At 39.3% G+C, this 72,089-nt stretch overlaps 1 protein-coding gene and 2 long non-coding RNA genes across 3 annotated transcripts; 2 read left to right on the top strand and 1 right to left on the bottom strand.

Moving 5' to 3' along the window:
• The first annotated feature begins 23,350 nt into the window (after positions 1-23,350).
• On the top strand, positions 23,351-26,052 carry LOC121394565. The gene is made up of 2 exons (XR_005961778.1): positions 23,351-23,810; positions 25,833-26,052. It is a non-coding gene; the product is annotated as an uncharacterized LOC121394565 (long non-coding RNA).
• A 10,416-nt stretch (positions 26,053-36,468) lies between these two features.
• lhx5.L (LIM homeobox 5 L homeolog) lies at positions 36,469-59,118 on the bottom strand. Its single transcript, XM_018260797.2, has 5 exons — positions 58,263-59,118; positions 54,135-54,358; positions 49,833-50,110; positions 43,666-43,831; positions 36,469-38,499 (listed from the first exon to the last, which is right to left on the bottom strand). The coding sequence occupies exons 1-5, from the start codon at positions 58,433-58,435 to the stop codon at positions 38,132-38,134; spliced, it is 1,209 nt and encodes a 402-aa protein (XP_018116286.1). The 5' UTR covers positions 58,436-59,118; the 3' UTR covers positions 36,469-38,131.
• On the top strand, positions 43,761-48,659 carry LOC108715548. Its single transcript, XR_001935528.2, has 3 exons — positions 43,761-43,854; positions 44,319-44,343; positions 47,987-48,659. It is a non-coding gene; the product is annotated as an uncharacterized LOC108715548 (long non-coding RNA).
• Positions 59,119-72,089: the final 12,971 nt, after the last annotated feature.

Raw genomic sequence — 72,089 nt, 5'->3', positions numbered from 1 at the left:
AAGGTGACTTCTAACGTCTAATAGATGTTTCTTTTATCTTGCTAACTGAGAAATATCTGATATTGGTTGGCTGCTGTGTATTTTTTTCTTACCTCTTTAGTGGACATATGGAGCAGAAAGAGGATTTATTTCATCAGAAATATTGTGCTCACGTTTCCTGTGTGTTCATTCCCATTGTGCTGCACTGTACAGACTATTCTTCTTGGTCTATAACTAAACAGCAGGAATAGTAAATGCCGTGCATACATGAGCAGCTTGTATCTGTTCCGTTCCATTATTAGTGTGCTGGGTCACCTGATGAGGGCTAGCTGACTGAATGTGTCTCCAAGCTGGAGATTGTCACACATACACACATAAATAGTGCTGATTTAGTTACACATCCTGTGCAAGCTCAGGCAGACAACTAGGGTGCTGCTCTCCTATGTGTTATGCAATGTGCACACATGCCTACGTAGCAAAATGTAATTTAACACTTTGTTTTCTTGCATGGAAGGGTACTGGGAAGACTTACATAGTATGCTCTGTACTCGGAGAGCCAAGTACTTCTAAGAAGGTTTGTTATAAATATATTTTGGCGTACCCAACAGCATTCACATAGTCATTTGTGACACTAAAAAGAGGACAGAATGTTGTCAATGTTAGAATAGGGCATGGCGGATCTAATGGAAATTGAGTCCAAATTATTTGTTTCACAGACATAGAATCCATTAACAATGTGACATACACACAGGGTCAAACTGAGCCAGCAGAACACTGGGAAAAAAACCCGGTGAGTCTTGGCCCTGGTGGATCCCACCAGCCCAGACCCAAACCTCTCCTGCGTTCCCCCAGGCCACACTGATCTCCCTCCCCTGACACGCTGAAGGTAGGTGGGGTATAGGGGCACAGAGGCAGCCCTGGTGGGCCCTGCACCCACTAGCCCGGCCCCGCATACACAGCTAGAGCTACTAACAGTTACCTTTAGTACAAGGCATAACAGGAGTGCATCGGTAGGGTTGCCACCTTTTTCGGAAAAAAATACACGCCTTGTAATTTGTTTTCCCTATTACAGGTATGGGACCTGTTATCCAGAATACTCAAGACCTGGGTTTTTTTAGATAACAGATCTTTTTGTAATTCATACCTTAATTTTAATAAAATAATCACTTAAATACAAAATAGACCCAACAGTCTGGTTTTGCTTCCAATAAGGATTTATTATATCTTGGATTGGACAGGGAATCTTTTTGTTTAAAAAGCCTTTATTTCATCTTAGGGCATCACAGCAACGTTTCAGGCCATGCGGCCTTTTATCAAACATGGCCTGAAACGTTGCTGTGATGCCCTAAGCTGAAAAAAAAGGCTTTTTAAACAAAAAGATTCACAGTCCGGTTGCTGTTCTGCAAACAAAGATTGTCGTGATATCAGTGGAAAGTGGCCACCGAGGAACGTGCACCAATTCTCTACAGGAGAGATAATCGATGTGCTGACTGCTTTTCCAAGATTATATCTTGGATTGGATCAAGTACAAGGTACTGTCTGATTAATAACAGAGAAAAAGGAATAGGGATGTCGCGGACTGTTCGCCTGCGAACTAATTCGCGCGAACATCGACTGTTCGCGTCCGCCGAGTGTTCGCGAACGTCGCGCGACGTTCGCCAATTTGGGTTCGCCTTAGCTGGCGCTTATTTTTGACCTCTCACCCCAGACCAGCAGATACATGGCAGCCAATCAGGAAGCTCTCCCTCCTGGACCACCCCTACACCCCCTGGACCACTCTCCTTCCATATATAAACTGAAGCCCTGCAGCGTTTTTTCATTCTGCCTGTGTGTGCTTGGAAGAGCTAGTGTAGGGAGAGAGCTGGTTAGTGATTTGAGGAACAGTTGATAGTAACTTTGCTGGCTAGTAATCTACTTGATACTGCTCTGTATTGTAGGGACAGAACTCTGCAGGGATTTTGAGGGACATTTTAGGTTAGGTAGCTTTGCTGGCTAGTAATCTACCTTCTACTGCAGTGCTCTGTTTGTAGCTGCTGTGGGCAGCTGTCCTGCTGCTGATCTCTCATCTGCTGACTGCTGCCTGTAACCCAATAGTCCTTGTAAGGACTGCTTTTATTTTCTTTTTTGTTTTTTTACTTTGCTACTATAAGAGCCCAGTGCTATTAGTCTAGCTGTGTTGGGGAGTGGGACTGGTGTGCTGCTCCTCCTAGTAGTTCACCACTACCAGCACCAACCAGAGTCAAAATTGTTACAAAGTATCTTATTTGCACCTGTTAGCTGTTCTGAGCTCTTTGCCAAAAGCTAATTAAGTTAGCTGTTCAGTTCAGAGAAAAGAGGGACTTTCCAGTACAAAAGAGGGACAGGGGGTTGAGTGGTCAAAAGAGGGACAGTTGGGAGGTATGCAAGTGCCACCTAGCTGTGTGAGCTTTTTCACATTCTGTCTAAATAACAATAATAATTCTGTGTCCGTAAACATCACCTGAGTGATACAGCAGCAATAATATATTCCGTATCCACTACTGTATACGTTGCCCTTGCAGGCATTGTTTGCCCAGTCTTTAACCAAGTGCCACCTCGCTGTGTGAGCTTTTTCACATTCCGTGTCCAGAAACATCACCTGAGTGACGTAGTGTGATTTCTGCCCTTTACAGCACAAAACGCAGCGCTGTGTCAACAATGTATTTTTCAGATACATTTTTGCCCTTGATCCCCCTCTGGCATGCCACTGTCCAGGTCGTTGCACCCTTTAAACAACTTTAAAATCATTTTTCTGGCCAGAAATGTCTTTTCTAGCTTTTAAAATTCGCCTTCCAATTGAAGTCTATGGGGTTCGCGACGTTCGCGAACCGTTCGCATTTTTGACGCAAGTTCGCGAATATGTTCGCGAACATTTTTTCCGCCGTTCGCTACATCCCTAAAAAGGAAGTCATTTTTAAAAATATAGATTATTTGGAAACAATGGAGTATATGAGAGACAGGTTTCCAGATAACGGATCCCATACTTGTATAATAACATTGGCATCAAGCATCATTTTTACTGGCCACTCCAGTAAAATACCAGCCAGATGGCAACCCTAGACATGGTGTGTACAAAAGAATCAACAGCGGGGCTCCACTACTAAACCTCTGCTACCAAACCTATCTATCTTTAAGATAAAACATAAAGAAGTCAACATAAATATATAGTAAAATAACTGACTTTATCATGCTTCTTCCATATTTTACTGGATTAGAGAAGTAATCCAGTTTTCAGCATATGAATAAATACTGAGCATTGCAAGCAAAAATGTCCAAAAGTGACAAACAGATGGCTGCTACTTTCATAAATGGTCCAAAGAGGCATTTGCCCAGGGCAAACCAGCACGTGAGCATCTCCAAAGTGTTGCAGATCTCTTATTTTAATCAGATGCAATATGTCTACAATAGACACTTTGGTGTTGGGATAAACATAGCCTGTATGAATATCCCTTATTCAAAGTTCTTCTAATCTTGATTGGTTAACTATACATAAAGGAGTGAAAAGTATTAAAGAATTAAGCACTGATCCCATTTATAGCTGTAGTTCTGGAGAAGAAACTCCAGCAACACAAGTGTTAGTGTTTTTGCCTTTGAACATTAGGGGCAAAATAACATTTAAAAAGTAAAAAGTCATAAAGGAACAAGAGAAAAAGTGCAGCAGCTGCAGGCACACTGGGGACCAGCCACTTTCAGGTGATCAATGATTTTTAAATATTGAATATTTTTTTACAGAAGTCATCTGTGAGATTTAGAGCAAATCAAATCTCTTCCTCTGGTTCGGGTGGCATAAGCGGAGGACAGTTAGTGGGGGAGTCCAAGAACACATGTAGAAATAAGCAGTGACATAACTACTTGTATCACTGGGCCCCACAGCAAATTATTTTTCAGTTCCCCAAAATGTCTAGAGCAGGGCCTGAACTAGGGGTAGGCAGAAGAGGTATGTGCATTGGGTGCAAAGCTTGGGGGGCACCAGGCACGTACCTCATATGCAGCCTACCCCATGTCCGGCAATTGTTTTATTCCCGTCAATGCGAGGCATCAGTTGAGCACAGCATTGCACGCTCGCAGTTGCACGTGCGTACCTGCAGTAGCGCGCGTACTCCCACGGTTGCACATGACCACCCGCGTGCATGTTCACGCGCGTCCTAGGTTGCACACACCTGTAGCAGGGGGCGAAGTGGCTGGCCAGGCCAGCCTGGTCCGGCACTGGTCTAGAGGTTGACCTGTTTTACCAATATTTATTTAAATTGTATATGAATTAGGGCCTTGTGGGGCTCCTATACCTCCTGGGCCCCCCTGGGCTGCTTTCTCTGTAGTTATGACCCTGGAAATAAGTGTTTATTTGTAGCCTAATGCAGGAGCCAGATAGGAAGAAAACAACATGCATGAGGAAGGGTGGTAAACAATGCAGAGATGATGATAATGATCCAAATCTATATTTTTATACAACTTATTCTTGTTACTAAATGGTAACAAAAATAAAATGCTCAGAGTGAATTATTATGACTCTAGTTGACACCTCTGGTGGACACTTGCGAGCAAAAGTGCCAGATAATTTTATGAAATGGAATTGAAAAACATCATAAATTTCAAGATTTTTTAGATGTTTTTTTTCTTCAAAATGCATCAGTTAATAGTGCTGCTCCAGCAGAATTCTGCACTGAAATCTGTTTTTTGAAAAGAGCAAACTATTTTGTTATATTTATTTTTGAAATGTGGCATGAAGCTAGACATATTGTCAGTTTCCCAGGTGCCCCCAGTCATGTGACTTTGTACTCTGATAAACTTTAGTCACTCTATACTGCTGCACTGCAAGTTCAAGTGATGTCACCTACCTCCCTTTTCCCCAGCAGCAGAACAATGAGAAGGTAACAAGATAACAGCTCCCTGACACAAGGTAACAGCCCCCTGGTATAAATGAGAGTAGCACACAATAGTAAAAAATCCAAGTCCCACTGCAACTCCTCCAGTTACATTGAGTATGAGAAACAACAGCCTATGAGAAAGCAGTTACATCTTAAAGTGTTGGCTCTTTCTGAAAGCACATGACCAGGTAAAATGGAGATGACTGCCTACACACCAATATTACAACTAAATAATACACTTGTTTGTTCAGGAATACAATTTTATATGTTAGAGTGAATTGTGTAAACAATGTAATCACCTCTGAACGTAATACCATAGTTGGAGTTATTGGGTAAGTTGTTATCTATTTATAAAATATAATTTGAGTTGAGGGGCCAACCAGGAGAATTTACAGTAATATGGAAAGAATGGTTGAATAATTGAGGGTTGGGCCTTTCAAGGCTAACTAGCATACCTATGGGTGAGGAATAAGTCCTAGTACCACATATAATTGTATAATTGGCATAAAATTGAATTTATTGAATATCATTTTGCTATATTATGTATGGGTTGGTAAAACTTAAATTGATGTAGTAGAATATAATATACTGTGGAATGTCAAGGTGTAATAATGTATAATTTATTATGTGTAAATATTGCTTATTGTATTGATTGGAACCATTGAAATAAATAAACAAACAAATAAATGAATAAATAAAAAACAATGTAATTTAGAAATAAAAACGACACCATAAAAATCATGGCAGAATCCCAGAGTCACAACAACGGGCAGAACGTTTTTTCTTATAAACAATTAAATACGGTCTGTTTAATGCAGCGACAAACCCTGATAAACTCGCCCTGTCAGCAGTAGAGTAGCATTCTGCAAAATCTTTCTCCTCCCTACAGGCACTCCCTCGGGATCTTGATCTGTTATTTGTAAAGTGTTTAAAGATTAATTTAGGAAAAGTGGTCAGTGGGGATGTCAGGTTGCATTCCATCAAGGCCTAAGTACTGAATTCTACAAATGTGACAAAGTTGCTCTGCTAACATCAGGTTTGTACCACATTCTTTGGACTGGGTATCTCAGGCCCTTTTACTGGAGGGCTTCTATTACTCATACAGCATCCAGTAATATAATTCAGCATTTCATCGGTTCACATTCATTAGCTGAGTATAGTTATAGAACATTTTAATTTGTGCCCCACAGCATGTTGTGGAGCCTTCAAGAAATATATGGTGGCAGTGACTTGGAATTGCTTACATATACATGTACATGACATGGAATGACATTTGTCAAGTTGCTTTTATCCTATTCTGTATATGAACAGGTTATGCTTCTTCAAGAGATGGATTTCACAGAGCACGCTCCTTTTCATATTGTCACCCCTCTGAAAGCGAATCGTGCTTTATCCAAATTGGCTGGGGCTGAAGTTCTCATGAAACTGGAGAATGTTCAACCTGTAGGGTCTTTTAAGATAAGTTATGCATACAGCCTTATGCAGCATGTTGAAAATTGGATTTCTTGTGGTCTTTCCTATTCCTATAACATATTTAAACAGATGAGTTCCACTGAATGTTCTTTGCAGAGAGCATGCAGAGGATTCCAATTAGCTTATATAGAGTTACACATAGCTTGAAGCATACACAGGGATACACACTGCAAAGAACATGAATGTGTAATCACACTGCACGCTTTATATGCAGGAAGAGACAATATATTTAGCATACACAAAGACATAAACAGTGATCTCCTACCAGTTGTTCGCGAGCAACATGTTGCTAACCAAACCCTTGGCTTTTGCTCCCAGTGGCCTCAAAGCAGGTATTTTTGAATTTCAGGCTTGGAGACAAGTTTGGATTGCATAAAACCAGATGTACTGCCAGACAGGGGCTCCTGTAGGCTGCCAGTCCATATGGGGGGTATCAAATTGTCAAACACAGTCCTTATTTGGCACCCCCATGTCTCTTTTCATGATTTTGTTGCTCCCCAACTCTTTTTATATTTGAATGTTGCTCACAAGTAAAAAAGGTTGGGGACCAAGGAAAACTAGAGCTGTAAATTTGGGTTTAATATCTTTAGAGTACTGGTAGTGACTTGCAAAACTCTGTTACATTCCTACCATGAATAATATACTGTATACCCATATCACCGATGGTAAAATATATGCATCATATAGTTGCTCAAAGTTGCCTCGCAAGCCAACTTTAGGTGATTTTTAAAATGCATATGGTCAGGGGCGTAATAACAGTGCGCCAAGCCCACCTGCCAGAAAAGTATTCGGAGGGCCTGACATGTATAGTGAGTCCTGTGCACTTACCTACAGGGGGATTTCAACACTATAGAGGAAAAGGACACTGAGGTCTGGGACCCCCCTTTCCCTGGGCCTCCCATGACCGCGGGGTCTCCTTCCTCCAGTGCATGTGGTTTACTAACAGCGATTTATATAAGTTCTGGTAGAAAAGTAACTTTGGACGTTTTGTGCTGGAGGAGCTAACCATGGCTAATTATACCCTGGTACCTATATTGTAGTTTGAATGACAGCCTTGAGCATTAATTAGATCCCTACAATTATTAATTAATAATTTATGTATCAATGTTATATTTAGTGACCTATGCTAATTGTATATCCTTTAAGGCACATTGAGTAATATTAGTTAGGCTTACTGGCTCTAAGATTTTGGGGAGAACAGTTTTACAACACTTTCTAAATATGCATTATATTGCAGAATAAGAGATTTTGCAATGATGTTTTGCCTATGGCATTATGTCATTTTATATACTGTAACATGTCTTGTTTTGTCTTGTATCTCTACCACCCATTGCAGTATGAACCAGTCTGGAACAGAGAAATGCAGCAGTTTTCCATAGTATTTCCACTGTGTAGCCTTGTATGGATATTGTGATATCTAAAGTTAATTGGCACATTGCCATTATGTTGTGCAATTTGCCCTAAAAAAAAAAGAAAATTTGCATACTAAATTTAGCAGACTCAGTAACTATGGAATTTTGGTAAAAAACCACATTAGGTAATGTATAACAACACATGACAAATTGCTGAGAGATATGACTGCCTCAATATATAGTAAGGGTTGTTCACCTTTGCATTAACTTTTAGTGTGATATTATGAGACAATTTGCAATTGGTTTTCATTTTTTATTATTTGTGGTTTTTGAGTTATTTTACTTTTTATTTTCCAGTTTGCAATTTCAATCTGGTTGTTAGGGTCCAAATTACCCTAGCATCCACACATTAATTTGAATAAGAGACTGGAATATGAATAGGAGAGGGCCTGAAAGAAAGTTGAGTCATAAAAAGTAGCAATTACAATAAATGTGTAGCCTTACTGAGCATTTTTTTAAAGATGGGGTCAGTGACTCCCATTTGAAAGCTGGAAAGACTCAGAAGAAGAAGGCAAATAATTCTTAAACTATAAAAAATGAATGATGAAGCCCAATCGAAAAATTACTTATTGGCCATTCTCTCACATGCTAAAAGTTAACTTAAAGGCAAACCACCCCTTTAACTCTCCCCATCCCTTCTAAAATTCCCATAAGAAGTTTAAAGTCCAGGTTATATATTTGCTAAAGGAGATAGCAGAAGATAGCGTTGTGTATATCTGGTGGGGCTGCATAAAGACTGGTTCATAATTTCTTCTAATCAATGACACAGAAAACCAAAAAGATTATCAGAAAGAATTTCTGGACTTTTTAAAAACAGTGTCAGTACACAGACTGTGAAAATACCTTTGTGTGGATCAGCAGACTTTAACCCTCCTTCTTGCAGACAGATTAATAACCACTAGGGATGTAGCGAACGTCGGAAAAAAAGTTCGCGAACATATTCGCGAACTTGCGCAAAAACGCGAGCGGTTCGCGAACGGTTCGCGAACCCCATAGACTTCAATGGGAAGGCGAACTTTAACATCTAGAAAAGACATTTCTGGCCAGAAAAATGATTTTAAAGTTGTTTAAAGGGTGCAACGACCTGGACAGTGGCATGCCAGAGGGGGATCAAGGGCAAAAATGTATCTGAAAAATCTGCCTGTGTGTGCTTGGAAGAGATAGTGTAGGGGGAGAGCTGTTAGTGATTTCAGGGACAGATGATAGTAAGTTTGCTGGCTAGTAATCTGCTTGATACTGCTCTGTATTGGAGGGACAGAAGTCTGCAGGGATTTGAGGGACATTTTAGCTTAGGTAGCTTTGCTGGCTAGTAATCTACTGTTCTCTTTAAACAACTGCCATACGTTGACCTTGTAGGCATTGTTTGCCCAGTTTTTTTGGACGCAGCCACTGAAGCACAGTTGCCAGAAAAAATATGCCATATAAATGCTGAAAATAGTCATTTTTCGCCATACGTTGACCTTGTAGACATTGTTTGCCCAGTTTTTTTGGACGCAGCCACTGAAGCACAGTTGCCAGAAAAATTATGCCATATAAATGCTGAAAATATAAATTTTTTTGGTTGCAGCCACTGAAGCACAGAGGCCAGAAAAATTATGCCATATAAATGCAGAAAATATGCATTTTTTTGGTCGCAGCCACTGAAGCACAGTTGACAGAAAAATTATGCCATATAAATGCTGAAAATATAAACTTTTTTGGTTGCAGCCACTGAAGCACAGAGGCCAGAAAAATTATGCCATATAAATGCAGAAAACATGCATTTTTTTGGTCGCAGCCACTGAAGCACAGTTGACAGAAAAATTATGCCATATAAATGCTGAAAATATAAATTTTTTTGGTTGCAGCCACTGAAGCACAGAGGCCAGAAAAATTATGCCATATAAATGCAGAAAATATGCATTTTTTTGGTCGCAGCCACTGAAGCACAGTTGCCAGAAAAAATATGCCATATAAATGCTGAAAATAGTCATTTTTTGCCATATACGTTGAGTCAACGTATGGCAAAAAATGACTATTTTCAGCATTTATATGGCATATTTTTTCTGGCCTCTGTGCTTCAGTGGCTGCGGCCAAAAAAACTGGGCAAACAATGCCTACAAGGTCAACGTCGTTGACCTTGTAGGCATTGTTTGCCCAGTTTTTTGGCCGCAGCCACTGAAGCACAGAGGCCAGAAAAAATATGCCATATAAATGCTGAAAATAGTCATTTTTTTGGTCGCAGCCACTGAAGCACAGTTGCCAGAAAAATTATGCCATATAAATGCTGAAAATATAAATTTTTTTGGTTGCAGCCACTGAAGCACAGAGGCCAGAAAAATTATGCCATATAAATGCAGAAAATATGCATTTTTTTGGTTGCAGCCACTGAAGCACAGAGGCCAGAAAAATTATGCCATATAAATGCAGAAAATATGCATTTTTTTGGATGCAGCCACTGAAGCACAGTTGCCAGAAAAAATATGCCATATAAATGCTGAAAATAGTCATTTTTTGCCATACGTTGACCTTGTAGACATTGTTTGCCCAGTTTTTTTGGTTGCAGCCACTGAAGCACAGAGGCCAGAAAAAATTAAACCAGTAGGGTTTGCACCCTAGTTTGTAACGGTGGCGGAGGGAGGAGGAGGACGCTAAAGGACAGCTGTGTGTGGAGTCATGAGGCTTGAAGAGAAGGACAGCTGCATAGAAGTCAGAACAAGTCTTCCGGCGTGCAGTAACCCTCCGAGATCCACCCCTCATTCATTTTAATAAAGGTCAGGTAATCGACACTTTTGTGACCTAGGCGAGTTCTCTTCTCAGTTACAATCCCTCCTGCTGCACTGAAGGTCCTTTCTGAGAGCACACTTGAGGCTGGGCAAGACAAGAGGTTCATGGCAAATTGTGACAGCTCTGGCCACAGATCAAGCCTGCGCACCCAGTAGTCCAGGGGTTCATCGCTCCTCAGAGTGTCGATATCTGCAGTTAATGCCAGGTAGTCCGCTACCTGCCGGTCGAGGCGTTCTTTGAGGGTGGATCCAGAAGGGTTGTGGCGCTGCCTTGGACAGAAAAACATTTGCATGTCTGACGTTACAGACTGGCCAAAGGGCTTTGTCCTTGCAGGTGTGCTCGTGGCAGGATTACTGGCACCTCTGCCCCTGGAATGTTGATGAGTTCCTGAAGTGACATCACCCTTAAAAGCATTGTACAACATGTTTTGCAGGCTGGTTTGTAAATGCCGCATCTTTTCGGACTTGTGGTATGTTGGTAACATTTCTGACACTTTATGCTTGTACCGAGGGTCTAGTAGCGTTGCGACCCAGTACAGGTCCTTCTCCTTAAGCCTCTTGATACGGGGGTCCTTCAACAGGCATGACAGCATGAAAGACCCCATTCTCACAAGGTTGGATGCAGAGCTATCCATCTCCGCTTCCTCATTATCAAGGACTGCATCATCCACGGTCTCCTCCCCCCAGCCACGTACAAGACCAGGGGTCCCCAAAAGGTCACCACTAGCCCCCTGGGAAGCCTGCTCCTGTTGGTCCTCCTCCTCCTCCTCCACAAAGCCACCTTCCTCCTCTGACTCCACTTCTGGCACCTCTCCCTGCGTTGCAGCAGGTGCCTGGGTTCGTTCTGGTGATTCCGACCAGAAATCGTGCGCTTCCAGCTCCTCGTCACGCTGGTCTACAGCCTCATCTGTCACTCGTCGCACGGCACGCTCCAGGAAGAAAGCGAAGGGTATTAGGTCGCTGATGGTGCCTTCGGTGCGACTGACCATATTTGTCACCTCTTCAAAAGGTCGCATGAGCCTGCAGGCATCGCGCATAAGCACCCAGTAACGGGGGAAAAAAATCCCCAGCTGTGCAGATCCAGTCCTACCACCCAGTTCAAAAAGGTACTCGTTGACGGCCCTTTGTTGTTGCAGCAGACGTTCCAACATAAGGAGCGTTGAATTCCAGCGAGTCTGGCTGTCAGAAATCAAACGCCTGACTGGCATGTTGTAGCGCTGCTGAATGTCAGCAAGGCGTGCCATGGCTGTGTAGGAACGTCTGAAATGGGCCGACACCTTTCTGGACTGGGTGAGAACGTCCTGGAATCCTGGGTACTTGGAGACAAAACGTTGGACTATTAAATTTAACACATGTGCCATGCAGGGCACATGTGTTAAATTGCCTAGTCTCAACGCTGCCAACAGATTGCTTCCATTGTCACACACCACTTTTCCGATCTGCAGTTGGTGTGGGGTCAGCCACCGATCGGCCTGTGACTGCAGAGATGACAGGAGTACAGATCCGGTATGGTTTTTGCTTTCCAGGCACGTCATCCCCAAGACAGCGTGACAACGGCGTACCTGGCACGTCGAATAGCCTAGGGGGAGCTGGGGGTGCACAGGTGTGGAGGAGGAGAAGGAGGACCCAGCAGCAGAGTAAGAAGAAGAAGAAGACGAGGTAGAGAGCGATGGAGGAGTAGAGGTGGTGGCAGAACCGCGTGCAATCCGTGGCGGTGACACCAACTCCACTGTTGTTGTTGAGCTACCCATTCCCTGCTTCCCAGCCATTACCAAGTTCACCCAGTGGGCAGTGTAGGTGACATACCTGCCCTGACCATGCTTGGAGGACCATGCGTCAGTAGTCATATGGACCTTTGGCCCAACACTAAGTGACAGAGATGCGGTAACTTGGCTCTGCACATGTTGGTACAGGTGTGGTATTCCCTTTTTAGAAAAAAATTGCGGCTGGGTACCTTCCACTGCGGTGTCCCAATTGCTACAAATTTGCGGAAGGCCTCAGAGTCCACCAGCTGGTATGGTAAAAGCTGGCGGGCTAAGAGTGCAGACAAGCCAGCTGTCAGACGCCGGGCAAGGGGGTGACAGTCAGACATTGGCTTCTTACGCTCAAACATGGCCTTCACAGAAACTTGGCTGGTGGCAGATGACTGGGAATGGGAACAGGTGGTCAAGGTGGAAGGCGGAGTGGAGGGTGGTTCAGACGGGTCAAGGAGAGCAGAGGTAGAGCAGTAAGATGCTGGACCAGAAGGAGTGTGGCTTTTAGTTTGCCTGTTGCCTTTGAGGTGTTGCTCCCAAAGTGCTTTGTGCTTGCCGCTCATGTGCCTTCGCATAGAAGTTGTACCTATGTGGCTGTTGGGCTTACCAAGGCTCAGTTTCTGACTGCACTCATTGCAAATTACAATGCTTTTGTCAGAGGCACACACATTAAAAAAATCCCACACTGCTGACTTTTTGGAAGTGTGCGATCTGGCGGTAACAGTAGAAGTTGGCGGAGTTGGCGGTATTGGCGGCAATGGCGGGTGCGTTGGCTGGCTGAACACAGGTGCCGATACATGTTGTTGCCCTGCTGATCCCTGCGGGCTGTCCTCCCTGCTTCTTCTAAGTCTTATTCTCCTACTGCCTCTCTGACTCTCCGTCTCTCTCCATCTGAACTACCCTCCTCTTGCTCTCTTCTACTAGGCACCCACAAAACATCAATCTCCTCATCATCATTCTCCTCAGATGCATCAATTTCTTCTGACACATCACAGAAGGAAGCAGCAGCGGGGACCTCCTCCTCATCACTCATTATGTCCATCTCTATCGTGTTCTCTGCCAGAATTAAATCTGGTGTAAGGTCCTCATCTCCTTCATCTTCTTCTGGCAATAATGGTTGCGCATTACTCAGTTCAAGAAACTCATTGGAAAATAACTCCTCTGACCCCAGTGAAGAAGGAGCACCGGTGGTGGAGGAAGTGTTACGTGGGGTGGCCATAGCAGTGGAGGATGAGGAGGATGTTGTGGTAAAGTTAGAAACGGTAGAGGATGGGGTGTGCTGTGTAAGCCAGTCAACTACCTCTTCAGCATTTTGGGAGTTCAGGGTCATTGGCTTTTTAAAACTGGGCAATTTGCTAGGGCCACAGGATTGCATAGCAGCACGGCCCCTAGCACGGCCTCTGCGTGGCGGCCTGCCTTTGCCTGGCATTATTTTTAAAAAAAACAACAACAACAACAAAAACTCAGTTGGTTTTTCTGGAAACGATAATACACATAGCTAGATGGCGGGTTGAAGAAAACACTGTGCAAATAATGCCTACAAAGTCAACGTATACACTACTACAGCGGTGGATACGGATTACGTAAAATATATGAATGCTGCTTGAAAAAAAGTAACTCAAGTGGTTTTTCTAGAGACGATAATATTATCAATATTTAGACAAAATGTGAACAAGGTCACACAGCTCGATGGCGGGTTGAAGAAAACAGTGTGCAAATAATGCCTACAAGGTCAACGTATACACTACTACAGCGGTGGATACGGATTACGTAAAATATATGAATGCTGCTTGAAAAAAAGTAACTCAAGTGGTTTTTCTAGAGACGATAATATTATCAATATTTAGACAAAATGTGAACAAGCTCACACAGCTCGATGGCGGGTTGAAGAAAACAGTGTGCAAATAATGCCTACAAGGTCAACGTATACACTACTACAGCGGTGGATACGGATTACGTAAAATATATGAATGCTGCTTGAAAAAAAGTAACTCAAGTGGTTTTTCTAGAGACGATAATATTATCAATATTTAGACAAAATGTGAACAAGCTCACACAGCTCGATGGCGGGTTGAAGAAAACACTGTGCAAATAATGCCTACAAGGCCAACGTATACACTACTACAGCGGTGGATACGGATTACGTAAAATATATGAATGCTGCTTGAAAAAAGTGACTCCGGTGTTTTTTCTGGAGACGGTAATATTATGGATATTTAGACAGAATGGGAACAAGGTCACACAGCTCGATGGCGGGTTGAAGAAAACAGTGTGCAAATAATGCCTACAAGGCCAACGTATACACTACTACAGCGGTGGATACGGATTACGTAAAATATATGAATGCTGCTTGAAAAAAAGTAACTCAAGTGGTTTTTCTAGAGACGATAATATTATCAATATTTAGACAAAATGTGAACAAGCTCACACAGCTCGATGGCGGGTTGAAGAAAACACTGTGCAAATAATGCCTACAAGGCCAACGTATACACTACTACAGCGGTGGATACGGATTACGTAAAATATATGAATGCTGCTTGAAAAAAGTGACTCCGGTGTTTTTTCTGGAGACGGTAATATTATGGATATTTAGACAGAATGGGAACAAGGTCACACAGCTCGATGGCGGGTTGAAGAAAACAGTGTGCAAATAATGCCTACAAGGCCAACGTATACACTACTACAGCGGTGGATACGGATTACGTAAAATATATGAATGCTGCTTGAAAAAAGTGACTCCGGTGTTTTTTCTGGAGACGGTAATATTATGGATATTTAGACAGAATGGGAACAAGGTCACACAGCTCGATGGCGGGTTGAAGAAAACAGTGTGCAAATAATGCCTACAAGGTCAACGTATACACTACTACAGCGGTGGATACGGATTACGTAAAATATATGAATGCTGCTTGAAAAAAAGTAACTCAAGTGGTTTTTCTAGAGACGATAATATTATCAATATTTAGACAAAATGTGAACAAGCTCACACAGCTCGATGGCGGGTTGAAGAAAACACTGTGCAAATAATGCCTACAAGGCCAACGTATACACTACTACAGCGGTGGATACGGATTACGTAAAATATATGAATGCTGCTTGAAAAAAGTGACTCCGGTGTTTTTTTCTGGAGACGGTAATATTATGGATATTTAGACAGAATGGGAACAAGGTCACACAGCTCGATGGCGGGTTGAAGAAAACAGTGTGCAAATAATGCCTACAAGGCCAACGTATACACTACTACAGCGGTGGATACGGATTACGTAAAATATATGAATGCTGCTTGAAAAAAGTGACTCCGGTGTTTTTTCTGGAGACGGTAATATTATGGATATTTAGACAGAATGGGAACAAGGTCACACAGCTCGATGGCGGGTTGAAGAAAACAGTGTGCAAATAATGCCTACAAGGTCAACGTATACACTACTACAGCGGTGGATACGGATTACGTAAAATATATGAATGCTGCTTGAAAAAAAGTAACTCAAGTGGTTTTTCTAGAGACGATAATATTATCAATATTTAGACAAAATGTGAACAAGGTCACACAGCTCGATGGCGGGTTGAAGAAAACAGTGTGCAAATAATGCCTACAAGGTCAACGTATACACTACTACAGCGGTGGATACGGATTACGTAAAATATATGAATGCTGCTTGAAAAAAAGTAACTCAAGTGGTTTTTCTAGAGACGATAATATTATCAATATTTAGACAAAATGTGAACAAGCTCACACAGCTCGATGGCGGGTTGAAGAAAACACTGTGCAAATAATGCCTACAAGGCCAACGTATACACTACTACAGCGGTGGATACGGATTACGTAAAATATATGAATGCTGCTTGAAAAAAGTGACTCCGGTGTTTTTTCTGGAGACGGTAATATTATGGATATTTAGACAGAATGGGAACAAGGTCACACAGCTCGATGGCGGGTTGAAGAAAACAGTGTGCAAATAATGCCTACAAGGCCAACGTATACACTACTACAGCGGTGGATACGGATTACGTAAAATATATGAATGCTGCTTGAAAAAAGTGACTCCGGTGTTTTTTCTGGAGACGGTAATATTATGGATATTTAGACAGAATGGGAACAAGGTCACACAGCTCGATGGCGGGTTGAAGAAAACAGTGTGCAAATAATGCCTACAAGGCCAACGTATACACTACTACAGCGGTGGATACGGATTACGTAAAATATATGAATGCTGCTTGAAAAAAGTGACTCCGGTGTTTTTTCTGGAGACGGTAATATTATGGATATTTAGACAGAATGGGAACAAGGTCACACAGCTCGATGGCGGGTTGAAGAAAACAGTGTGCAAATAATGCCTACAAGGCCAACGTATACACTACTACAGCGGTGGATACGGATTACGTAAAATATATTATGGCTGCTTGAAAAAAGTGACTCCGGTGTTTTTTCTGGAGACGGTAATATTATGGATATTTAGACAGAATGTGAACAAGGTCACACAGCTCGATGGCGGGTTGAAGAAAACAGTGTGCAAATAATGCCTACAGGGCAAATAATGCCTAAAAGGTCAACTTATACACTACTACAGCGGTAGTAAAATAAAAAAAAGTAAAATAAAAAAAAATGAATATTAAAAAAAAAAAATTAAAGTTGGTGCTGCTGAACTACTAGGAGCAGCAGATTAGCACACCAGTCCCACTCCCCAACACTGCTAGACTAATAGCACTGGGCTCTTATAGTAGTAGTAGTAGTAGTAGTAGTAAAACAACAAAAAAATAAATAAAAGCAGTCCTTACAAGGACTACTGTTATTGCAGCAGTCAGCAGATGAGATCAGAAGCAGGACAGCTGCCCACTGCAGCTACATACAGAGCACTGCAGTAGAAGGTAGATTACTAGCCAGCAAAGCTACCTAAGCTTAAATGTCCCTCAAACCCCTGCAGACTTCTGTCCCTCCAATAACAGAGCAGTATCAAAACGATTACTAGCCAGCAAACTTTCAACTGTCCCTGAAATCACTAACAGGCAGCAGCTCTCTCCCTACACTATCTCTTCAGCACACACAGGCAGAGTGAAAAAACGCTGCAGGGCTTCGGTTTTTATAGGGAAGGGGAGTGGTCCAGGGGAGAGCTTCCTGATTGGCTGCCATGTACCTGCTGGTCTGGGGTGAGAGGGCAAAAAAAAGCGCCAACAATGGCGAACCCAAAATGGCGAACGTCGCGCGACGTTCGCGAACTTCCGGCGAGCGCGAACACCCGATGTTCGCGCGAACAAGTTCGCCGGCGAACAGTTCGCGACATCTCTAATAACCACTAGTAACAAATATTACACCAACAATAATTTGTGCTTCATTTGCATTTTCCTTTTTCTAAATTCTGTTTCGGCTAAGGCTATAAAGGCACACCAGATAGGAGAAGCATGCTGTAAATGTTTTGCTACTTTTAAATACTGATCTTTCTATTCGGATCCTCTCCTATTCATATTAAAATCTCTTATTTAAATCAGTGTATGGTTGCTAGGGTAATTTGGACTCTAGCAACTAGATTGCAGACATTGCAAACTGGAGAGTTGCTGAATTAAAAGCTTAATAACTCCCAAATAATAAAAAATGAGAACCGATTGCAAATTGTCTCAGAATATCCCTACAGTGTACATCATACTAAAAGTTAACTCAAAGCTTATCTGCCCTTTTAAATGTGTATAGCCTTGTGATTTTAAGTTGCAGGAAAGGAATTTGACAGTAAAGTACCAAGGATATTTTTTCGTTTTAGTTACTTTTTCAGCCAAACCTTTATTTACTTTATTCGTTTTGGCTACTCAAGTGAGCAGCGCTGTTATCTCTACATCTAGTTAAAGCCATACTGACACATTCGTATCACAGATCTGTCACTCTGTTCTGTAACCTTTAACCTTTGGGACAGTGTGAGGGATTGTTGAAGGTCACAGATCTGTTGTGGTAACAGAGCAGTAGTATTTTCCAGGGCTTCAATCCGCTGTTCCGCCTCCACCGTGCACTCATGGGGGCAATTCACTAAGATGTGAAGTTGCGCCAGGCGCAACTTCGCCGCACTTCGCCAGGTGTAGTTTCGCCAGCGCTCAGCAAATTCACTAAAATCCGAAGTTGCGCTCAGGGGTAGCGTAAGGTTGCGAAGTTGCGCTAGCGTTGATTCGCTATGTAAAGCGAAGTTACGCTAGCGAAGGCTAATTTGCATACGGCGCCAAATTCAAATTTCTATGGAGGAATACGTATCAGCACTACAAATGCCTACAAAACCTTCAAATCATCAAATAAAAATTTTATTTTGCCCTACACATGTGCCCACTGTCTAGGTAAGTTGCCATGAGCCAGGAAATGTAGGGGGGAAGAAGGGGAGCCCCAAAAATTTTTTCGATCTTTTTCAGCCTATCACCCATAATGCAGAAAACACGCCAGCGTTTTTTGGGACTTAGAAAAAATTTTGACTTTTTTTGAAACAATCCCTATCTACTCTATTGCGCTTCGCCAGGTCTGAGGTGGCGAAGGAAGTCTAGCGTAAAAGGTAGCGTTCAGTACACTGCGCAAGTTAGTGAATTTGCGTAGTTACGTCGCTAGCGAAAATTTGCCAGGCGTAAGGGTGCGAAGTAACACTAGCGAAACTACGCCAGCGTTCGTTAGTGAATTTGCGCAGTAATGAAAATGCCAAACGCTAGCGAATTAACGCTAGCGTTCGGCGCTTCGGTGCTTAGTGAATTTGCCCCATGGAGTTTCTGTATGTCTTCCTTGAGGATGGAAAATTCTCTGGACACTTTGATTTCCATAAGCAAATCAGCCAGCGCAGGCTCTGTTAGTGCTGGTGTTCTTAGGAGAACTTTAGGGACCAGATTCAATTCCATGAGAAAACATTATTTTTGGTTTATCACATGAGAAAGAAGATTCAATTTGAGGAGGAAAAACTTTTCCCCATAGGGCCATATTCCAATCAATGATAAAATATATTGTATGATTTATCAGGTGAAAACTTATGGTCAAGAGTCAATAGACTTTAAAGGGGCTGTTCACAATGCCGATTCTGAGGCTGCTGCCGCTCCACGCTTAAAAATCAGCGGGTCAAAAGGGTAGCAGCATCGCTAGTGCATTGAGTGCAATTGCGCTCTTTGCACTAGCTGAGCTGAATTTCCAAGTTAAAACCCGGAAATTCAGCTCTTAAAGTTACAAGAGGTTGCTTTTTGCTGCCCCTTGTAACTGGCGGCTCGCTGCCGCCTGAGGCAAGGTTCTCATCTTGCCTCATGGCAGGAGCGGCCCTGGCTGTTCACCTTCAAACACCTAGCTGTTTTCAGATAGATCACCAGAAATAAAGACTTAAAGAAATAAATTACTTTCTGTTTTCTTTGTGTCACATTTTTCTAATATTGAAGTGTAAATTGTGATTTTCACCTTCTGAAGCAGCTCTGGGATGGGGGGTCACCGACCCTGTAAAGTATTCTAAATAGATACATTTAGTTCAGGGGTGCCCAAACTTTTTGCAACCAGGGCCAGATTTGGTGAGGTGAAATTGTTTGGGGGTCGACCATTCAGCCCAACATTCTTTGAACCATTAACATCAATTTACAGGAATCGAGTAATCATAGCAGTAATATTTGGGCACATTAGTGAAATGATCTGCCACTTGGTCTATACTGCTGCATGTGTGCTGAAGGTATTAGTTATAGACACTTACTGGCACGTAGTGACAACATACTTCTTTAGTTTACATGCCTGTTGATACATTTCTTACCTTTGTCCCTGCTGAGCAGAATCCATGCGTTTCATTACAGGCAGCTGTTAGAATTGATACAATAGTTGCTAATACTCCAGAGATGCTGCTGAGAAATGTATCAACTAAATGTTGCAAAATTGTAAGTTTACTGCGCTTACATTATTGAGCAGCCAGACTGAAACACCAGAGACAGGAACATTCAACTTTAAACATAGATTTTGGAAAAAACAGTAACAAATAAATAATGGTAAGTAATTGAAAAAAGCCTTTATTTCTGTTGAACAATCTGAAAACAACTGAACTGAAAAAAAGTGTTTGTAAGGTGAATAACCCCTTTAATAGACGTTTAACATGTTTGTGAAGATTCTCATTCATCCAGGTCATCAAATATCTGTAGAAAAATCTGTAGAAGTCAAACCAACTGGATTTGCTGTGTTTTTCTTGAAGATGTTTCACCAGTTATCCAACTGGTTTTCTTAATTCAGAATGACTTGTAAATAAGATCTTTCTGGAATAAATACCCTGGAATCTTGCTCCAATCAGCACCATTTGTTTATCATTTTTCCTCATTCAATTGCAACTGGCTCTATAGGAAATCAAATGAAATCTCGCCCATAGTATCATAACTTTGTCATTGTAGTTTCTGTACCCTAGAAGACGGTTAGCATAGCTTCATTGAGTGGGACAGCATGATTTGGTTACACAGAACAGAGATAATGATACACAATAGGTTACAGAAACAAGGGCAACACAATATATAGAAAACAGAGCGGAGGTACTCATCTGAGAGAGCAGAAGCAATGGCTACACACTGGATAGAGAGCAGATTCACAAAGCAATGAAAACAATGCAAACTAAACATTTTCTTCTCTGTTTTGTAGCAGGCGAAGAAAGGCTGCACAAGGTTTGTCTGTTCCTTAGGTATTGATTAAGCTACTTCATTTGGGTGTGTGTTGATCTTCATCTATTTTTATCCAAGAGCTTTTCATTTATTTTCATTTATTTACTCACAATATTTATTGTGCTTCCTTGCTTTGGTGTTTTTGCTTTCTCTGTCTCTCTTTCTCACAGGGGGTAACGCTGGACTTGTCGCAGCTTATGCTTGTAGAAGACTGAACCTGCCAGCCACCATTGTTGTTCCACAAAGCACTGGAACAGATATAGTACAGAAGCTACAGAAGCTGCAGGATCTGGGAGCTGATGTTGTGGTTACTGGAAAGGTAGAAAAAAGAATGATCTTTAACACTGCTTCTGTTGTGTTTGAAACCTACTGCAACTTATTACTCACAGGTATTCCAACAAGTTGCTTTTCACTCCAATCTGTTCTAAATGCGGCTGCTAGACTCATTAATCTATCTCACCACTAAACATCAGCTGCTCCCATATGCATGTCCCTTCGTCTCAAATAGAATCAAATTCAAATTACTAACACTCACATTCACGGCCCTTAACAGTGAAGCCCCTCCCTATATTTCATCTCTGATCATGACACTCCTTCACAAAACCTTCACTCTGCTTCTGATCTTCGCCTCACTTCTCCTCTCATCACTTCTGCCCATTCTTGTCTACAAGACTTCTTGGCCTTCTGCTTTTCTCTGGAACGCTCTGCCTCGAGCTGTCAGACTTTCTCCTTCTTTCCAAACTTTTAAATGCTCCTTAAAGGAGAAGGAAACCCTGTAGAAAAAAAAACCCGTATCCCCCACCCCACGTAGGCCCCCCTCCCTTCTCCCCCCAGGCTAACTGCCCCCCCAGGGAAATGCCCCATACTTTATACTTACCCCTCTTCACAAATTCTGGCAGTGGACTTCACGACATCCATCTTCCGGGTCCTCGGTAAGCTGACTGGGAGATCGGTATGTCGGCGCATGCGCAGTTGGAGCAGTTTTTCGGTTTTCGACAACTGCGCATGTGCCGAAATTGCAGGGCCTATATTGTTTATTCAGGTAGTTCAAGAAACTGTCCCACTGAATTATTGGCCACATATCTGAAGGGGTGGTTTTAGTATATTATAGAATGGCCAATTCTTAGCAACTGCTTAATTGGTCTTCATTATTTTTTTGTATAGTTTTTTAAACTTCTTATGACTCTTTCCATCATTTAGATGGGAGAGGGGTCACTGACCCCATCTGAAAAACAAACTATCTGTAAAACAAATTTAATGTTATTGCTACTTTTGAATACTCACAACTGCAGGTCCTCTGCTATTCATATTCCAGTCTCTTATTCAAATCAGTGCATGGTTGCTGGAGTAATTTGAACGCTAGCTATCAGATTGTTGAAATTGCAAACAGGAGAGCTGCTGAATAAAAAGCTAAATAATTCAAACACCACAAATAATAAAAAACATAAAACCAATTGCAAATTGTCTGAGAATATCATTGTCTACATCATGCTAAAAGTTGAACAACTCATATTGAGTGGAGTCAGCATTAAGGAAGGATTTATAAAATGGTGATACATTTTTCCAAAATTCTCCAAAGCCTGTACAAGTGAATTGAACATGGCATTATATTTAATGAATGTGCTGGAGAAATGTCTTGTCATCCTATTAGAAATAATGATACAACCCAAATATCAAATATATTTTTTTATTACCAGGGCCTCCATCAGGGGGGGGAAAGGGGGGATTGTTATGCAAAAGCTGCATCTGGGGATGATATAAATATTTGTGAACCAGGAAGTGAAACTGAAGGACAAAGGGGGTATAGAGAAACCAGCCAAGATAATGACCAGTGTATAGGTCTTATTTACTACAGCTACAAGTGCTGGTGTACTAAAGGGTGCAAAATTGCACCCAGAACTCTCATACACAGAACACTTGTGCCTGAATCCATTACAGGTGCAAGCTCCACCCTGTGCCATGTCCATCTTGCACAAAGTCAAAAATTACAAAAAAAGATGCTGCTTTGCTCTTTCCTTTTGCACTTTGCCCCTCAGTTAATGTGTGTAAAGCAGACCATCCGGCTCTAAAAAGATTTCAACGTTGGGTAAGTTTTACTTACACTAGTTACAAAAAGGCCTTATTGTCACGGCAGCTAGGGGATCCAGCTATTAACATATAGTACACAGATTTAAATGTAGGCTACAACAAAACATTTATTGTGTCAAGTGTAATTACAGACATTAAGTAAAACATTTTATCAAAACCTCAGAGTATAAACCGTTTGGTGTATTTTATACATGTCATTTAGCAAAACATTAGCGTATAAAGTGACTCATAAAATGTATCAAAACAGACCTCAAAGAGCCTGCAATTAAGGTGAAATGATTCGTGGAGATAATACTTAGCTGATAGGAGCAGCTTAGTGCTTCTTGTCTCAAACAAGTGCAATCCTAATGCCAAGATACATCTGCCTCCCACTATATCAGCTAATGGGTAACCATTTAACCCCAATGTGCCTGTGATCTTCACCTCTTTTTATTACTCTGGACACTGGTGGCATTTTCTAAAAAAAAGGATAGTCTTATTATTCTGCCAAAATACAAATCCACACCTCCAAAATCTTTCAGCCTGCCAATAAAAAAATCTTAGAAGTTTAAGCTACTACAAGACTTTGCTCTACTATAACCTGTGTCATCACTAATTCTCTCCCCCTCTGCCAACTGCAGGTCTGGGATGATGCTGATGCACATGCTCACCAGCTGACTGAAACCCCTGGCAGTGTGTATATCTCTCCATTTAACCATCCTCTCGTCTGGGAGCACTTCATAGTAATGTTCTTTTGCTAGGTGCACTCATATCTGGGAAACTGCAGGAACTGCCACAACAAATGGGCAGCAATTTCTCCCATTTGTCCTATTAGAAATGGCACCAAGCAAGAACAAAACAGTAAGGAGTAACGAATGTGCACTGTGTTCGCCTTTATTTAAATCAGCCCCTATACACATTTTTTTATAGTTTCACCAAGGCTTCTTGTACTTACCATAGTCATTATCCAGGCCTCAGACATTTGGAACTTCCTTCCCATAATATACATATAGCGTAGGTAAATATTCTTGTACTTTGCATGCATAGAAAAGCTGTAACTAAAATTGGAGTACTATTATTGGTTTAGAAAGTCTTTTTGGGCAATCGTTTGCTACAGGTCTAATTGCTTGTAGCAACTAATCAGCAGGTAGCATTTACTGGGCGCTGGTTTGGTTTAAAAAATATATATCTTATTGGTTGCTATGGGTTATTGCATATGAGTAAAAATGATTGCATTTTATTACAGATGGGATGTAAGATTTACTTTTTACTGGAGGAGAAATGCATGTTAGACAGGCTCTATGAAGAACTAAATGCTGCCCAAGCAGTCCACTTGTGTCTCTCAAATTTTGCAAGGGAGCATTAAAAATGAGCCTGTCCTTATTGAGCCTGAGAATACTGATTTAAATGGTACCACAAAGGTGGAAAGTATAAATATATATGATTTAAAGTTAAATGAAACTCAACTGTTCTGATTTCCACCAAGAAGCAGAAGACTAGTAGTTAATTATGGTCATTCATGGCAACTGATATCCCCAGTGCCCAAAAGTGGTGTGGGGGAGCAGGGCTGTTCTGCCAGGTTTCTTTGCTGTGGTTGGGGAGAGTGAAGGAGGCAGTAGAGGGACCTTTGGTAAAACTTTAGTTTACTTCCATCTGCATAGCAGTTCGGGTGTTTGGTAAGCAGGTAGAATTATGACATTAGATAAATTATCCCTTGAAAGCAAAAGGTTTTAGGAGAGCCATTAAATCATTCTAGACAGTAAATTGATAGATTGGAAAAGTGGACAGTCTGAAAAGACAATGAGTAGGCATATGCCTCTCTAAGAGCAGATAATGAGAGATTCGATTTTTATTAGAGAGTTTTTTTTTAAATTAGAGAATAGGAAAATTTGGGTTCTCAGGGTTCCCACTGGTGGTTATTTGGGTTCTCAGGGTTCCCACTGGTGGTTTCTGTAGGGGGTGGTGGACTCCTGGAAGGAACCCCATCAGCCTTCCAGGTAAGACCTGTTGCATGTCATGCCATACAAGCATATTCTTCTCTTTTCACCTGTCTCTTTTAGTGTTGACAAGTGTCTTGGTGCAAAGACAATATGTGACAGAGCCTTTGAGTGTGCAAGAGAGCATAAAGTTATCTCAATTACTGTTGATGACAGAGAAGCCATACAAGCTCTGGAAATGTTTTTGTGTATGTGTATAAAGTGCAGATGCTCTCTCTAAGTGTTTTTCTCTTGCGTTCTCCCCCTTAGTCTTTATTTCACTCAAGTCCACTTATGTATTCATTTCCATTGCTGATGTCCACCAGTCACAGTCTTAGCAGCTGAAATTCATCAAGAGCTGGAGGGATGAGCTTACTGTACAGTTTTTCAGTGAACTTCACACTTTTGCCAGTGGTTCACTTTTGAAGAAATGTAGCATTATGCTCTGTGTCCATGGGGAGGCATTGTTAGATATCAAAGCATGGTGCCCTGCATCATACGCAGTACATCGGGGGGAAAAACGCCTACAACAAATGACTTTTAATTATGTTTTAATTATGTCTCCATTGTTGTGAAAGTGAGATCTGCAGAATATCATAAAATAAGTCTTCTTTCAACACAGCATATACCTCTATAAGGTAGACTTTTGGCTATCCAACATTACTTGGGTAAGGCTGCTGGGAGTTTTATTTCATCAGCATCCATTTGGATTCTTAATTTACACCCCAAGCCTACAACAAATTACCTTTCCTAATTGACAAAATTGCTGTAACTTCATTCTCTCATACCAAATACTCTTCTTGCATAAGCTTTATTAGTTTATGTCTCCTCTCGTTCCCAGTGTCTCCCCGGTTCTGATTTACATCCTATTTTTTTTTTACATCCTTTGTTTAATCTATTTCCACAGATGATGAGCTAATGTTTGTGAAGCCTGCTTGTGGAGCTGCCTTGCTGCTGTTTATTCAGGACATATCCAACGCCTGCAGCAGGAGGGAAGCTTGAAGACACCCATTGACCCCATTGTGATTGTAGTGTGTGACGGCAGTGCGATCGGCATTTCTCAGCTACAGCACTTTAAATCCCAGCTGAATATGAACTGATAATGCCAATAAAATTAAATTATTCTCTTTCTGTCTTTGTATTTATTAATTATAGCTTACCATTAGAGAACCAATCCTAAAGAGATGCTTTAAGATCAAATGGGGGTAGTGGGGCTGCTCTCCACACCTGCTCTCACTAAGAAATACGTAGGATTTTGAGGTTGACATATTATATAGGTTAATAAACTTCTTATTTAAGTTAGACCAGAGCCGGACTGGTAATCTGTGGGTTCTGACAAATGCCAGAAGGGCTGCTGTAAGTTGCCATATACAGTCACTATTTATTGGGCTGATGGGGCTGTTTGGGCCTCTGTGTACCTATAATGCCAGGGCCTGTTTTGAATCTCAGTCCAGACCTGAGTTAGCCAACTAGATCAGAACAGATTCTATGAAACACTGGCATAGAGGAAACATGTTGGCTTTGCTTGGTGAAATGCTCAGTGGAGCCACAGGAGGGAGCCAAAGGTTTTTGCAGCATCCTGGTAATTTGTACCAAACTTTGGTTTAATTGTGATGTATCTGTGTCTCAGTATTAACTTTATTTCACACACCCTTATCCATCCCTGTTTTCTGTGCACATATGTGTGTCCTGATCTTTTTTCCTGCATCCGCTGTTTAGTACAGGGTCAAACCTATGTCCCTTCATCCTATTTGGTTGCCCTTTCCTCCCTCTCTCCTTCCCATCTCTGATAAATATCCTGATTCCATAAGCCCTCCTTTAAAATCTCACTGGGATCAGACCCCCATAAATCATAACTCTCCAGCCAATATCTTATGTAAAAAGGTTCCTCAAGGCTGGGAAATCCTATTACCAGAAGCACCATTAATTATACCAAGTCAGTTCTCCCTCTGGCTGTAATATGTTATCTGCAGTCCTTGCAACTGAGACCGGGGCCCTGTCCCACTACAAAGACTGGAAGGGACGTAAAACATGTATTGAAAAATCAATGGAACAACACTATGGCCCACAATGCAGGAGAAGAAAACCAAGCCTGACAGTTTCTATGCTAACTCCCATGGATGTCTGGAAGCAGCACAAAGCAATGGCAGGGAATTAACCCTTAATATCTTTATTTATAATAAAGATTTTTATTTTTACAGAATCTACAGTTGATGTGTCTATAGCTTACTGAAATCTCAGGTGCCTTCTAATATGCTTATGTATTGGAGCAGGGAGTGCAATACTGCTTATACAATTTACTATGTATGTATGTTTGGGTATCTGTATATGTTTTGTGTTAGCAGGGGGTGTAGAAAGGCCAGAGGAAGGTTGAAAGCATGATGAAGGTTACCTTATTTTTATGTCTACGAAATACAGTATTTCAAAACAAACCTTCATAACAGGAACCTATTCAATGCAGATTTATTATGGTTAAAAGAAGCCATATATTTTGGTATGTTCACTATTGAGTGATCACTATTTATGGGAATATTAGAAGTCACCTCGGAGTGAGTACTCTGCCTCCGGCCTCGTACCTTAATATGGCCACGGAACTTCTCCCTTATTTTTTACATTATTCCGTATATATTTATCATACTACTAAGAGACAGAGACATATAGAGGGGTACATTTCATGGTATATTGGAAGCTCCATTAATACAATATACAAATATATCATTTCAGGTGTTATTTTATAGTTTTTTTTTTTTTACTTCAGGCTAATGCAAACAGTGACCCACATGAAAAAAAGATTCACAATTATTTAGAAAACCCACCAAAATATCAGTGAAGCCTGTTAAACAAGTCACAATTCCCTATTCTAGAGACATGCAACCTTCAGAACTCCTACTGTCAGAGAACTACAGATGGTGGTGGGGGGAGAGTGGTGGATACAGCATTCCTCTGGTATGAGAGATGAAGAAGACCCTGTTCATTAGAGCTTAACCTAGAGCTCTGCCTCTATGTCTCTTCCGACGGCTATCATTTCTCTGCATATTCGTCTCTTCTCGTAGACCCAGTTCTCTGCCTCTCCGTGCCCCCTCTCTTCTTTCTCTCTAACTGTAGTATATTTAAGAAGCAATTTCTCTGGAAATCATTTTTTTCCAGTAATGTTGCCTACTAGAAAATAACTTTCTCACTCTTGTCATCCTCTTGATTATCACAAATTGCACATCATCTGAATCCAGGACAGTTTGTCCTGCTCAGAGTAGTGTTTAGGGAGAAATGTAACTCTCTGCATGCTAAAAATTGATACCCCTGGTGCCTAGAATCTATTTTAAAGGAGACGTAAACATGAAATCATTGGGGGGTTTATTAGGCAACCTACTGTGAGCAAAAGTCTCTGCCTCAGTCTGGTGTGCACAGGACACTTGAATGAGGGTGCCTCCATCTTTCTTTGTATCCCAGGAATTCCTTGGATGAATGTGCAGAACAGCCATTCTAGTAAGTCCTAGTGTACAGCACATGTACTCACATAAGTCAATGAAGGGATGTCCAAAAAATATCTGTGTAAAGAAATTCAGAAATTGCGATAGTAGGGCAAGCCCTTGCAATTTTATTAATGCAGTGGTGCTTTGTCAAGCATAGTGCAAACGTGGTGCAGACATCATTTAAAGGGTGCTCAATTAACCCAAAATTAGCATATAATTAACAATAATTGCAGTGAAAAAATGATATATATATATATTTTTTTTTTTTTTTCTTTTCAAAAAATATCTGTGCCAGGAGTTTTTCAGTCCCAAAATGCACATTTTTATGGAACCCAATATTATGCTGGAATTCTGTGAAGAACAATTGCTAAATAAACATGTTCTTGATTGTTAAAAAATATACATGTTCCTGGATGCTTTACTCATCCTTATACAACCTTGCATAACTACTGGGCAGAACACCTACAGTATATGCCTTCTGAGTCTTTTAGCTTAAGGGCTATGGGACACAGGACATCCTGACCTTTCATAATTAACAAAATTTTTGATGTAATCACTTAGAGGTACTGTGATGTGATAAATCGATAGAAGGGTAGGGTGTGAAGGCCTCAGTGTGGTGAATTATTTGTCAGTGGGAGTAATGTGAGCTTTTTGAGGCCCTCTAAATTGTCAGGTATGATACAATACATTAAATTGTGACTTCACGCCTGGTCTCCATATTTGCACAGAAAGCTTGAAGTTGAAATGTATACATATTGTGATATGCTATATGAAACCATAACACATATGCAGGTAGGACACAGTACACTAAGCCTTCCTCTCCCATAACAGATTTATCATGTATAATTATTCTTTTGCATAGTGAGATTATGTCTGAAAGCTTGAAAATTCTCTGTAGGCAAAAAATAACCATGTGGTCACAATTTAATCATCATGTTGTTATCTATGAAAAAGAGCAAAGTGAAAAGAGAAAGCTTCAGTTTCAGTTTTCCTTGCAAAGGGAAGTAGTATGCATGCTTCCTAAAATACCAAATCATACATATTTGTTCACCAGCTCATTCCCCCAAGAATACAGTGTACACAATCTAGTAAGGCCAGAGCATGAAAATCTTGAGTTTAGGAAACCAGTCAAACAGGAAAGCTTGAGGACATTTTGGACAGAATGAGCAGAATGACAAGTACCAATGAGTACTACCAGGAGGAGCTGTCTGGTCTTTGGAGAGAGAGATGCATGTTTCCCGCTTTAGGCATCAAGGGTCAGATTTCAAAGAAGAATAGGTTGATGGTTAGGAATAAGGCTCTCCTTGCATGTAGAAAGACCCCCTCCAGTAAGAATGATATTCAGTAAAAAGAAAGAAAATAATTGTTGGTCCAGTTTCCTAACACCGAACTTGAAACCAATTGTCTGGGACTATATTTTAAAGGAATTGTTCAGTGTAAAAATAAAAACTGTGTAATAGATAGGATGTGCAAAATAAAAAATGTTTATAATATAGTTAGTTAGGCAAAAATGTAATGTATAAAGGCTGGAGTGATTTGATGTATAACATATCAGTCTGAACACTACTTCCTGCTTTTCATCTCTCTTGGTTTACACTGACTGGTTATCCTGGTTACCAGGCAGTAACCAATCAGAGACTTGAGGGGGGGGGCCACATGGGTCATATCTGTTGCTTTTGAATCTGAGCTGAATGCTGAGGATCAATTACAAACTCACTGAACAGAAATGTACCATGTGGCCCCCCTTCAAGTCACTGACTAACTCAGAGTTATAGAGCTGAAAAGCAGGAAGTTGGATTCTGGCTGTTTTATTAGACATCTGTTCACTCCAGCCTTTATACATTACAATTTTGGCTAACTAACTATATTAGAAACATTTTTTATTTTGCACAGCCGATCTATTTACACATTTTTTATTTTCACACTGAACTGTTCCTTTAAGAGATCAAGGACTATGCTTAAGAGCTCGGAGACTAGGGCCAGTCCTAGTGGTGTTATGGGAAGAAATGTAATTTTCACCTGAAGGGTGTGACCAGAGTTCTGTCATAGCTGTGTGCTTGAGCTCATGCCCACACATTTTAAAGCTAGTGCACATAACAAATTGTAGTGCACACAAAACAAATATTTATTTATTCTGACCACCCACACAGAAAGAGAATTATTACACACTTTTTTAAAATACGCATGAAACATATTTTTCACTGGACAACTCCATGTCATACTTACCGGGATAGCCCCCGCCCCAGTGCTCCCATCAGAAGGACCCTCCGCAAAGCTTTAAAAACCCAAACCCCCCCCCAATCCGGTGTCTTTTTTTCCTTCTGCTTCAGTTTATTTTTGCTCCGGTTAGGAGCAAATTTTCTTTTTAACCTACCTGGGCATGTCTAAAAAGTGTCCAACGGTATTGGGGTATATTGCCCCTACACCCTTTATGATTTTTACGGATGGGAGAGGGAGGTGGCAGTTAGTTAAGGTAATCTGGTGGAATCCCAGGTTTGCCCTGGGGAATGGGGTTAGCAGACATTTGTGTGGTGAACAATATTTAGTTAGCAGCCTGAGCCTTATGGCCTTCTTTTTTTACCCTATACTGAGGTATTTTTTTTCTTCTGGAGGAATTTAGGTTTCAGAGCCAGCTGCCTCCCTCACAAGTCTTTCCCAAGGGGGAGGTAATTTGCAAAAAAAAACAAAAACTTGGGGCCTTTAATCTGCTGGCAGTTAAAAGCTAAACTTAAGCTGGGAATGCCATCCTGTTGCTGAAGTCTCTTAACTCTTAAGAATGGATGAGCCAGTTTGGCCATTGGGGGAACTGTGCAGCTGCAATGCTGATCTGTACGTTCTATGAGCAATGCTAATGTAATGGCAGTGATAATGCAATACTGATCTCCATGTTCTGGGAGCAGTGTTAATGCAATGATGATCTGCAAGTTCTCAGAGCATTGTTAAGGCAAGGCTGGTCTGTATGTTACGTGAGCATTGTTAATAAAATACTAGTCTCATTTGTGAGCAGTGTTAAAGCAAACTGATCTGCATGTTATGTGAGTAATGGTAAGATATTGCTGCTCTGTATGTTCGGTGAGCAGTGCAAATGCTATGCTAATATATATGTTGGGTGAGCAGTGATAATACTATGTGGGTCTGCAGGTTCAGTGAGCAGCAGCAGTTAATGAACAGGTAGATTCCCCTCCCACTCCCTCCCTTAGCAGCTCAGCTTGATTCTCAGAAGCATCAGGTAAAATTCTGTGTAACAACTCTGTTCTGTTATAGTAAAGGTTTGTTAATTAATTTAACATGTACTCGGGCCCGAATTTGTGGAAAGGCCACCAAGGCCTGGGCCCAGGGTGGCAGGATTTTAGGGGGCGACTTGCTGCACAACCACATCCACATTGGTTCAGAAACACTGGGAATGTGCAGAGATATGATTTTTAAATTTCCCATGCGCCAATCCCCTTTGCTCCAGTCCCGATGAAAATTTGCACGAATAAAGAGGAGGGGGACAGGGCGACAAACGGCAGTGGACCTAGGGGTGCCCTCTATGTAAATCCGGCCCTGCATGTACTTCTTTACTCTGCTTTCTGAGTCCAGCTTGCTTAGAAGCTAAGGCAGTGCTGTAAAGGAGTAGAACACTGTTCAGCCAGTGTATGAGTGTGTATGTTTGTGTGTATGTGGATACTGGCTAGCTGGGATTTGGCAGTCAGAGAGACTGGCTTCTTGACTCTGGGGCAGAGTGCTCGCAGTCTACTTAATGTAGAAACCAAACCGAACATGTATGTGAAAACATTTTAGTGGTTCTGAAACTGGCAGTAATAACCACATTTAAATGTACATGTTATACATTTTTTTGGGCCTGGCACTGCTTAATATTACAACCAAACTGTATGTATATGTGGAAACATTTCAGTAATTCTGAAGCTGGCTTTAATAACCAAATATGAATATACATGTTATACATTTATTGGTCTTGGCACTGCTTAATATTACAACCAAATTGCATGTAGATGGGGAAACATCAGTGGTTCTGGGGCTGGCTGTAATAACCATATATGAATGCACATGTTATACATTTATTTGGTCCTGCCACTGGTTAATATTATAACCAAACTGAATGTACTGTATATGCTGCAACATTTCAGTGGCTTGGGGGCTGACTAAGGTAATAGCCAAATCACATCAGTCAGTGCAAATTTTAGTTACTTTTGTATTTACTGGATTCACTACTGCCTCAAGGTTTTAGAGTCTTGCTATGAGGTATATTATAGCGCATGACCTATCCAGTTTGTCTCAAGTACAATAGGGGTCCAGTCAGCTCACTGAGGGTATACTCATGGGCCATATTAGATTAATGGTGCCATATAGAAGTGCCTGTAAAATTAGGTACACACCATCAATGCGGTGTAGCTATAGTTTCACATCCATTAGGGACTTGGAGGGAAAAAAAACCCTTTTCATCCAGGTTATTATCCACAGGGTTATTATAACAAGTTATTATTCTGTCATGTTAACCCCTATTGTGGATAGGTTGCATGCAATTATGGCATGCTGGATTTTTTCTAAGGGTCTATGTTAGTTTGTGTTTTGCCTTTCAGAACACCACAGTCTGGCACGGTTAGTTGGAGTTGCTATCCTATAGGTTAACGTCAGGTCAGAGTGTTTATAAAATTGTTTTATTGAGCTTATACTTTGTGGACCAAGGCTGCAGTGTTTGCCTTTAGGCAAGGCCCTGGTTATGGCATGTCTTAACTACAGGTTTGGACATGCTAGTATAGTTAGTAGGGGTTATGTTTGCCTTCCTATATTCTTGCCATTTTTTCCTATTAATAACTTTGGCATCAAGCATCATTTTTACCGGCCAAGCCGGTAAAATACCAGCCAGGTGGCAACCCTAGTAGGGGTGTTCCATTCCAGAATAATAGATGGATAATTATATCCCCATACCTAGATTAATATTGATCTGGGATAGTTAAGAATGGTCTCTATGAACTGTCCATGTTCCAGGCTGGAGCCCTAGGATAAGAAAATAACCCATCTCTAGCAGTATTGTAATATTTGTTATACTTCCTGGAGTCAGTTAAATTCCTGCCTATTGGGTAGACTTGTGAGAGCATGCCAAGCAGATTTTGGTGCTAGGCCCTATCTATGGTAAATAATAACTTCAGTTATGTATAGGTCACATCCGTGAAGGCTCAAGAGGACTGTATCATAGCAAGTTTAGGCATATCTGCATGCATTTCTGTTATGATGCCCACTCCATAGGGCACTCAGATACTTAATGGTATCCAGCCTTGTTGGGTGGAAGATCATGAGCTAATGATAAGAACAATTTTAACCCGTACAGGTTGCAGAATGCTCCTAGATACCTCACAGGGCAGGTAAGGTATGCCCGCAGTGGCGGCAGTCCATCTCCATGAGTCATTCTACAGACCTTTCATTGATAAGGTGTATTGTTTATGGTTCAGGATAAATACAGGTCCCTTATTATTAAAGAGATGGGGAACTACACTAGGTGATATCTGTAATGTTATACATAGCTGGGCATGTAAAATACTAGTGATGGGATTTTTCTTTCCCCTACTAAATAATCTTTTGAAGGTATCATGCTTTTGAGCTATTTCCAAGAGTGCTCTTGTGGTTAATAACAGTTGTGCTGGTAAGTAGTGGGAGTAAGACTATTGAGAAGTGTTACTCTTGGTTACTATCTGCTTCTCTTTAAGTGGAGTTAGTTCTCTCCTTTTAGGTGGAATTGTCATGCTGGCTTCACACTCAGTATCATTACTTTAGTGTCGGATCTGACTCTAAAGAGTACTATTTCTTTTTCTTTCTCTGGCAGACCAGAGAAAGAAATAGAGTTCACAGGTTTTCTACAAGGTAGTTATGGTCCACCTGTGGAGGTTCACTCTTCGGAGTTTTATCTGGTATAGATTACACTCAGCCAGTTTTCCTTATGTGGAACAATTACCCTCCCATTGGGGATATTAGCTTGTCCCGGTGAGTATGACATGGAGTTGTCCAGTGAAAAGGGATGTATCATACTTACCACGATCTTCCTTTCATGGACAACTCCATGTCATAGTTCCCATCCCTTTTTCGGTAGTTTCTAGAAGCTTATTACGAGACACCTGATGGGGGGGTGGGGTTGGACTTTTAAAGCTTTGGGGAGGGTCCTTCTGATGGGAGCACTGGGGTGGGGGCTATCCTGGTAAGTGTGACATGGAGTTGTCCATGAAAGGAAGATCTACGGTAAATATAATACAATCTTCCCTTTTTACGCTCATGACCAACAAGAATATTAACGGGCCTATTTGTTATGCTGTGCAAAATGAAATTTGCCAAAAACCTGTGTAAGCTGTGCAAAATAAATGGTGAATTCAAGTTACTTTTTTTTATGACATGTGAATACCAGAATTGCCGCCATTATTTTACACTGCTTCAGGTTGATCAAAGAAAAAGCATTGAATAAATGTACGCCATTTTTTTACACAGCGATGCCTGCGATGTGTGGCTAATTATTCTGGCATTCTTTACACCACATAATAAATCTGCCCCCATGTATGACCACACCACATATTTAAAATTAGTCTTAAAAGTCATCCAAAAGACAATCATGTTATTAACACAGATGTATATAACTGTATACACACGGTGGCCTTAGATGTCTGTAGGCAGGCGCTCCATTTCGCTACGGCAGAGACACAATGCTGAAGGTAACCAGTGACCACTCTCACCGTCTCCCTATATCCTCACAACCAGAGACCATGGTCATTACTGCCTGAAAGGTTTTGGTTGATAAATCTCTTCATAATATGTTCTACCATGGTGTAAAAAAAGCTATATTTAGGTTACACACACACATATATTTATAATGAATAAAGTACTGAGGAGTTTCATGACCATATAAAAGCACGAGGCTGAAGGCCAGGTCATGGAACTCCGAGGTAACTTCTAATATCCTCATATTTTGCAACTGGGGGTACTTTATTTATTATAATACACAAGTTTCAGTGAGTCATGTGACAGAAATGACATCAGTTCAGGCTGTGGTGCACTCCAATCCAGCAGAGTTTTATTGCCTGGGTGCTGTCATATATAGTGCAGATAGTCGTGTTCCAAGGAATGACACACTCCAGGACTTCATAATGAGATCAAGCAAAGTGAAGTTTATTTGTCAACATTTCGGTCCAGTCTGGACCGAAACGTTGACAAATAAACTTCACTTTTTTTTAATGGGGGGGCCACAAATGTTTTTTTATGGGGGGGCCCTGACCACCAATATTTTTTTATTAACATGTGGGACCCCTAGCCACCAATATTTTTTTGGTTTTTTTACTGTGTGGTGGGGGGCGGACCTGTGGGTTGGGGAGGGCAGACCTGTAAGGGGGGCTTGAGGTGGGCGGAGCCCAGGGGGCCCAGGAAATGTTGTGATGGCGGTCCTGTATATATATATATATATATACACACACACACACACAAAAAGAAATGCTTAAACAGGGATCATATCGATTTGGCTTCAATATGGCTGAAGTAGGAACGGGCCCCTGTGGAAAGTGTAGCCTAGGGGCCTCAGGTTGTATTAATCTGACACTGCCCCGATATGTAATAAAAGGCATTAAGTTTGCCCAGGAGCAGTAACCTATAGCAACCTTTCAGCAGGTCCTATTTACTGGTCGCCTGTTTAATAGATAATAAACTTAATGCCTTTCATTACATATGGGGGCAGTGGCGGATTAATACAACCTGAGGCCCCGAGGCTACACTATCCACAGGGGCCCGTCCACGCCTCAAGCAACCCCTGCCGGACCCTATTTCCACCCAGAACTAGCTTGTTGTCACAATAGGTTTCATTGCTGTAATATATGCAAAGTGAGAAAATCCATATAATGTCAAAAATTATATAGCAAGCATTTTCAAGATACATTCCTGTGGTCCCCTAGACTGTCATTCTGTCCATGTGGATAAGCCATTTACTTGTCGTGTGTCACATCTCCCTCCTGTTACACTCTTATCTCAAAATCAATCAGTTTCTTTGGCAAGAACAGTTGGATGAAATAAAAAGGCAGGTATACAATATACAATAAATAATCAGGAACACAAACTTACTTTATTAATTGTTTTCATGTTTCTTTATACAAAATAAGCAAATGTGAAGCTTAAAAGCCTCTTAAACTTATAGTACAGCAAAATGGGTGTCTCGTCCTAACCTCTCTTCTTCCACTTAGTTATCCTGATTTTGTTTTTTTGTTAAAAAAAAAGGCCATTTAAATATAGATTGTAGAATTTCACATTTTTATCAGGTTCATTGGGATTCCATTAAGCCATTGACAGGAAGCGTTTCAATGTTGAAATAGATCACTAGATGGCACCCTAAAACAGTACTGCAGTTTTATATCTCTCATTGAGGTAATGTATCAACTGAACCAGAGAACTTGATTTAGGAAGTCAGTGTTAATGACAGCTGAGGATTTAATCGATACAAAAAACTTGAAGTAAGCTCAGTGGACAGAAAATGCAATCCTTTCAGCTGGTCCCGTGTTTTCTTACACATAGGAAAGCACACAGTATGGAAATAGTAACAGTTCCACCTAAACACAATAAACAGAACTTTCTGCTGTAGTATGATAATTATGGGAACTGCTTCCAAAAGAACATAAATATTGTTAAAGCTCAGAGAGAGGACTAAATTAATGACTTAGAAATGGTTGAACATTTGAATAGAAAATACCCTTTTAAATGGACGGCAGGCAGAGTTAAGGACATGTCTGGAATGAATGCTTCCCTGTTGATTCTAACATAGTCTTGAGCTTAGACACAAAACCCCTGTAACCATTTATTATTATCATTCTTAAAAATACATGTTCAATGTGAAATAAATACAAAATATTTGAACTCGATTGTTCTAGTGTTTACTGAAATGCGTTTGGGTTTCTGGTTCAGAAAACTGTACTCATGGTATCATGTAGAGCTTGTTGTTTTATGTTTGCTCTTGGTTCACTTGGAAAAGCAGTCAGCACATCGATTGTCTCTCCTTTGGAGAATTGGTGCACGTTCCTCAGTGGCCACTTAAAACTGATATCACAAAAGCATTTGTTTGTTGAACAGCATCAGACTGAAAATCTTCTTATTTAAAAAGCCTTTATTTCAGCTTAGGGCATCACAGCAACGTTTCAGGCCATGCGGCCTTTTATAAAGCTTAATAAAAGGCTGCATGGCCTGAAATGTTGCTGTGATGCCCTAAGCTGAAATAAAGGCTTTTTAAATAAGAAGATTTTCAGTCTGGTGCTGTTCAACAAAATAAATGCTCTTGGTTCACAAGCAGGGTAGGGAGGCAGCTTCATTATAAATAATCATGGAGGTGAGTTTTGGTTTTGACGCCATGTTGGTCCCTTTGATCTTCCCTCTTTCCAACAGCCGGACTTGTGGCTCCAGTGCTACAGGATAAGGAGAGCTTGTACGGATTCTTATTTGAAATTTATCTTCTGCTGTCATAGAAATGGCTTTTGGTTTAGTGTCATTCTTGGTTTTGGTTATTGATCACCCCAGATTGCCCACTCCTACATTGATTCAGCTGTTGCTCAGCAAGGAGAAAATGTACAACACAACTGAATCATTTTCAAGGTTGGTTGAGCCTGTCTGTTTGAATCAGGCGTTCAAGCACCCAGTTACTGAGTGGAGAGTAGAAGGAAAGAGAGAAGGAAGGTAGACTTCTGGTCAACTAAAGTCCAGTCCAGTCAATAAGTGTCTTTTATTACCATACAGTAGCTTCATTAATGTCAGGGTTCTGATGGGGTAGAGGACCACTAAAGCCACTATTGTTGGACATAGAAAAGGGAGGACTAGGACCACCACTGAAGACTTCACCAGAAATGGAATGGAGGGAGCCAGTCATACCCGGCTCAGGACTGGGAGTGTCAGGATGGGAAATCATGTCCGCATATCTTTGGTTTTCCGAAGGGTGGTGTCCAGAAAGCTGAGATTCTAAAGGACCTAAAGGAGTTGAACCAGGTCCAGAATTCTGTAGGTAGCTAGAGTCTGCTGGGGACTGTGTCTGGGAAGATGGTGGTCCATGAGGAAAAAAGTCATAATTTCCACTTCCATAATAATCTCCTTGATAATCTAAATAAAAAGAAAAATAATATAACAGTCAGGAACAATGTGAGTCATGCTGACATGAGCATTAATGTATGTCGAATCACAGCAATACAATGACAAATCCAAATAGTTATTTTGGTAACGTCTCTTATCAGCCAGCATTACCAGAGCACATTAATATCAATTGACAAAAAAAAGGCCATTTACAGTTATTCCTGCTGGTTGTCTGGGCAGTCAGTGACAATTAACCTCTATTATCTTAATAGGCACTGATGCTCTTAGGGAGGAATGTCTTTGTCTTTTCTCACTCTTCTTTACGTAACCCTCATAGTTAAATTAAACACAGAAGTTCTCCACACTGCCTTAGTTCGCTATGAATGCATCTAATCCTCTTCCGGGTTACCGCTTTCCCAACATCAATCAATTATTTCATATAGTAAGAGGGGAGCACTCCAAGGTAGCAATATGCTGTGAATATATTTATTAAGGACTACTACACAACATGTTTCAGGTCTTACATACCCCTTTTTACATACATATTGAATACATACATACTAACATACACTTAAAAAATGAAATGTAAGACCAGAAACATGTTGTGTAGTAGTCCTCCTCTTGCTATATGAAATGATTGATTGATGTTGGGAAAGCGGTAACCCGGAAGAGGATTACTATATGAAGTAACCCTCATAGTCTAACTATGGATCTAGCATGATTGCCAAAGTCACCCGTTTACAAGGCTGGTTAAAACATATATATGTTTTTTTTTTCTTTTTAACAGGAGGCGGTGTAAATGAGCTCTCTGCTACGGTTGCCAAAAGGAGACAATAAAACTTGCATAGTTAAAAGGGAGAGAAAAAAATTAAAGAGACATTTAAGAAAATTAAAAATCCTTAAAAAGTCCAAAACTTGTTTTGCATTAATTAATAAACAAGACAGAGAATGTGAGAAAATATTTTTAAAACTGCAAGGAAAAAACCTTGAAAAAGATGAAATGGAAGATTTTAGGTGAGAAGTCAATGTGCTTCAGGGAAAGTCTAGTTTACTTATTCAGTGCTTGCACTAATGACTCACATATAATGAGGGGGGCAAAGAACTAATATGTGTCCTAATTCTCAGCAGTATATATTCTCTGTTTATATCTAGCTTCAATACTAAAGTAACAAATGTGAACCTGATAGCACTGAAATTGGACTTGTAAGTAAATTTAAACAATTTAAAATCTTGTCATAAGATGTCTATAATGTCTATAACCTATAGACACAGAAATTAACTAAAAAAAATCTGCTTTTCAGAGTAAAGGTTAGAGTTTGATAAAGTTGCCATTTTTCTAGTAAAATGAAGTAGCCTGTCCCCATAGCACCAGGCCATCTAGAGTCAATGTACTTCTGCTCTAATTAATGGTAAATAATAAGCCAACCATACAAATAAATCACACAGGCAGCAGAATAAAACCCATTTGTAAGTGTGGCAAAGCATTAAGTGTGCAGGGGTTGGAGGGAGGGAGGAGCGATTACAAGGATGCAGGAGGGAGCAGATGGGAAAATAATTACTTTTTTCAAAATGTTTTTCCTCATTTGAAAAAAAAAATCTTTTTACAATCAGAGATAAAAATAGGGATAGCTTTACAATGATTACATATATAGAGAGAGAGAGATATTATACATATATATAGATATATATTTTTTAATGCCCAAGAGTCCAAGAGTAAAATAAATTACCAACAATGTCCTTTTACTTGTGAAAGCTGACGACAAAGTAACATAACACTGTCTGAAAGAATACACTGATTACTCTAGTATCTTTTTAATTGAATTTGTAACTAAATCACCTATAGAAGAAGGAATAAAGCGGTTTATTTGGGTTCCTTTGTTTCCCCTTTTGCTCCAAATGAGAAAGGACTGATTCTGTAATCTCTTGACACACAGATCTATTGAGGGCACTGAATGCACAGTTCTTGGTAAACACACATCCCCATTCACACGGCTCAAAGACACAAGACACATCCAACTTGTAACAGATCACAAAGGCAAGGGAGAAGGGGGTGCCTGTGTGTGTGTGTCTATGTTTTTGTCTATGTATGTGCAAGGAGCAAATATTGAGAAGGAGAGCAACCAGAGGAGCCAAATGTATGCAGGTTTATAGACTCCTGAACATGTAAATGATATACACCCAAGGCTGGAGATTTCTACTAGTCAATTAATCTGACTGATTTATGAGTAATTGCTTAGTTTGCATGAAAATGAATCAATGTTGGGTGCCATAGAAATCCCTTTGGTTGATCACAAAGATATAGGCAAGCAGAAGTTCAAGTTTCAGCACAGACTAACATACAGGAATCATGGTAATTGCAGCAGTGAAAGGTTATCCTGGATGATATTCCAGCCCAATGCACCCAGCCCCAAGATGGACAGTGTTTATGTTCTTGGCCCAGAAGCTGCTCCTTTGATTGATATTTATAGTGTATTGGACATTTTCCGCATGACATTTGCAGCTGCTGTTTTCCTGAACTGAAAGATGGGGAATAAAGCAGCAGGAAAACATAAAAAGACATATAGGTAAAACAACACTTTAATCCTTCTGTCCAGACATAATGTAAGTGACAACAGCATCGTGGATAAATATAAAAGGAGAAGGAGACCAGCACTGGGTACATGAAACTTGCAAGGTGGCCATGAAAAGGGAGAGAAGAGGCAAGGAGTGGAAAGGGAGAATCTGCTACCGCTGCATGTCATTGCATCCCTGAATATTATTAATGTCTGGGTTTTCAGGGGGCACATGACACAAATGATAATTGTAATGGGTAAATTGTGAATCGGAGGAAAGAGAAAACAAACAGAGAAAGGCAGGGCACCCTGCTCTCTTCCAATCACCCTCCATATGTTCTAGGAATGTGAAGGTAATTGGAACAACTGTTGTCTGAATAAGGTACAAAGAAAGCAGCTGTGGTATTGTCCCCTGCAACACTACAGAGGGTGGCGGGGAGTGGAGGGAGTGCGAGGGGGGGGCAAGCTCTTACATCTTTCCTTCACAATGCCCTCTCTTTCTTACTTTCTACTGCAGCAGAGTGCGAAGTTTGGAGAGGCAATGAAGGAAACCTTTAAGGAGGTGAGGGGAAGGCAAGGGAGGAGGTGGTGGTTAGAGGATTGAGAGGGTAAAGGAGATTAAAGAGACCTCGGGAAGAAACCTCGTGAAAAATCTCTCACTGAGGCTTTGCAATCGTTTAATCTTTAAAATACCTTTTGGCTTTCTGATAAACCTCATTTTGAGATACAGAAAATAAATCCAATCGCCGTGGCCATTCTTACATATACACATTGCAGGTCAGCACAGGGCACAGCCCTTATTTCCACAGACTTAAAATCTCTGACTTTGCTTAAGTTATCCTTTACTAACAGCGGGACCCAGGAAGTATTTCTAACTATGATATAAAATGGGATTATTATAGGATATAAAAGGGACAGGGGCAGAATATGTAACTGAGCAAGCATATGCTGAAATTGTGTGTTATTGTATATATATATATATATATATAATACACAAAAGCAATGAATATCTTGTAGAGAGAGAGAGAGAGAGAGAGAGAGAGAGAGAGAGAGAGAGCTTGTAGCTGCCTCTATGCATAGAAAACCAGTGTATATAAAAAGTAAAACAAACAACAGCACCAAGGGTCTTTTTGTGTCAAAAAAAGTGTCTGTTTATAATCTTGGTCCCAAAGCAACTGAAGGGGCTGCTGCCCCTATTGTAATGCTCCTGTGTGCTAAAAAGTTGAATGGCTTAGGTCCAACATGTGGACCTTTGCAGGACTGAGATTTAGAATAGGCACAATTCAATTGTAACTTAAGGTATACAAAGGCCCAAAAAGTCCCCCCGTGGGTCCAATAAATAGTGACTGTCTATGACATCTTACAGCAGCCCCTCTGTCATTTACCACAATCTACAGATTGCCAGTTCAGGGCTGGACCCATGGCAGCTGATGACCTACAGATTCATATATTCAAGGTGATTTAAATGGACTACTGATTAAATGGTTACTACCATGGCATTTTTTTTTCATTTTCTATATACAGTGTACATGTTTAAATACCATTGTGTTGTTTCTGTTGCAAACCAATTTAGTTTTCATTAAAATTAACCTACCATCAATTTAAATGGTGAAGTTTATGACATTTATTGGGAGGTATGCAACGAGCTAACAAAGAAACATACAGACAAAATTTACCCTTGTGTGATGTGTGAATGTGATAGGAAGTTAGGATGTAAGCTCCACTGGGACAGGGGTTAGTGTAAATGCTATATAATCTTTGTAAAGAGAAGCGGCATATAAATAAAGGATAATCATAACTGGCAAAGACCTATATCATGGTGTAAAAAACTTAACAAGTGTTAGATTTACTAAAGTTTTAAGATAAACGAGAGATGTCAAATAAATAAGCTTATCTATAGGAAGCTTGCGAGGCCTGCAATCATTTTCCAGTAGGAGCTTCTAGTTCAAAAATAAGCTTCCTGCTGGAAGTGGTATTTTAGTAATGCCAAGAAAACCAAACTGTGAAGGTCCACTGCAAAATTAATGGATGGACTGAAATAACCTAGTGGGTAGAGAAACCAATTTCTAACCTAATAAATACAAGTTACAAATTTATAAAGGGTGACTGTATAAAGGAAAATCCACCCCAACCATGAAGAACGCTCCGATATTGTATTGTATGTGGGAGAATTAACTTCAACTACAACTTATCATTTATAAGGATACTTACAAGGTTTATTTTTGAGACATAAGATTATATATGACTTTGTGGGTCAGTAAGTAATATAATGACTTTTCGTATTATATGCTTAAGATGCAAGGCCATAGTCCTTTGGGATGTAACAATTCATTGCAGCACACTCATTAAATCACTCTATTACGTTAGTTCGAATATCGAGGGTTAATTAACTGTATATAATTTTTAATAACAATGATTTTTTTGGTCCCTGTGTAGTTGGCTTATTGGGACAGTGACACTTCCACATTTATCATCTAAACCTTTTATAGGCTGACTAGTGGTAATATTATGTTTTGTGCCCCCTGCCACATTGTTTACAAACAATTAGCTTTACAATAAGGATTTAAAACGTTATCTGTTCTATTATAAACACAAGATCTGTGAGGGCTGTGAAAGTGAACTGTTGCACCTTGCTGTGAATTACCTCCGTAGTAGCTGTAAGGCCCAGAGTTCAGGATGTCAGACTCATCCAGCCTTCCTCCCAGGGGTCGCATACGCCTTGGACTCCTGAAAAAAGCATGCCTCCTGGCCCCCAAAGCGCTGAGCTGCTTCATCCTCCTTTCTTTGGATCTTCGGTTTTGGAACCAAACCTGTTACACAAAATGAAGAATAGGTGAGTATGACTGCCAGCGATGCTCTATCATCATCCACAAAAAGTATGTTTAAACAAACTTAAGCCCTGCTAATACTATAAAAAATGAATATTAGCCATTTGTTCAGTACTGAATACAGTAGAAGCTTGTATGGATTCATGTCAAGTTGCAGTTATCAGTTATGACCATCACGATTGTAAAGCATTGTTGAATATCAACAAAAGAGAAATATATTTTATTTTCAATAAAGAATCAGTGACAAACTGTTGTGGGTAAATTACAAAGTGCCATACTATGCGTTCGGTAGAAAAGAAAAATAGAGGCAGCATATTTGCTTGCCCTATGTGTGAGAGCTTAACAAATAATTTTAAAAATAATATATATGAGAAATGCCCATGCTTTATGACAGTAGAAAGGTAGGAGCTAAGAGGTTTTAAATGCTGGGGATTGCAAAAAGTATTGACGCACAAACTGTTCTTTTCAGGCTTCTGCATGGACAGAATGAGCAGGTATGGTATTAAACTGTATAACATCTGACAGCCAAGTCATGTCTATTAGAGTGGATGAGTGAGGCATACACTGCAGGGACAATGAGTCTGACAAACAGGGACTTCTGAGCAAAATATAAAGAAAAGGTGTGACTGATTTAACAGAGGATAATGTTCTGCAGAGCGGTTGAAGCACATAGTACTTTTCTTTATAATAACAGGGAATGGTGTCACACATGTTGACACAAGAAGAAGAGGGTGATGGAATAGCAGCACGTCTCATTTCTGCCTTGAGTCCTATTAACATTGTATTACTTTGCAGCTTTATCGGTTATTCACATGTATTCCCCATTTCGCTCACACACCCATTCTATCCCATTTTCTGACAATTATTTCTCTGAGAAAAATGAGCAAATGTCAATATGAAGGTAACATGACACATCTTGTTAAGTGCAATATTGCACAGTTTGAGGGCAAATGCCATCTGTAGGAAATGACACCATGGAACTGTTGTTTCATGTACAGTCATACAGCAACTTTCTACTAAAGTAGGAATGCACCTAATCCACTATTTTCAGATTTGGTCAAACCCAGATCCTTAGGGAAAGATCTAGCAGAATACTCAACTGAATCAGAAACCTAATTGTATGACAAAAAGTCAAAGGATTTTAAGGATTCAGTTTGGCCAGGCATGTGAATTTGGCTGAATCCTGCTGAAAAAGGCTGACTACCTAACCAAATCCTGGATTCAATGCATCCCAAGCCTTAAGCCACTTTCATTAAAGGTACTTATGTCAATATGCACTCTCTCCACTACTGTATAGTTGCTCTGGCCACCGCTCATTTCTTCCTGCCTTCTGAATCAGGTGCTGTTGTGTCTATTAATGCAGAGAAACCACCTGACCAGACGGTAACTCCAGGATACCCACAGAACCCTGCGCCAATTGTCATATCATAGTTGCACTAAAATAATAGGGCGCACACTTCACTTACATGCTGAGAACCAGAATTCGAAATATTTGGCACTATTTGTAATATAGTGAATAAAGTACATCCTATTGTAAAATATAAGAATATTATAAGATACAGAGGAGTTCCATAACCATGTAAAAACATGAGGCCGAAGGTCAATTGCTTTTATACACGTTATGGAACTCTGAGGTGACTTTTAATATCCTCATATTTTGCAACAGGCGGTACTTTATTTATTATAATACACAAGTTTCAGTGAGTCCTGTGACAGAAATGACATCAGAACTCACCGTTTATAACTGATGACATCAGAACTCACCGTTTATAAGGATATAATTTCCTGTATATGTGTATATAATTTACAGTCTGGTCCCATAGGGAAATTACCAGACTGTAGATTATATACACATATACAGGAAATTCATGGCTCTTGTGTATTACACACATGTTTATGAAGATAAAGTTTGCAGGATATTCATGGCTCTTGTGTATTATATACACATAGAGCACACTTGAAGAAAATGTCAGAGGCATGCAGTTCTGAAAATATATCCAATCCAGATCATCAGTCCTATTTTCAAAATTCATACTTTCATAAATTAAAGATCAGACTCAGGGAGGCAAACCTTCAATACCCTAAAAATACCCATAAGTCCTTTAACGATGACAATGTGGGGCAATTGTCTTATGTAGCACATCCCCTATAACTATGGATAGATCTACAGCTTCCTACATCTAACCACAATTATCCCTTTGATTTACATTAGGGGCCAGTGTTCCTAATACCACCAGAAATATTTTACAGCTTGTTCCCTTAAAAAAAAACCTGCCCTAGAATTTTTTTATTTTATGAAATGTTGACTTTTATAAATCTACACAGAGGGATGGCAGCTTTCGCTTTCACATCATTTAGTTTAAATGTGTCATGGTAGAAATTAACCATGGCCCATCTAGAAAAGAACCTCAATTAAATGACAGGTATGCAATTGAAATAAAAAAAACAACAAGCAGAGGCTGATATTCTGAGCCTATTTGCAATTGTTTTTCATTTTTTATTATTTGTGATTTTTGAGTTATTTAGGTTTTTATTCAGCAGCTCTCCGGTTTGCAATTTCAGCAATACGGAGCATTTGTTTTTCACATGGGGTCAGTGACCCCCATTTGAAAACTGGAAAGAGTCAGAAAAAGAAGGCAAATAATTTGAAAAACTATAAAAAATAAATAATGAAAGCCAATTGAAAAGTTGCTTAAAATTAGAAATTCTATAACGTACTAAAATTGAAATTAAAGGTGAACCACCCCTTTTAATTACAGAAAATAAGACCCACAAAAATTGTATGCAATTATTTGTCTTGTATTTAATATAGCTGGTTTTATTGTCTGCCCCTAACATATTCTAATAGAAAAGTTGATTAATAACACCATGTCCCTACAGAAACTGATTTGCCTTTGTTGGCTGTTGTTGTCTTTGTTAAAAAACATACACAAGTAAAATATGCATGAGAGGACTTAATGAGATATACTCTGTGAATATGTATCCACTGTGACTTTACCAGGCATCACGTTGCTAATTTTGCTATTAGAAAATCCTTGGACATGAACATCACACTAAAAAGATTGTTCTTCTGGGTAATAATTAATAAAACTGTTGCATAAGTGTGTTGTTTTATGAATAAAACAATCACAACACCTTCTCAGGAGGATGCTTAGTTTATATGCTATTATTTAATAAAGCCAAGCACATCCATTATAGTATTTTAATGATTTCTGGACCGTTATGTACATTGTTCTATTTGCATCTTTGAATGAAATGTCATTTGAACTTTATATAGTAGACATCGTGCCTGCTTAAGTTATAGGGAAATAAAATCATGCTAATATATTAGCGTTGAATAACGTAGAAGGCTTTTTGTTGAGACATATAAATATATACAGGTATGGGACCTGTTATCCAGAATGCTTGGGACCTGGGGTTTTCTGTAATTTGGATCTCCATACTTTAAGTCTACTAGAAAATCATATAAACATTAAATAAACCCAATAGACTGGTTTTGCATCCAATAAGAATAAATTATAACTTAGTTTGGATCAAGTACAAGGTACTGTTTTATTATTACATAGAAAAAGGAAATCATTTTTAAAAATTTGGATTATTTGATTATAATGGAGTCTATGGGATACAGCCTTTCAGTAATTCGGAGCTATCTGTCTAATGGGTTTCTGGATAACGGAACCCATACCTATATATATATATATATATATATATATATATATATATATATATATATATATATATATACACTCACACACACTCCTTCAGGTCAGGGAATGTAAATTAAAATGTTCATTTTAACTTCCCCTAGGCCAAAAAACTCTTGTAGCTGATGTATTAAATTCATTCTTTTTGAGTTGGGGTTATATGATATTTATCAGAAAAAAACAACATTTAATATTCTAGGATTTATTTTTCAAGCATTTTTTCACTTTCTGTTTTACGAAAAACCACAAGATATTCTTGAGTCCTTAAATTATCGGACTATTTGATAGTTCATGATTTTCTAGGAAAATATTCTGCAGACCTGTCTTTGGATAGAAAGAGGCAATCACAAGCTCACAGAGTGGAACTGTGATGGAATTTGAAAACCCCCATAGGTCTACATCTCATCTCTTGAATTTGGTTCCTGTCATACAGATCCACCCCTAAAATGAGGGATTACTGTGAATTTTGGAAGAATTCTTACTGGGATAAGCCGAGAAAGAACGAACATGAAAACCATCAAACATGAAAACCACTTCATCAAAAGCATCATATCCTGTACAAGCCCCTCTAAAGAGCTTATAGGATCCGGATTACAACTCTTTCAGGGGGATGAATGGAGACCCCCTGCCTGAAAGACAAGGGAAGGACCTCACTCTTTTGCTAGAGAAATAAGGATTAAAAAACACCAATCTTTACCACTGAAGCAATGTGAATAACAGGGGAGGGCTCACGGGATTTGTTTTAAGAGCAGAATCAAAATTGGGACAGAAGCCAAATATAAAGAAAGGTAAAAATGATAATAAAAAGATAAAGAAGAAAAAGCAATGTTTCAGTTTTGTAAAGATCTCTTTTGGGGTTCTGAAAGCAAGTTGAATTTAAAATGCATAAGAACATTTTCTATTGTACACGTGTTACTGATATATCTTGTCCGAGTTCTAAGCACCTATACTAATGCATCTTTAAACACGTATTTTCTTATTAAGTGATCCTTTTATCTACAAACAAAAAATTATATTAGAAATAACAGAGAAAGAAAAAGCAAAGTGATATACACACTTCAAAAACAAGGGAAAAAAACATTGTTATGTGATCCAAATAAAATAACTCTTAGGATCAAAATTCAAGATGTGAATTTTGTATGTACCCCATTATCAACAGTGTGGGCAGTGTTTAGCATGAGGTGAAAATCCCTGTTACTGTTGCCCATTCATATGCATAGAGAAAAAAGATAGTGGTCTAAGGTTTAGGTACCCTCTATTCAGGTAACACATCCTGGAAAAGTCAAATTGCTGCCCAGCATATATAAAAAAATGTCATAGAATTCAGGTTTTAACATTGGACATGCATGACACAGAAGGACATTAACCCTTGGCATAAAAAAGTTAAGGGCTACCCCTAAATCTAGCTTCAGTAAAGAGCTACTCCCAGAATCATACACAATTATTACCTTCCTAAAACAGGAGAAAAAAGTACAGCAAAGCTGTCCAGTAGAGACCGTCCAAGTATTTTAGTTAAAACCTAAGCCAAAGAAAAGAATCTGATCTGCACTGTGTTTTAGGAAGAAAACACAATAAAGATAAATTAATCCGATATAAATAACTTCCAAAGCATGATTTAGTACTCACTGCCACTACACAGACCCAAGTCTCTTGGTTGTTGAGCTTGCTGAGCTTTGGTCATACTCTGAGTCCCCCCTAGGTTGTGATTGGCATGTTAAGAACGGATGGAAAACACATACTTTAAAATAATGCTCTGCACTAGTGATGGGCGAATTTGGGGCGTTTCGCCGAAAAATTTGTGAATTTTGAGGCGGTTTTGCAAACATATTCGCTGGCGGCAAATCGTGGGAATTCGCCCATCACTACTCTGCACGACACAAGTAACTAGATGTCAGTTTTAACCTTGTGCAATGGTCAATATAGGATACAAAACAGCAGGATTCTTACTCTATGAACAAACTAGCAGTGACAATATAATAAAATCATAAAGGAATATCTAATTCTATTTAGTCACAGACTAAATAACCAAGTTGTGCACTGTATCAAATAAGTTCACATAAGATCTGGTTATCCCTTGAGAACTACAGGCATGTATATGGGGTCATTGGGTAATAAAGAATGATTGGTTTTGTATGATTTGGCCCTGCACATGCCTGATCAAATCACTTAGAAGTAGCATTTCGGCCTGAAGGGCACTTAACATGCTGGGATGAAATAATCTGGACATACCAGAAATCCATTAAAGAATAGAACAGAGAAATACAATATAATTCTGTTACCTGAATCACCCGCATGTTTAGCCCTGTTTCCTGAGCTAGCTGTTCCCGAATATGCCTGGTGGGCTTAGGAGTGGCAGCAAAAGCAGCCTTAAGGGTCTCCAGTTGCTTGGCCTTAATAGTCGTCCGTGGTCCCCTTCTTTTAGTACCAGAGTTCTGTTCTTCATTCTCATTGTTAGTCGTTTCTTTGTCTGAAGATGTGGAGTGGTCTGTCTCTTTGCTCTCATCCTTTATGGGGTCTTGGAGGTCTGGAGACAAACTTCTGTCTGTGCAAGAAGACACTGAAAAAGCAAAAACAAAGTCCTTATTATACTTTCTTATGTACACTGATCATTGATCAAATGATAAATCAATTGAGTATGGGTTAACATTTGCTTTGAACAAGACATGTCTAAAAAATAAACAAAAAAGTGTTTCAACCAAAGCAAAATGAAAAGAAGTTATAGTTCTCTTAAAATGCCACACAAACCCATGAGTGAAATTACATAACACTTGTTTGTTAAGTGTGCTTTGTTTTGCATCTGAACCCCACATCTTAAAGCACAAATATGTTTAAGCCAAACATATTAAGCAATATTGCTCTGAAGTGTGTGTTCAGATCAAGATGGTGATAAGTCATACAATCATTTGTTTCAGAACAACACAAGCTAAAAGTCAAGCTGGTGATAAGTCATACAACCATTTGTTTCAGAACAACACAAGCTAAAAGTCAAGCTATCAGAGGACTTGCCTGGTTCTCAATTACTGCATTTATGGTAATGCAAGAGTCTGGGAACCCCAGCCTATAAAAATGTCATAAATCAGGACCCCAGTCACTGTTACTACTCCCTGTATCACCCTATTGTTTTCTACTCTAATGGAACATGAAGGGTGTAATCCAACAACAGGACAGAGGACTGGATCCCGACATAAACACACATATAAAGCGTTGTGTGCTGTTGCATATTGTTATACAATGTAATTGTGGATTTTTATTTGGCAACTCACAACGATCTATAATTAAGTACTAAATTTTTTTTCTTTGCAAATATGATCCAATACCTTTTCAACTTTGTATTACAATCAAACATAATTGCCAATGCATTAAAGGGTCAGTAAAAACAGGAAATGAAAATGTCATAAACAAATTTACATTTAAAGTTCCCTTTGAAAATACATATATTATTTAAAATACTTGTCTTGTGAACATAAGAGTGAACATAAGAGACTGTGGGACAATAAAATAAATGTCCAAATACAGAAGAACTGATAAAAATACTGCAACAAAAAGCAGGACTACTTCTTAAAAGAAAATATGGTTATGTGTACATCACAAATATAATACGTTGGCTCAAATAAGTAATATTTTTTGTTTCACTGGACCTGTGAAACTGGTAAAAGATAACTGGTGCATACAGTATTTCAGATTCACACAGATAAATGAAAGGTTAATGATATAGAAGGTGTCTGAGTGAAAACACTAATTTGCTTCTTCAATCTTTTAGAATACATTTTGAGCAACATCTTCACTTTAAAAACTCACAGACAGCCCAGGTTCCTAGAGTCAACATGTTTATCAAATGCAATATATGTTGGTAGCTGTATGTGGTGTAATATGCCATCAATTTTTAAATCTTCCCCACTGTAATGGCGCTAATCTGCCAAAAGACCATAACCAGTCTCATAAAAAAGACAAAGTGTACTAATTATGCAACAGATAAATCATTGCTCACTAAAAAGTTAAAAACAAAAATGCTCCATCTCCCAAAAAACAACTAGAAAACACAGCTATGCTATAATTTCTCAGCTACATTATATTAATGTTCTTAATAATAACTCAACAGAAAACAAGAAGAAATAAGGAATGCAAAACTATTACAAGAAAATTCAAACAAAGTGCTGGGGTAAGACACAATTGGAATATCTCATTAGCACCCAAACCAACCCACCCAAGTGGATCCACACAATTCGATACTTGATATATTGACTTGTTTTTCTCTATTTGCATTCATATTCCCTTTTTACAGCAGTCTTGTGTTTCAAGGTTACCCGAATTTTGGATATTAACATCTCACTATATGGTTTATTTTCAGTTTGAATATCTGAACTCAGATATTGGTGAAACAAACAGTGACATTGCATAAAATCAAATCAGCTCATCATTTAAAGACATGGCTTTGTTACACTGCTGGGAACTCAGTTCAAACCCAAGGGGTTACATTTAACTCCTACGGGGGTATAACAATATAGGAAGCAGACTGGAGACATTGCCACTTTTTGTGGGGTTTTTGCCCTGGTTATTACCTTCCTGCTCTACAGTCAGGGGTGCTCCACCAATAAGGCAAGTTGAGACATTCGCCTCAGGCGGCAGCGCCCCCCCCTGGTTGCCAGGGGCAGCATAAATGCCGCTCGTGGTAACTAAGAGACGAATTTCAGTTTTTCAACCCGGAAATTCGGCTCTTCTAGTGCAGAGAGCGCAACTGGACCGCCCACTAACCTCTCCTGCGCTGAAAGGTGAGTGCCATGGGGAGGGGTGGGGGCAGCAAAATGAAGGCTGCCTCAGGCGGCAAAATGGACAGGATCGCCCCTGTCTACAGTAACACAGGGCCCTGTCACATGGGTTAAGTGGTATTTTCTAGTGGCAGGGGCAATGTCAATATAATATGAATAAGTACAAGACCAATAAAACAAAGAGTTGCCTTGATAAATGTGTTTTGGATGTGTAAGGTGTTAATGGCACTGAATTTAAAAGGGCTAAGGGTTCAAGCAATTTTGTATCACTCAAGGGACAACTAATGCTTTGGTCTCTGAATTGATTTACGTATGTCTATGTATATAGGTCACTTTCACCACACATTATAGGAGCAAACTCATTTAGAATGTATTAGACGCTTAACTAGTTTAGGATGCCCCTACGCTCCCGCCACTAATTCCCGCCTTCTAAGGACGTACAGTCACATGCCACAGGTTCTCTTTCGGGCCGGGCGCAACGTCGTCACGTCATACGCAGTTGCAAACAGTTGTTGACGCAATAAGGAACTTGGAACTTAGTAGTATAAAGCTAACAATAGCAATTTATTAAAAGCATCCAATAAAAGAAAATGTTGGTCTCATTATTATTATTATTATAGGGCGTTCCCTGCCCCACACAATGTAATGTTCTGTATTGGTAAATTCTTTGTGGATTTGTGAAAGCACAATGAGCCATATGCAAACCGGACTGGCAATCTGTGTGTTCCTGCAAATGCCAAAGGGGCTGCTGTATGGTTCCATAGAAAGTCACCATATAGTGGGCTGGTAGGAGGCTGTTTGGGCCTCTGTACTTGGAATGGCAGGGCCTATTTTGACTCCCAGTCCAGGCCTGTGCAAACTGTAACCACTACTCAGAGTACACGAGCCCAGTATGTTAGTCTTGTTTTGAAAAATGACGTGAGTTGTTCATCGTGTAGTTGCCAGCTGTCATTAAACTACAATTACCAGCATGCACTACTTCGAAAAATAATAGCTAGGAGAATGGCTGCCCGTATAACAACTACATTTCTTAGGAAACCAATCATTGGCTGTATGTTCCTAGTCAATGCAGAGGCTATGGATTTGGGGATCTGGGATGGAAGCACTTATTTGGAAAAATAAGTAAAAAAAAGGCTCACCAATGTGTGGGTCATTGTTGCCTTTACAACCCTGATAATAGTGAAATGAACTGGGACTCAAGGAACAGTGAAGGGAATGTAATTTAGTTATATACAGGGCATGGGTTAATTATGCCAATTACAAGGGAAAGCCCCTGCAGGTACACAATTGATAAATATTGTTTTACAGTAAGCCATGTAATGCAACAATAAAAGGAATCCACCACCCGACCATGTTCTGCTTTTCATTGATCTGTCAGTCAACATCAGTTTCTCAGTATGGAAGGTGAAGAAGATGAGGCACAGACTGCTGCTTTCATTGGTGACTGCTTTTGGACTGGTTGGTCAACAAAAGCAGGTGTGTCTGGCACATTAACTACTCTCAGGCGTCTGCTTATAGCCCCACCCCCGACTGGTTGGAGGTTATGACGGCATGACTGGGGTGTAGTGAATCCCAGGGATCTGAGTGAGATTAGCTAATCTGCCATTTATTCTGATGATTGTCTGAATTGACCCATCTAAATACAACTGATGCATCTGTGCTCTCATCAGATTCAAAAGAAAGGGCTTGTTTGAATCTTTCTCTTGAGCAGAGATCCTGGCAATGGCAGCATTGGTTACCTCATACCTGTAGTAAAACCATTTGATGTTGCTGCTGCAGTTGAGAGTGATTGCCCTCCTGCACTAGTGCACTCACCTGAGTTGAGGCTGCTTTCCTTCAGACTGCTGACACTGGTATAATCCTCTTTGCAGACAAATTTGTTTTCATCTATGATGTAGAGTTCCTCGCCTGTTGAGAGCTGCTTATTGCACACCATGCAGGTGAAACAGTTCAGGTGAAACACTTTATTCCTCGCTTTCCTGACCAAGTCACTTGGAGAGATCCCCAGGGAGCATCCTGCACATTTTGTACCAAATCTCCTGCGCAAAACATAAAAAAAACCAAATATGTAGTCAGTGCAGTAATGGACATTGGGACCCAATATAAGTAATAGGTGCCCTGCATAGGTAAATTTGGGAGATGCAAAAATACTACAGTGCACAACAAGCCTTATAGAATAGATGTTCGGTGAATGGAAGGCCCGTGCTCAGAGAACAATCAATGCATTTAGCGGTACTCATTAATTACCTGGCGCACCCCACATTGACACACAAGATTTATGAAGGGTAACCCAACCTCTAACATGCTTCAGTGCTTAGAAAATAAACGTAGTCTCGGTGGTGCCTCAATTGGGACTACAATGGCAAGGAAACACCAACAGAATGCTGTTCCATTCCCTTTGTTTCTCATAGAAACAGTATCATTACGGTTATCCGTGCCTCTAAAAACGGAACCCCGAAACCTTATAAAGTGACACAATTTTTAAGTTACAAACAAAAGGCTTCTACTTAATTGCATATAATTGCATGTATGTATATGTAGTGAACTACAGGGGGCAAGCCGGTTATTAGATAATGGATTTCTATCCTTTGCGCTTTAGCAACAATGGAAATATATATTTTTTTACAATTGTAAAAATGCGCATTATTACCGATTATTTCGATGGATATTTCATTCATTTCTACAACATCGTAGTTTGCGGTGTCTAAATTGTATCTATCACTTTTAAATTATTCCACCAAAGAAAACGAATCATTCTAACACCTAAATGCGCAAATCAAATGATTGCCCGCAATTGTTCTTGAACTGTATATTCTGAAAACGGTGTTTATTTTATTTATTTTTAAATTAACATTGTATGAAACACACGATTTTTTTTTTGTTCAGTTCCTGTATTTCAAGGTTTAAACATAATAAAAGGTGCATGGGGCATGGGGATGACAGATCAGTGGGGAGTTGATAAAGGAAAAAAAATCTATTAAATCAGAAGCTTCATTTGAAGAAAAAACAGCAGATTAATGTTCCTTGTGAATTCTATTTAGCGATTCTGCAAAGCGAAGCTGTAGGACCTGCTGAAATGTCTCCCGATATGTGCTGGGCGCAATTTATTGGTGCACAAATCATACCCTGGTATCCACAAACCATATATCCTGCTTGGATAAAACAAACGCTTGAAGATTTTTTTGTATGAAAAAAAGCTTTTCTATTTAGGGTGAAAGGAAAAACTTAAAACGGCGATATTGGTTTATAATTACGGGTTCTCTAAACAACACGATGCAACGGACAGTGGATTATGCCAATACAAAGTAAACACATTGTCAAATATTTCTCTACAGTTTTACAACTAGGGAGGATGTGCCAGACTGTAACTGTGGTGTTTGTTTCTATCATAAAATGTTTACACACTTTGTAAAAACACTGTGAGAAAAAAAAAAGATGTGTGTATACAAACATATACATAATTGATGTATTTTTTGGGGGTCATTTTAGAGAACACAATGAATACAATCTAAAACCCGTTGAATGGACAATGTTCCTGTTTGTTTTCTCGGTTTGGGTAGGGTTTTATGTGGCCAAAGCTTTCATTGGGGATGTTCATGCCACGCATCCAGTGACTTTGATTTAGTGACTGTATTAGAGGTCATAAGTCATGCCTGCCTTATCCAACAAAATAATTAGCTCACCTGCACCTTATCAAAAATCATTAAATGCTCCTAAAGAGTTTGCACATTAGATGGGAGGAGCTATTCATGGGCCGGAAAGTTACATTAAGGACATTTTTATGGGAGATCACATTATTAACCTCATCACTGCCCGACTTGCAAAAAAACAAAACAAAAAAACATCCACTGTGCCCATCAGCCAATAAAACAATATAATTCGTTTTCTGTTGCATAAAAAAAGGGGGAATTAAACTGTCTCATTTACATGAAGAGATTTAGAACAATTACATATGTAAGCAAGTAGAATTTCGGATTTAACATGACAAAAGCCGGCTGCTTAATGGAAACCAGTGTCCCAGTCCCTGTTTTTACTGGTAACTCCTCTGCAATCAGGGGCTCTGATAAATGGAACACTGTCGCTCTATTTTAATATGGATACCCCATTGTTCTATGCCTGGAGACTCTTCAGTTAATGTGTAAATGGCATTGATGTGCAATGAGAATATGTTTTTCCTGAATTCAAGTAGTACTTCAAGTACTAGTATATTAAATATATATATATATATATATATATATATATATATATATATATATATATATATATATATATATATATATATATATATATAGATATATAGATATATACTTACACTGTGGGTGTGGGTCACAGGGGTGTGAGTATTTAAATGTTTGATAAGTCTTAGGGTGTTTTATCTTGATAAAGGTCCCAGAGGTGGAACGAAACTTCGATTAAATAGAAACAGACTATATATATATATATATATATATATATATATATATATATATATATATATATATATATATATATATATATATATATATATATATATTTGCTAACAAGCTAATAATATTCCGGATATTCTTTAGAGCAGACTGAAGATCTTTTTGAAGCTGGAGAAATAACATAGAAGTCTTAGTTCAGAGTACATTGGGACATCTCTAAATGCTCAGGAAAATGTACAAATAAGGCGTAAACGGAAACATTTGCACTAAACTATATATATATATATATATATATATATATATATATATATATAGATATATATATATATATGGGCCTCTATGCACTGAAGGTCATTATTTTCCCATTTTTAAACTGTAATTTTACCTTTTATCTAACTGATTCATGTTGGTTTCTATTGCAATTTTTATGAGCGGATTGTTAGAATATTCCGTGGGAAAACATCTTTTATATGTGTTATTACCACTGGGAATAAAAGAGCAGGTACTTGCAGTGCATTGTGGGTGAAACAATGCATTGTGGGCCCCTACATACACTTATGGATGTCTGAGTTTGATACTTTATCCCCCTGACCTTAATATATGGTGTTAATATTGATTAAGATGCCTTTTAAGATTGGTAATTAGGGTGATAATATCGTTTGGGGATAATTCCTCCCCAAGTGATATTAACACCAAACATGTTCAATGAGATGCTAGTTTTTTTTTTTTTTAATGTCAGATAGATATATCATATAGCTGGACCATAGACTCTGCTGGGGCTCGTTTGTTCCTTTTATACACACTACCCAGAACAATGTATTTCCTATGTTGATGAATGATGATGATACACTGAAGTGTCTGGATCAGTTAATTATCGTTGGTTCCACTAAATTGCCATTTAAGATGTTAAAATAACCATTTTGACCCAAATAAAACATTGGGGTTTTTTAGCAACTGCTTATTCTAAACTGACACCCAAAGTAGAATATCATTGTGTCTCACTGCTCTTCATATGTATATTACCCCATCGTGGATACCAGCGTAGCCGCTGGGATAGAAGTAGGCTCCCCAATACTTGATTCTACAAATGTAATGTAGATATGCTCTAGATCTAATGTAATCTTGATGTGCTCCCCTATACTAAGCTTTCTAATAGCGGTTACATCTAGCTTGTTCTGTTATTGCATCCCAGAGCGATTATTAATACTAAAGTGGCACAAGCAGAAGTATATTTTTGTGAAAATTTGATTGGAAACTTTATGAATCCAAGTTCCACATTTTTTTTCTGGTATATTAAATACTCTGCGCCCCTTGGCACGAAAGCGTCTGAGAGGGTGGTGATGACTGGCATGGGGGATTGATAATCATAAATTGCCCCTTGGGATACAATAGGGTATAATCTGCTGCTGGTCGGCTGATAGATCCCATGTCCAACCAGTTGCACTTGGGGGTATGCGCAAAATATAAAATAAATGGGCAGCCTAAGCCGTTGAATTTTCCTTGAAGGATGATACACTCCAGGGCACCGGGTACTTACCTGAAGAAGTCAGTTTTGCAGTAGAGTTTACTGTCCCTGGAGAAGCACTTTTCGGTCAGATTGCACTTGCACTCACAGCACTGCACACATTTGACATGCCAGGCTCTGTCCAGGACATTAAGGAGAAATCGGTCCAAGATGGGCCTCTCACACCCAGCGCAATGGGCCATCATGATTGAAGCAAACACCGGCAGCAGAAGCCCACTCCAGTGAAATCCTCATAGACCCTCAACCAAACACCCAAAAGTGTGAATTCAGTCCCAGCCCTGTTCGCAAGGGTCCCTGGCACAGTCCAAGGGGGGCGCCTGGTATTGTCTCTGTGGATAGTTCAGATGACAGGTGCCCAGTATTATGTTTTATTCCCACATGCTCCACGTTCCGCTGATCCCAAAAAACACAGGCTGCTTGGGGTGTCCTTCTTCTGTATCCTAGATGTCACTTTCTCCCGTTCCACCTCTGTGCCCCATAATCGGCTCTGAGTGCCAAGTTTAGCAATTCGCGCATCCTTATTCAGATTTGGTGACGTCCCCAGCAACGTCGGAAAGCCATCTGCCAATCAGAGCGCAGTAGCTATGGTTACCGGTTAATTTATAGCTGGTTGGAGAATGGTCCTTGGCAGGGCTAAGGCTTGGAGGAGAGATGCTGCTAAGAGTTCATTCTGGTTACAAAGTAGAGGGTATTTCTCATTGAGCCCCCGAATGCTTTGAAACAATATTTAGGCATTTTAGCAGCATTTAATAAGAGGAGGAGTACATTTGCAACATGCAGCACGTTAAAAGGACAAAAGCGTTCCTCTTAGCATGTCTTTAGCCTCTGTTGTGGAAACATACACCATACACAGCCTTTCCATCAAGTGCAAGGGATCTCTAGTTGCCCGAAAAGGGAGTTCCCCTGAAGCAATGCAAGGCACCCTCACCCAGGGGTCCTCTATGCATTTCTACACAAGCACTGCTCTTACATTTTCTCCCAGGCTCTATTCAGCTTTGTCATGTAGAGCAGGAGAATTAGCAGTTCCTAACCCTATGTATCTGCCCTGGGCATAGCTAGCTGTGCATTAGTATGTGTAGAGCCAGATCTTATTTGTGCCCTTTATACAAACCGCTTTTAATTTTGATTTACTTTAAGTGATATTGACACTAAAAAAATATTGTTCAAAATATTAATGTGCATCAAAAGTTAGCTCATGTTGATGGTTTTTCACCCATAGGGCTGCTTTTGTAAGTGCAGTTGAACCCCCATTTTAAGTTATTCAGGGGACCAGAAAAAAATGGTGTAAAATCCAGGAAAATGTAAAATCAGGGAAATGTATTATGCATAATATATAGGTGGGACCACAAAACAACAATGTGAAATGAGGGAAAAATTTAAATCAGGGGATGTAAAATGGGGGTTCTACTGTAATTGTTACTTGAAACCTGACTGTTTTTTCAACCTGACTGTCCCTTCTCAACATGTCAGTTAGAGTTTCTAATGCTGAAGCTCCAACATGGCAGCCCCCTCAGAGAGGAACATGGGGGATCAGATGGGTAATGTAAAAGAATCTGTAAATACTTTTATGGCAAAATTATAGATAGCATGCATTATGATAGATGTAAAAAAAGGTTTAATTTCTAGCGTCAGTATCTCTTTAAAGATCTCCCCTACCATGTGCTTTTCTTACTTGCTCCTGTGACTGTGGTCTCGGGCGAGCAGTTGTCAGCGTTCCACGCAAACAATTCGTGCCTGAGGCTCTGAGGGCAGCTACGATCTGTTACATTACACTGTATACGTCTTCTTTATAGCAGTTGCCAGTCTGTTTGTCTGACAGCAGTACCATATGGAGTTAATAGATCAGAAATTAGTCATTTTATGAATAGCCTGTGCTCCCCTTTCAAATGTAAACAAAGCGTTATTAGCATAATGATGCTATTTCCTAATCTTATATATTTAGTGCAAAACCCCTCCCTTAAAATAACCCCAATATCCTGACTCATTTCGTTTATACATGGTATGTGACACTTTGGATCAGAAAGTGTACTATCTGTACTGAGAAACAGGCAAACCCATTTAACCCCTGCAGTGCTAGGGAGCTAGGTGTATCATGGGCACATTCAGTTATAGAGAGATGAACTGGGTGGAGAAAACAGCATCATAATGAAGTTCTATGAAAGGGCAGTGTATTAATTGTTTGCTTAATGTTAAGTTTATTTACCTTGGTGTTTGGGGTGGTTAGGGAGTCCTACAGGGAATTCCCTCCTACCGTCCTATTCATTTACAAAATCAGGATTAGGTGAAAACAAAATTCCAGACCCCCCTCCTGTTTCTTTGTAAAGCAAAAGCCAAACCAATCCTGTCAGTAACCCTTACATTCCTGGATGATACCTGGACGGAGTTAAAGTCATTAAATAGATACAGGCTCAAAGTGAGCAGTTGTTCAATTAATGCATTCATTGAAACCAAGCCAATTATTGTTTACTAGCTATCTGATCTGTCTGATATTCTATCATAGTCAAAACAGTTTGGGGGCCATTGGACCTTGTTATAAAGAGAGCTCACTTTGGGATAAGATATCAGTTGACTGCTATAGTTCATGTTTCATTTTGCATCACAGAGAGGGTGTATATAAACCTAAATTAAAATTATTTGTAAGTTGTATTCACCATGCTGTAGACAAACTTTAAGTGTAGAATGTAATTAAGCAGAAAGGTAACCTTTAAATGAATATTTTGGTTGTTACTGACTATCTTATTAGCAACTTTTCAACTAATATTTATGTTTAAGTTTATATGATGGTTTAGGTTAGTGACAGTGGTCAGTGACAGAAAACAATAAAGCAGATGGGTATAAAATTGTAACTTGTTTTATGACTTGTTTTTCTGTATGTACCTTATTCATCTTTCATTCTGAATTTTCCACCCATTCCTGCCTGCTTGGGTGAGTGGGACCCTAATGAGCCGATATCCAAAGAATTTCCAAATTGGAGAACTGCAGTATATGAAAACAAGCAACTCACAAAAAAGCAAGTGAATATTGTCTCAGAATATCATTGTCTAATTTATACAAAAAGTAAATTCTAAGGTGATCTACCACATTATCCAAATCTTAATTCTTCTGAAGCTAACGTTCCTAACCATCTAGTAGACATTAATGGCCAATCCAATTGGTTATATTTCTAAATCTGCCCATGAGCATTTTGTCTGCTGGATATTACTTTTTTTTATGTATCTTTTTTTTTCTCTCTCTTTATTTATTGTGTTTTTCCAACAAATACATACATTTTATCTTTGTATACTTCTATAATTAAAAATTATATCTCCCAGGGTTGTTACTACTAAAGACAGTCCTAGACAATGTAGGCTTTATGTTTTGGTCTTAGCCACAGTTGGTAGATATTTAGAATGTCCTTTTTTCCAGTTCCTAGCTATCAGGAGTTTACAGGTGTTTAAAATTTGGAAGGTCAGCATTTCCAGGTTCTTATTTCGAAGTTTGTCATGTAGGTTTAACAGCATTGCTTCTGGGGATAATGAAATATTTTGTTGAGTGACCTCTGTAATCAATGATCTTGCAGCTAGCCAGAAACTTTGTATAGTATCACAATCCCACCAGATGTGTAGCATATCTCCTATATATCTTTGTTACATCTCCAGCATAGATTTGAAGCTTTGGGATACATTTTTGCTATCCTTGAAGGTGTTATATAGGATTTTGTAATAATTCTCCGGATGAGTGACACATTTAGTAAACAATTGTGGTTTGATAATAGCCTTTTCCCATTCCTTTATTGTGAAAGTTTTCTTTAGTCTTTTTTCCAATTTAATCATGTGAGATATTTGTAATGTTTCTTTTGGCTCACCTAGTAGGTTGTATATCTTTTTTATGCTTGTGCCATAGTGGAAATAGATTTCAAAATTTGAGAGTGATCTGAGTCTCCCTTGTGGCAATGTTTCTAAGTAGTTCCGCATTTTGAGATATTTATGAAAGCTGCTGGATATTTTTAGTTGCAGTCTTTCCCCATTGTCCCCTATAACCTGAATGTGGTAAACACCAGCTTGAGGGACAATTATTTGTGTTGTCGGGTGATTTTCACAGGGGACTGTGGAACTTGTTTTTGGTGAAAAATGGTGTTTGAAGCAGTAGTAAATCAGAACAACCAATTTGCAATTAGACGAATGGCTAATGGGCCAACTGGACTAAAGTGCAACTCCAACAGATAATAATTCTAAGCAACTTTCCAGATGCATGGGCAGATGCAGGCGCAGTAGGATGAAATAGATTTTTAGTTTAAGTTCGGCTTTTCACTCTACTGCGCATGCGCAGCCACGAGAAAAAAGAAGAAGCTGGAAGAGGAGCGATTAGTGGTGCTCACTGGAAGATTTTTACATATTTGTAGCTAGATACAAATGATTCTCATGATCCATTTATCAAAACCTATCAAACTTATTTTTACAGTACAGTATTTGAGAAAATACAATAATAATTGTAATAATAAAAAGCTACAAGAATCCATGATTTGTGATATGAATGTCCATTGCATTATAAATGGGCCTATATGTCCAGGGTAGGTTTTATGAGGAAAATGAGAAGAAACAAAGACAGCTCTGGTAATTTTTGAGCTGAATTTCTGGTTTTCAACAGTATATAATGCTCTTTAAGAGAACTAATTTGTGTTCCCACCTGTTCACCTTGATCTCTGCAGAGGAGTGGTAAGTATGGGGGTGGCAATATGTGCCATTATCATAGGTTCTGCTACCTCAGATGAATACACCTGCATCTACCTTCTTTTAGATTAGTGATTTACACACTGCCTCAACATCAGTAACATGGTATGCAATATTGATGAATTAAAAAAAAGAAATTATGCATACAGTTATGATATTCTGCACAAATCAACCCTCATTTCTTCTACAGTCCCAAAACAGTTGGGAATTCAAATAAAAAAAATATATATTTATATAAATGATTTATATATAGCACCAACATGTGCCGTAGCATTGTGATATATTCCCTTACATATCTAGAAAAAGTGGCTATATTAAAAAACATGAGGTTTAGTTCACAACTACCAAACAAATTAGTTGAGTTGTTATGAATACATAAGGTATTAGTGTTATCACAACCTTACATTTTGTATTCTTACATTTTCCCTTATTAAGTGTATATTAAATCACATCCTATTCATTTAGCAATGCAAACACGGGTGCTGGTTAGTGATTGTCACTTAGAAAACTCAGAGTGCCATGCTTCTATATGACCTGATTGGAAATCATAGTCTTCCAATGTAAACTTTCTCCTGGAGCCTTGCTACTTATGCACCCCACCTGAGTGATAGAATAATGCACACCTCAGCAGTGGGACAGGCAGACAGATAAAAAAAAGTAATTTTTTTGTGTTAGTAAATAGTTAAGCATTGACCTGGGGTTTTCCAGATAAGAGTACTTTCTGTAATTTGGATCTCCATACCTTAAGGCTGCTACAAATCACTAAGCATTGATTAAACCCAATGGGCCTGTTTTGTCTCCAGTAAAGATTAATTATATCTTAGTTTGGATCAAGTACAAGGTGCTGTTGTATTATTACAGAGAAAATGGATTTTTTTAAATAATCCGGAGCTTTCTGGATAATGGGTTTCCGGATAACGGTAACAAACAAGGGAAAGTTGTGCTCACCACTATTTTTTAAAACCATTAGGCGGGGGTGCAATGAGGGTGTGACCACAAAATACATATAGTCAACTACAAGAGGTCCTCTGCACTCAACCCATTATCAATATATTTAAGACAGAGACATTTTGTGCATACTGCTACTAAAAAATGCCTTACCCTTTAAACAACACAGGGATTGTTTGTCCATATATTGCAATATATTTAAGCTGGCCAACTACGTCAAAGTCATCCCATATCTGGCCAGTCCTACGCTTAATTTTCATCTGATTCATTAAGAATTCAATTGCTTAAACATTTTACAAAGGGACTAAGTTTTACCTGCAACTTACTAGCTGCTTTCAAAGTAAAACTCCCAAACTTGGCTGCCCTTTTATTAGACACCAGTGGGATCACCTGACTATAGTTGGGAGGGGTGGGAGCTACAACATAGAGCTGGTCACTGCTCCTGTATAACTATAACAAACAAGGGAAAGTTGTGCTCACCACTATTTTTTAAAACCATTAGGCGGGGGTGCAATCCCACTGGTGTCTAATAAAAGGGCAGCCAAGTTTGGGAGTTTTACTTTGAAAGCAGCTAGTAAGTTGCAGGTAAAACTTAGTCCCTTTGTAAAATGTTTAAGCAATTGAATTCTTAATGAATCAGATGAAAATTAAGCGTAGGACTGGCCAGATATGGGATGACTTTGACATAGTTGGCCAGCTTAAATATATTGCAATATATGGACAAACAATCCCTGTGTTGTTTAAAGGGTAAGGCATTTTTTAGTAGCAGTATGCACAAAATGTCTCTGTCTTAAATATATTGATAATGGGTTGAGTGCAGAGGACCTCTTGTAGTTGACTATATGTATTTTGTGGTCACACCCTCATTGCACCCCCGCCTAATGGTTTTAAAAAATAGTGGTGAGCACAACTTTCCCTTGTTTGTTATAGTTATACAGGAGCAGTGACCAGCTCTATGTTGTAGCTCCCACCCCTCCCAGCTATAGTCAGGTGATCCCACTGGTGTCTAATAAAAGGGCAGCCAAGTTTGGGAGTTTTACTTTGAAAGCAGCTAGTAAGTTGCAGGTAAAACTTAGTCCCTTTGTAAAATGTTTAAGCAATTGAATTCTTAATGAATCAGATGAAAATTAAGCGTAGGACTGGCCAGATATGGGATGACTTTGACGTAGTTGGCCATCTTAAATATATTGCAATATATGGACAAACAATCCCTGTGTTGTTTAAAGGGTAAGGCATTTTTTAGTAGCAGTATGCACAAAATGTCTCTGTCTTAAATATATTGATAATGGGTTGAGTGCAGAGGACCTCTTGTAGTTTCCGGATAACGGAAAAGCAGTGTTGTATGTTGAACAACTGCAACATTTTAGGTACCAGTGTCAAAAGTTTTTGAATTAACCTCTTCAAAGAGATTAACATAAAATACACAAATTTTATTGTTATTCCTTATCTAAATATATCAATTAATCCTGTATGTTCTTACTGAACTGTGTGTGTTATTGATGCATGCAAATCTGTTCCTATCAAGTGATTTGGTTATCATGTCTGTCCAAACACTTGTAGAAGGTATTTGTCACCAAAAATGTTGCTGGGATTTCAATAAAAATAGCTTATTGTATGCACATTGCATTGTTATGTGACTGTCATTTGGGAATTGTTGAGCTGTAATGGAGCACTGGGGCCTATAGGAGTGTAGATGTTTCAGGATCATTATTTTTCTGCTGCTTATCACTTATTGCAAGTGTTTTCTCACCTAAATATCTCAGAATCTCAGAAGTTACAAGAAGTAATCTACCCAATGAATACAACAAATAAATACAAAAATAATTTTATCAGTGGATTTAGTAAAACCATTCAATAAAAGCCTATGGAATTTTGGTAATTCTAATATTTGGGGTCCTCTGCCCAAAAACTATTTCTTGCACAATGAAAGAAGTAACTCTAAGCAACTTTTAAATATATTACATTGGCTTTGTTTTTACATGATCTGCGCTTCTTTTTCTGAAATATGTAGCAAAAGCCAGCTGATTAACAGAGGAGAAATCACTTATGATACATTGTTTCAAGAGTCAGGACCAGGGAGTAGAACGGGAAGTAGAACAAATACTGCTTTCACTAGCAGTTGCATTTACAAATAACTTCATAGCCATTCATTTTTGAAAGATAACATGTATTGTGAAGTTGCTTAGAAATCCATATTTTATTATGCAAAATGTAAAGTGGAGACCTGTCCCTTTCAATGTTATATTTGCTGCTTTCATACTATGCACACTAACATTTGGAATATGACTGCAGTTGGCCAGCCTAGATATTTTGCCTATGGATAATCTCATTTTCTATTTGTGTTATGTAATATTGTTCACCTTGAATTACCAAAGTTCCATTAGAGTAAGGCCAGACAAGGAGATTCGGGAAGGTTTTGTCGCCTGGCGACTAATCGCCACGTCTTTTGCGCGACTATCTCCGCGAACTGCCTCAGCATTTTTTCCCCATAGGCTACAGAGCAAAATCGCCTGCGCTAATGCACACGCGGCGATGCGTTTTCAATAGTCGCCCATTTTGGCGACTAATAGTTGCCATTTTGGGTGACTATTGAAAACGCATCGCCGCGTGTGCATTAGCGCAGGCGATTTTGCGCTGTAGCCTATGGGGAAAAAACGCTGAGGCAGTTCGGGGAGATAGTCGCGCAAAAGACGTGGCGATTAGTCGCCAGGCGACAAAACCTCCCCGAATCTCCTTGTCTGGCATTACCCTTATAGTCCTTCCATCTTATTTAATTTACAGTGTAAATAAGCCAAGTGATTCCCTATAGGTATAAGTGCTTTGGGCTTTGGACCTGCTAGTGGAACTCTATGATGCTTTTACCAGTTGAACTCCATGATGCTTTTACCATAGACAAGACTCCAAATGTATTATTCAAATTCATATATCAGTGTAAAATTCCCCTATCACAACAGAACATATGATATCATGTATTACATATGCTTCTTTTTAACAGGTTTGAGAAAGTCATTTTCATCCATTGTTCTCTGCTCTTCCTTCTGTCTCTGAAACAGCAGCTTTGACATTTTCCAGTTCAAAGAAAAATGCAATCTCCCTGCTTACAGGCAAACAGTACATTCATCACAATAACTTACATTCTATCAAGATATGTAACTAGGGTGCGAGTGTATTTTTTACTAGACTATATCGACTGAAAGCTTCTGATGACTCTTTCTTAGCATATGATATAACTAGCAGAATATCAGTTTAGTAAACTCCATGGAATATGCAAATATTGTCCTGTAACTTGTAAGTTAATATTTGACAGATACAGCTTTGGACACTAGGAACAGCCCCAAAATTGGATTTATATCTATCCCATGTGTAATTCTGAAGGGACTTTGCAGCTTAACAATCCTGTTTACTTGCAGGGGATCTAAAAATATGTTGTAAATAAATAAATGTATATGTATAATTTTCCAATTTTGCAGACTGTACTGTATCTCTATACTTTAGGTACACATTATATACTATATATATATATACTATATATATATATATATATATATATATATATATATATATATATATATATATATATATATATATATATAATGTAATTCACACCTATAATTCCATAGTTTATGCAGCCCCAAGCTATAGCTTCTTTCCAGATCCAATCATCTTATCACAGGCCAGCCCTGGTAAGATTGGCTTTATGTCACACATTATTTATTTTGACTGGTAATGTGGGAAATACATCTGTAGTCACCCTTGAGTTGGTAATGGGGATCTGCAAGCTGCTGATAACACTAGAGGCTCTGCCTCCTGGTAACCCTTTCACTGCTACAACTGAGACTGCCTGCAGGGTAGGATTTAGCGGCTAACAGTGCAGTCACAAAAATAACTGGCATCCTGAGGGGATAATATGAAACAAGAAGAATATTGGAACTGAACTTGAACCATGACTTTCTGAATGACACCACTATGTAATGAATATGAAATGAAAATGCTCCCCAAGAAATTTAAAGATCCTTTTCAAGATTTAGGGTGTTGCACACACAGTATAGACTAAAAGACAGTTGAAAATCCCTTTGACTGTCCAGTCCAGTTATGGCTGAATTACAACATTCTGTAGGTGGAAGGACAGTGTTGATGTTAGTTCATAGCTACTATACTACATATACTTCATTCATTTGAAGCATCTTACTCACTGACTCCAATTTACAAATGGGGGTCACTGACCGCTTCTAAAAACAAATGCTTTGAAAACCTACACATGTATTGTTATTGCTACTTTTTATTACTCATATTTCTATTCAGGCCCTCTCCTATTCATATCAAATTCTCTTATTCAAATCAATGATGGTTGCTAGGGTAATGGGGACCATAGCAACCAGATTGCTGAAATTGCAAATTGGAGAGCTGCTGAATAAAAAGCTAAGTAACTAAAAAAAAACAAATAAAAAATGAAATATGATATTAAAGGAGAAGGAAAGGTTAGAACTAAGTAAGCCTTATCAGAAAGGTCCATCTAACTATACCAGTAAACCCATAAAGTAATGTTGCTCTGAGTCCCCTGTCAAAAGAAACACAGCATTTCTTTCCTTCTATTGTGTACACATGGGCTTCTGTATCAGACTTCCTGCCTTCAGCTTAAACCTCATTGCCCTGGGCAAGAGCATGCTCAGTTTGCTCCTCTACCCCCACCCCTCCCTTCTCTACTGCAATATGAGCCCAGAGCAGGGAGAGACTCAGGCAGGAAGTGATGTCACACCACATTAATTCTGCAGCTCCTATTCTAAACAAACAGAGAGTTTCTAGAGCTTTTTACTCAGGTATGGTAAAACATTCTACAGAATAAATATAGCATTCTAGCTTGCACTATTGCAGCTAATCTATTGGCAATAAAATGCCTACATAGCTTTCCTTCTCCTTTAAATGTAAACTCAAAGGTGAACAACCCATTTAAGATAGCTATACACAGCACGCGCTGTACGCAATGACGTCAAGTGCCGCATTTGCTGATGTCACGCGCCGGACACTCTGATGTCACACGACGTATTAAGCGGAAGTGACGTCACTTCTGCAGTCTTCCTCGGACCCCCTCCTATTGAAATCCATGGCACCCGAGGGCCTCCTCCAAAATCTCGGGGGCCTATATATGAATGTGGCCCTGACCACAGCCCATATTTGGCATCCCCAGGAACTTTTCGCATGCTTATGTTGCTCTCCAACCTTTTATATGTTTGAATGTAGCTCACAGGTAAAAAAAGGTTAGGGACCCCTGCTTTAGAACAGGAATTCCTGTTAGCAACACCTAGGGGGTTATTTACTAAAACTCAAATTTATCTCATCTTTTTATTAAACCAAGTTCGACCAAACTCCCATCCACGATTTTAACTTATTTATTAACAAAATAACTCTTAAAAATTGGTGGGGGAAAATACTTTATAAAATTTTGTGAAAACTCGATTCATATGAATTTTTCGGATTTGACACCCGAAATTGCTCAAAAACCCAGAAATTTTTGGATTGTCAGACAAAACCTAGTGCGGATCACGATATCTTCAAACTGTAAAAGGGACATCTGAGTTTTTTTCCCTCTAAAAATTTTAGTTTTTTCCCCTAAAAAACTTTGAATAGAAAAAAATCAAGGTTTAGTAAATACCGCCCATAAAGTTAAGCAATAGCACAGAGGCCTGAGCTATTTTTATGCATTTTTCTCCCAGTAAGTCAGCTGTTACTGCACAAACATCCCTCCACTGGGTCTTTCCATTTGTATTACTGATACACCTTATTTTTTACATATTAATTGGTGTTTAACAATCTCAGTTCATATCTGAAATTGTAACACTTTCTCTAAGCATTCAACTGCTAAATTGCTCTTATTTGCTGTCAAAAGTATCGCCTCCAACATATGTGGTTAGAACAGGCATCCATTCTTTTATTGATATTAACAAAAGTGGAGGATAATCCTGTTTCCAATGTTGCTACTTGCATTTTCATATAAATCAATTCTTAGACTTCAAATATTTCAGGACAATAGATAAACATCCTGTGAAGAAGTATATGAATTTATGCGCTGCTTGCAAAAGTGATTGTGGAAGAGATTTTTTTCCCTGACATAAGGAGCCGTCTGCATGAGGTGATCTTACTTAATGTACAGTGGCTACACATAGGGTCCAATTTATCAAATTGTGTATAAAAAGGCAACCAAATACACCACAAATCACCAGGCTTCATTAAAAATGGTCCAATTAAAAATGGCATATTTATCAAGCTATGTCTTGATTTTCAGCATACCTGAAAATAATACACATATGTACTACACATACACAGCACTGTTTTTTTGGATATTAGTTTTACACAGTGTGATAAATAGGCCCCATACTGTTTAGAAAACACTGTAGTTGGTAGAAAGTGAAGGACAATGGACACATTTCCAAGGCATGGATAAAAACAAAGATAACTTTATCCACCTCTGAAGGTTCCAGTGACTTAGAAGTGATTCAGGGAAGGAGAACTTTGTGAAATATCTGAAACTGTTGCAAGTCTTCTTAAGCTGGTTGTCCATGCTAAGGTTTTCTTGTTTGGTAATGTTGCAACGTTGCCAATAATCTGGCCATTGGGTTGTTTTGACCCTTGAAACAACATTCGAATGACGTTCGGCTTGGGCATATCCACCACAAACAGACCAGCAAGCTGTTAACTTGGTTAGGTGTGGCTAGGTAGGCATCCAATATTATACCTGTTATGTCAGATTAAGTAGAACCAGGTCCTATTTAATTGGATCAGATTTGCCCCAAACATCCAGTCATGAATGAATGACCTATTAAAAAATAAACAGCAACATATGCAATTACACTTTGCTTTTGGTGGTTTAAGGTTTAAACTTTAGAATGCATTTAGTTGTTTTTTTTTAAAATTTAAATATTTGTTTCATCACCACATTAACATCAGTGAAGAGAATTTCCCCTTAGGCTATTAGCTGATGGAGTACTGGCCCTCTACTGCTTCCTGCTGTTTCTATCGACATCAAAGCAGTGCAGGTGCGAGCCCTCACATGTGCACTTCTACGTGTTTCCCATTACATTTATCATTTCATGCAAAATCATAGAATGTCACGATTCGCTATTCCTTGCCTACCATTCATGAGTTTTCATAAATATGTGCATAATCAAAGGAAAGAAAACACGTTTAGTCCACCGTTTCCCTGTAAAATTTACTGCAATTGAAAAATGTACCCCTTAAGAAATGCACTGATATTACCATAGACTGGGAATCTGACCTGTCCCTAGCAGCTAATATGAAAAGCACAAAGTTGCCCAAAGTTTCCACACGAATATTTCACCAGCAGCAATTCCCATGTTAGCTGCTAGGGAAGCCCTTAAAGTGGACCTGTCACCCAGACAAAAAAAGCTGTATAATAAAAGTCCTTTTCAAATTAAACATGAAATCCAAATTCTTTTATTTAAAGCCTTCATAGCTGTTGTAAACTCATTTAAAAATCTCAGCTATCAATCAAATATTGGTTGCACCTCCTCTATGCCTTAGGCATAGAGGCGGGGCAAGCTTTACTTTCACTTTCCATTCAGCACTTCCTAGATGTCACTGCTCTCACCACATTCCCCCAGTTCTCTTAACAAATTAATTGTGTAGCCAGTGCATGAGGATGGACATCGGGTCCCCCATTCTGGTGCACAAACAAGATTCTGAGATGATGCAACACTTGCCTTAATAACAGCTCCTGCCTGCTTGCTGTAATCATGAATTCCTAGACTGATGGAAACAACATTCAAAGAATTTATACAGTGTAATTAAAGTTAATATTGCTTGACTAACACGAAAACATAGAATTTGGAATTTGGGTGATGGGTCCCCTTTAAAGGAACAGTTCAGTGTAAAAATAAAAACTGGGTAAATAGATAGGCTGTGCAAAATAAAAAATGTTTCTTATATAGTTAGTTAGCCACAAATGTAATGTATAAAGGCCGGAGTGACTGGATGTCTAACTTAATAGCCAGAACACTACTTCCTGCTTTTCAGCTCTATAACTCTGAGTTAGTCAGCGACTTGAAGTAGGGTCACATGGTATATTTCTGTTCAGTGAGTTTGAAATTGATCCTCAGCATTCAGCTCAGATTCAAAAGCAACAGATATGACCCATGTGGCCCCCCCTCAAGTCACTGATTGGTTACTG

Source organism: Xenopus laevis, chromosome 1L, assembly GCF_017654675.1.
Source record: "Xenopus laevis strain J_2021 chromosome 1L, Xenopus_laevis_v10.1, whole genome shotgun sequence".
NCBI lineage: Eukaryota > Metazoa > Chordata > Amphibia > Anura > Pipidae > Xenopus > Xenopus laevis.
This window is presented reverse-complemented; position numbering and strand designations above follow the sequence as displayed.

What these genes read in the sequence shown, in the direction of transcription:
- lhx5.L (XM_018260797.2), bottom strand. Translation starts at nt 58,435, where the DNA reads ATGATGGCCCATTGCGCTGGGTGTGAGAGGCCCATCTTGGACCGATTT. An exon ending in GGAAAGCAGCCTCAACTCAG is followed by an intron (nt 50,111 to 54,134) that starts GTGAGTGCACTA and finishes TTGCTTTTTCAG; the next exon opens with TGTCTTCTTGCACAGACAGA. An exon ending in GCCTTACAGCTACTACGGAG is followed by an intron (nt 38,500 to 43,665) that starts GTAATTCACAGC and finishes CTTTTTATTTAG; the next exon opens with ATTATCAAGGAGATTATTAT.